Below are 72,089 nucleotides of genomic sequence, written 5' to 3'. Positions count from 1 at the left end.
TTCTGGCAGGAAAAGAGAACGAGCCAAAACACGAGGAGGACTTCTGAGTACTTACTCTCATTACGAAATGTCTGGCTTGGCGTCGTGCGCAGGGTAAATGTGCCCGAATGGTAAGAGCTTCATACTTCGTCTTTGGCGAGATGAGCTCACCAAACATTCACTGCTTTGTCAAAGAGCGGGTTTGAATTCATGTGTACCTGAGATCGAATGCATTCGGGAAAACGTTTGTCAGTTACCGCTTATGCACGACAGGAATCAGAACCGCTGAATTTATTTTCCACTGCAGACCAGTTGGTAAGAATATGTGTAATACTTCCGTACTGTTTCTTTTTGGCTTCCACACTTGCAAACGGAATAGAAAATCCGCAATTTCTGGCTAAAGCTTTTGCCCAAGTTGTCCCTTTATGAAAACAGGGCATTATTCTGGACTATCAGACAAGTGTTTTTGTGTGGTTTTCAAGTCGCAGTTTCGAATGCCATATAACACGCATGCGAGGCGACTAAAATACACTGCTGGATTAAAAAACAAAAAAAAACAAAGGTGCCCTGAGTTTCTTTCGTTCAGCGTATTTCGCAGGGAATCGGAGGCCATATTTTTAACCCCTTTAAAAATATGATCTGTCCATGTGGGAGAGATGCTACAATCTGGGCATCTTTACTTCAATAAAAAATTAGCTCACAATTTAGAGATACGAGTTATGATATTAAAAAAAAATAATAGATTAATCTCTTTTCAATATCACATTAATTTGCTTTTGTCTCAGTGAATGTGTTCAAGGGGGTGCGACACGGCGCATTAAATTAAAAATGAACCATTTGGTCCAAGGGAAGTTTAGTAAATTAAATTCCACTTTGTGCAACTAATGTGGTGTTTGTTCTTAAGCATAAATTGAAAATTATCCTGCAAAATATGTTGCTAGTGTCTTCACGCAGACTGCGTCTCCCAAAATTCAGTGTTATTTAATAATTTTTGTTTTTGTCCTCTGACGGCCATAATTAGGCTTATCATGACATCATGGATTCTTTGCAGGCTCAACACATCGTGAGGTCATCGTGCGAGAGCTGGCGGAGGAATTTGTTTGAATGCAGTGCAACAGTCTTCTTGCAAGAGGAGGGCAACGATTACTTCGGATATGACTGATCAGTTCGCTGGAGTACAGCTCCGTTAAGTACTGTATGGATGCTTTAGCCGTGCCACAGCGGTTTGCCGAGCTGCGTTGTCGAACCAGAATGATCAGCACGCACGAAACTTGAAATTAAGTGATTTTCCCATAGCCTGTGGCCCCACGCTCTTGGGCCCCCCTTTCTTTAGTCCCCAGGCTGGTGGCAGCGCAAGCCATCCTGCGTGCGCTAAAAGCGTGGTTCTTGAAACTCGATGCAATAAAAGGGTCTTTTTTTAGGAATTATTTGGCCCCCACATTATGAATATTTGCTATGCGGAATGGTAAATCCACAGTGCCGGTCATTGGCGAGTGGGTCATATTGCATGTGCCAATTTTGGAAAGCATGATACCAACGCTCGAAAACTGGATAACATTATTCGAAAGCTGGATAACATTATTCCAAAGTTCGATACCAATGTTTGAAAGCAGAACGAAAGCCGGGCCTGCGTTTGCCGCTCGGTCGGACGTACGTTGGCCTTAAACTGGCATGATAGTAGGGCCAATGTGTCAAAGTGGTAGCGCTCGGCCCAAATGCCAGTGTAGGACCGATGTTCTTGCCCATTTTCGCCAACAATTGCCCGACGTTCGACCAATGGTGTTGTGCTGCTTGGGAATGTCTCCCTCGTACTCACTAAGGGGATTGCGGTTACACGACGCCTTGGCTGCCTTCATAACGGTTTAAGAGAGGTCCTTGTAACCAACTTCTGCAATGTGCATCGACATCTGTTCCGGGCACAGCCATCGCTTATGCCGGCCATGTTCAGGAAGTGGCCAAATGCTTTGCTTGCGAAGAGGGCACAGCTGGAGCTGACGCAGTAGCGGTAAATAGACGTCGCCATAAATCCAGGCCTTCCACCCGCTCAAAAAAGGCAACACCAGGACCTCTTGCTGGAGTTTGGTGCGTGTGTCACGTCGTCGTCTAAAGTGCGACAAACACCGATAGTTAAACACCGTATTATCACGCATGAAGAAGATCGGCCCATCAATCAGCAGCTCTATCATATGTCACCTCGTGAGCGAGATGCTATCCAAACACAGGTCACAGAGGTGCACACAGACGGCGTCATCCAACCGTCAAGCAGTCCGCGGTCGTCTCCTGTCGTCATCGTGAAGAAGACGGAAGAGTGCGATTCTGCGTCGACTACGGGGAGCTTAGCGCGTTCACTGCGTCGTGGACCACCGGTGGGTCACGCAACGCAGTCCGGCCGTGCTGGCGGAAACAACGAGGCGTTTCTTGCAGTGCGGCGACGATATGCTTCCACAAGTGCATGAAAATGCGTTTCGACTATCATATCACAGATGGCGGTAGAGATATAAAGCGCGCCTGTATTCATTGTCATTGACGCTTGCAATGCTTCTGATGATAAAGCTGACGGCTATCAGGAAACGGCACAGAAAATGTTCCAGCTACCAGCTCTAGCCTTTTGTTCGGGCGCTTTCCACATGCGCAACGTACTTTTGAAAAGCGCTCACAATGTGTGCAAGAGGTCAGCTGAAGAATTAGCCTGTCCTATTCGCAATAACTTGGCTCATTCTCAGTGCCAAGCCTCGTGGTCCTCATCATTGTGCTTTCCATTTTTTACGAACATTCCAAAATTGTGATGGACTGTCAAAAATTCGACTAAGGTACAGAAAACCAAAAGAAAAGTCCCTGCGTTGGAAGCGGATCCGCCGGGACACACGGCAGCCCAAATACGAGCAGAACTCCTCAACATAGGCTACGCTTTAGACATCGTGAGCTGGTGGCACGTAAGACGTTCAGTTGCAGATCCTGTGATTTGAACTGTTTTTTTTTCGGAAAATTATTCTGGAAGTACTTCAATAAAATGTCGAGTTTGAGGTCTTGTTCTTGAGTCTTGGTGCTTAGTGAATGCTGAAACGCAGGGTTACGAGGAATTGCCCCACAAAGGGGAGCTGGCCGGTGGGTAGTAAACGTAGCAGTCAACGGCTTCAAAACGCAAACTCTTTATTGTGGAAACTTGTGCATGCCCAGGAAAAGAAAGAAGAACCGAAGGCGCGAGAGCCAGAGGCACATGAGTGCGTTTGTATCCGCTATGCACCCGGGCCAATCCCCCGCCGTGGGTATGTGCCATTCAGCCCGAGGACATCATCATCATCATCATCAGCCAGAGGCACTCGTTCGGACGCCAAGGACCGAAACTCTTGACCGCGCTCTAGTTACATAAAGCAGAAATTTTGTAGATAGAAAGGGCGCCATTTTCCAAGGACATCCTTGAGAACGTGTTTCAGTAGCGTTCACTGGGGATGAAGCGAGCAGAGTAGCGGTAATAAATAAGTCGATAAATTCTCCAGTTGCCGTACGCTACAAGGATTCATTATCCATTTTGTTTTTATGATCCATTTGGTCCACTACGTCAGGGCATTATTATTCGATTACTTAGCCATGCCGTTCCAGCGTCCGTGGGAAGTGACCTCACTATTGGCTCATTGGCAACCGGACCTCACTATTGGATGCACCTTGCAGCCAATATTGAACCGGAGCACGCAACGAATGGCGAAGGCTATCGTCAACGCGAGTATCCGCCTGCCTTTCATTTCTGTGATCGGTCGACTGCTGCTTTCTTCTGGTGATTCCTTCACCCTTATGTCACGCGAAACGGAGCGGAAAGTGTACAACGGATATTTTAAAATACGGCCCCAGGTAAAGCAACTTACTGGAAATGCACGGGCCAAGTGAACCACGCGATGACTTTCTGCGCTAGCATACATGTTTCAAGTAGCCCGAACAAGTTATGACCACCGAAAATGCCAGTAGAGCCATCTTTCAGCAGGTGGAAGAATAAGTTCAGTAGTGTGCCCCACCGGTGTGTCACGCCGCACCGGAGGGAAGCGTCAGGTGACCCACCGGTGGGCCACGACGCACAGAGATCAAAACTTTGATAAGGGGCTACGCAGCGAACGTGTTAATAGTGGCTGCATTTGTTTTTCAGTCCCGGATGGTCCGGGACTACTTGCGGACTCAAGTCCGGTATTTGTTTTTCTCTGGAAGCCCGAAAGCTCCGCCCACCTGCCTCCATCGCCATAGTAACGCGTTCGTTTTTCACCAATGGCAGTCCGTGGGCTACTTGGGGCTGCGGGAAAGGCAGCAGACGACAGCTGCGCGCTGCGCTGGCAGCCATATTGTGTTAGACTCCGTGTGCATTTTGCGTACTTCTCCTGTTCCTGGAGGACGATATCATGCGTTAAACCTTCACATGAGCTCCGTAGCTGCTCTTTGAAGCATCGTAAGACTTTTTGTTCTTGCATCTTCGTTTATGCTCTTGAAATCCACCGCACACGGACGCGCGTTCGGAGCTGAGAGCACGTACTGTTTGCTCGTGTCGTCAAGAGGTTCTCGTTCGCTTGTTTTGCGGCATGCTGTCTGTACGCTTACCTGAAAGCATCGCAGGTGACCCACTCGTATACTGGAGCAGCTATAGAGCTTGTCAACATTTTTGCGAAGGCTTTCGTCTATCTGCCTATCCGCAACGAGTTGGGCTACTTTGTGCGAACTTCGCCGCAAGAAGTAGCGGCGAGCATACCTCCGAAGCTGAGTTCTGTAATGCACCTACGCTAAGCTGACAGTACAGTCTTTAAATCGACTCAGTATCATGATTGAGAGCATGGCGCTGCTTCGGCGTCGTGGTGGCCGTGGCTTGCGTCGTCTGCTAGCAGATGACAGCGTCCTTGTACGGTAACCAAGGGGGAGCCCGGCTCTGGCGCCGAGTTCGAAAGCAGCCTACGGCAAGTAGGTCATGTGAACATGAGGCTGTTTCCTGTCAGAGCGGAAGCCGAGACCTGTCAGCAAGTAGTTCGGGACTGGAAAAACAAATGCAGCCAGTGTGACCAAGAATGACGTGTATCCGCTGCCGCGTATCGACGACTTCCTCGACCGACTTCGCCAAGCCAAGTACTTCTCTTTGGTCGGCCTCAGGAGTGGTTATTGGCAGGCAGAAGTTGGCGAGAGGGACCGTGAGAAAATCTCCTTCATAACACCGAACGGGCTCTACGAATTTCGCGTGCTCCCATTCGGGCTCTGCTGACCTCCTGCCAGGTTCAAAAGAATGATGGGCACCGTCCTCACAGGTCTGAAGTGGCAGACATGTTTTGCTTATCTTGATGATGTCATCATTTTTTCCGCAACGTTCGCGGAACATCTTCACCGCCTCAGAACTGTCCTCGAAACCGTTCGATCCGCCAATCTCTCCCTCAAACCACAAAAATGTGACTTTGGCTTCACCGAATTGAAGTTTCTCGGGCACGTCATTACTGCTGACGGAATCCGAGCTGACCCAGAGAAGCTTGCTGCCGTTGCTGCCTTTCCGGTACCCGCCCACAAAAAAGCAGTGAGACGTTTCCTGGACCTGTACTCCTACTATCGTCGCTTCTTTCAAAACTTCGCCCAGATCGCCAACCCTCTGACGCTCCTAACCCGGGCTGACGCATCATTTTCCTGGGACAACGAATTCGACGAGTTACGACGCCAACTCCATTCTCCGCAAATCCTGGCGCATTTCGACGAAGATGCCGACACGGAGATACATACGGATGCGAGTAACATCGGTCTTGCCGCCGTTCTAGTCCAGCGGCAAGACGGTGTCGACGAAGTAATTTCCCACGCCAGCCGCGCACTGTCACGCGCCGAGTTGAACTACTCTACCATTGAAAAAGAATGTTTGGCAGTAGTCTGGGCCGCCGGTAAGTTCCGCCCATACCTGTATGGCAGACCCTTTTGTGTCGTCACCGACCACCACTCGCTGTGCTGGCTGAAAAATTTGCAGGACCCTTGCCATCGCCTAGCACGTTGGACATTACGCGTGCAGGAATTCGATTGCACCGTCACCTATTAGTCAGGCCGGAAACACACCGACGCTGATAGCCTATCATGCGCTCCCGTCGAACCTCCTCCACAAGAATCCACCTACGACGATAGCTTCCTTGGAGCGGTCAGCACGTCTGAGCTCGTTTCCAGACAGCCTGCCGACGCCGAGCTGTGTCTGCTCATCGAACATCTCGAAGGTGGGCACCCTGAAATACCTCGGTAGCTAGCTCGTGGGCTATCATCGTTCTTCCGGAGAGGGTTGCTTTATAAAAAGAACTCTACTTTCAGACCGACAACTTACCTGCTCGTCATCACGTCTAATCTACGGGACGAAGACCTCTCGGCCTGCCATGATGAACCGACTTACGGCCACCTTGATGTTTCACGCACCTTATCCCGAATCCGGCAGAACTGCTACTAGCCTCAGCTCACTTCAAGTGTCAAGCGTTACATCCGGACACGCTGGCAATGCCAGCGGCGGAAAAGATCCGTGCTCAAGACTCCTGGACTGCTTCAGAGCATCGAGCCGCCACAAATATCATTCAACAAAGTCAGCATGGACCTTTGGGGCCATTTCCTCTCTCGTCGACCGGCCACAAGTGGATCGTAGTCGCCACAGACTACTTAACCCGCTACGCTGAAACGAAGGCCCTTGCGCGAGGTACTTCCGCCGAAGTTGCCCACTTCTTTATGCACGACATCGTGCATAGACACGCCGGCCCATCAACCGTCATTATTGACCGAAACAAGGTGTTTACAGCTCGGCTCTTACATGACATCTTAACACTATAGCCAAACCGCTCATCGACCAACAACAGCGTATCATCCTCAAACCAATGGTCCAACGGAACGGCTCAGCGAAACATTGGCGGACATGATGTCGATGTACTGCGTCGACGTTAAACATAAAACGTGGGATATGGTCTTGCCGTGCGCCACCTTCGCGTATAATATAGCGACGCAGAAAATCACCCAGCTTAGAAAGTTCCGTCTCGTCTATGGCAGGGAGGTCGCATGATGTTGGACGCGATGCTCCCGTACGGCGATGCAGAGGTCGCGCCTGAAGCAGGCCGCTTTGTGAAATAAGCACAGCAAGCCCGACAGCTGGCCCGCTTGCACACCGAAGTCCTGCGCCGCCTGAACAGCGTAAACTACGAAGTTGTTCCCGATGGCACTGCGATCATTGGCCCTCAGCGTCAACGGCCTGAAATCGTCCATGTTGTGCGCTTAAAGCCGTCCTTTTCGGGTGAATGAGCCCTGTGTCCACGGTGTTTCATACCTTTATCCCCTTACCCCAAGTGCGAACTTCACTCTCCCGCATTTCATTTAGTGCGGATTTTATAGTTCACCTCACCCCTATTTTTCTGTTTTGTTCCTTCTTCTCTTCATGTACATAACCCTCTCCAAATCGAGGTGATGTTTGCTTTCGCAAAGGGGGGGGGGGGGGGGGGGAATAATTCCACGTGCCTAACGGACGGCACGGCCTCCGCGCTGAGTGGAAAACAACGACGAACCGGCGTTTAGCTCTCGAAGCGCGCTGGCTCTGGGACGTGGGACCTGGCTCTGTAATTAAAAGGCTGTCAGTCTTGTGTTATCCCGACGCCTACCTGCGCGGCTCCTTATGTGTCGCATATAAGAGTGAGTAAACTATTCTAAAACTGCCTATTGTTCCTTCAGTGTTCGGTACGTATAGACAGCCTCTATTTATTTCTCGCCATATCTGTATACGGTGGGAGCAGGAGACAAGCAGTCGAAGAGGTGCGGAGGAACACATTTAACGCACTCTCCTGAAACGTTAAGGAGGAGCAAAATGGCACTCGCTCAATACCTTTAAGGGCTACAAGACTGACCCCATATATATATTTTTTGTCTAGCCACGATAATATAAGTCTTGGTTGAACGTGGACAGGCAGGTAAATGAAATTCGCATATACATTTGCATTCCAATTTTTTTAATGCGCTGCTTACAATACAGACTGGAAACGTTGCAGTGCATATAGAACATTTCATAATATGCCAGAAGTTTCAGCAAAGGTGACCCAGCATTTTTAAAAATAGGCTTTTTGAGGTATAAAGGCGGCTTCTGCGGAACAACAGCACCTGCATTGGCTGGCATAAAAAAAACAGATTAACTGATTAGGCGCATAACAAATTTCTGTGAACTTTTTAACTGCTGCAGTTAAACGCCTAGTTGCAAATACAGATGTACATCCGATCGTTATTAATCGCCATATCAGTGTTTAGAATCTCGAAAACGCGATTATCCTTAGCGCTGTAGCTTGAGAAATTTTGGCTCTTTCGAATAAATACCAGTACGGGAGGGGTTGCTCTGCGTGCATGGTTTTCAAAAGCGCGTGTATTTTGGCACTATGTAGGCAAATGTTGTTGGGCAAAAGGGCCGAGGGCCATCGTGCTTTCTGAATTATAAAAATCTATATGGGCATTACTAACGACCGGCTTCAAACCTCTAATTGCTACCACCTGTGGTAGTTAAAAGGCTATTTATCAGAAATTAGTTAACTAGCTGTCCCGTTAATATCATTCATCTCTTTTCTGGAGTCCCCCAACGCAGGTATTATTGTGCCGCAAAAACCGCGTTTACACCTCAAAACAACCTATACGAAAAAATTTTGGTTCACCTTTATTGAAATGTCCGGTATACTAAGTCGTACAGCTCGACCGTAATTCTTTTGCTGGCATGTCAGTTTTTGAGGTCAGACGTATTTGTAAATAAGAGTGAAGAGCAATGCCGAGATATGCGCGGTGAATAAAACAATCAGACTGTTTTATCGACAGCCGTGCATGATTATAGTGCTCTTGAAAAACAATTATTAATCAAGCTGTTTTACACAGAAAACCGAAATTAGTTTTAGACAGTGAGTGCAGTGAATTTTAATACAGGGTGTTACAGTCGCTTTGCTAGTGTGACGATATATCAGGAGCTTAAATGTCGTGTAGTTTCTTTACTACGCCAAGGAAAAAACAATTACTGAAGATTAGTTGCAGCCTTACTAAAACCCATTGTTCCGCCGCAGTGGCTTAGTAATTATGGCGATCGGCTGCTGGCCAGGAAGACGCGGGTTCGATCCTAGCCTAGGCGGTCCATTTCGATGGCGGCGAAATTCTAGAGGCCAGTGTACTGTGCGATACGAGTGCATATTCGGGAACCGCAGGTCCTCGAAATTGACCGCAGCCCTCCAATACGGCGTCCCTCATAGTCTGAGCGCCTTTGGAACGTTAAACCGACGAAATAAACTAAAGACCATTGTAATGTAGGATTGGCGGTAGTTATGGCTGGGGGCGAGCTCTGTTTTGAACGTTTATTTTAAAGATATTTCGAAGGATGTTGCATGTCCTTCGAATTATGTGTTCAATTAATGTAGCAGCTGCTTCTGGGACACTGACCAATGTTTCAACAATCCGAAAAACAGCGAAACGCAGAATTACAGGATATTGTAGCGATTCATGTAAAGTGTGTATAGTCCATATGCAGTTACTATGGGGGTCTGAAATGCCTAGGACGAGCGAGCGCTCGCAAAAAGTGCATCGGTGGCGGCGATATATTTTTTATCGCCACCTGCCTGCCTGCTAGAAGGGGTGGTCGTCCGAGAATGCATCAGGAGTGGTGTTCCATTTTCTTACGCGAAACAACGCCCGAGCAGACATGAACCGCGCAGTGCTGGCAATTTTTATTTGAAGAAATGAACGGCGGCGCAACAAGGACAGAAGGACACTCTCTTGTTAGTGTCCTTGTTGCGCCGCCGTTCATGTCATCATGCACCGACTCGCCCCTCAGGCCATTCTTCTGAAATTTTTATTTATTTATGTAGTTAATTTATTTGAAATTATGTTAGCCCTTTCTGGCCTTTACAGGGCGGGAGTTAGATAAATGAAACAGGCACACAAAGGAAAAAATTCAGGGGGCACTTTGACTGTCTAAAGTGGGTAGAGGCGGAAGCGTTTTCCGCACCACCTTCGCTGTTTCTGTGGCACTGGTGGCGTCACATGTAATTGAGTACTAATTTCTAAGTGATGACAAATCCCTAATTAATGGTTAATTACTGATTAATGCCTGAATACTAATTAACTGCTAATTAATGACGCTTAAGCTTCGCCTTTAGTAGTGGAACGCGACAGCGCGTTGTAGCGCTGCCAGGGAGACCACGGAACGCCACCACCCGTTCGGCGCGATGCCTTGCCCTTTGAACGCAACGCTTTTTGAGGAAAGGAAATGGCGCAGTAATTCTCTGTCATCTCGGTGGACACCTGAACCGCACCGTAGAGGAAGGAAGTGGGAGTGAAAGAAGATAGATAAAGAGGAGCCGTAATGAAGAAAATGAAAATTGTATTTGAGGAAAGGAAATTACGCAGTAACTGTGTCATAAAATTCAGGGGGGCACTTTTTTGCCCTAAAGTGTGGTCACTGATGTGTGGTTAAGATGTTAAGCTTCGACCGTAAGAGTGGAACGCGACAGCGTCTTGCAACGCTGCCAAGGAGTCCATAGAACGCCATCGCCCATTCGGTTCTACGCCTCGCTCGTCGGTAAATTGGTTTTTGAGGAAAGGAAATGTATCTGTCTCTCATTTGTCGGTGGACACCTAAACCTCGCCGGAAGGGAATTGAGGAGGATGAGAGTGAGTGAAGACACCGTATTCACTAGACGCGCCTTTGTTCATTCCAAACCATCGAGCTGGCATGGCGGAGTGGATAGCATGCTCGTCTATCACGCCGAAGACCGGGGTTCGATTCCTGAGGTCGACCAATTTCTTAATCGGTTTTATTTATTTATATGGCCTGACTAGTAAAGCTAATTAGGCTAATTGAGTAATTAAGCAATTAACTAAGCTCAGTCCCACTTACTTGGAGCATCACTATACGATCCCTTCAATTGGTTGCATGGTTACTAGCCAAAGTACAATTGGCCCCGTTTGAAATTCGCGCACTGTGACGTAACGACCGTTTCCACCAATTGTAAAGCGTGACATTTTCTGCCGACAACTGCTGCTTACAACGATGAGACATTAAAGGCTTCCGCCTTAAAATTTCCAAATTACACAGCATACAGAGTGGGATGGACTAGAATAAACAATCCGAGGACTAACAAAAGATACCGATAAGCTGCTTACAACATGCGCTCAGACAACAAGTTAGAAAACATACGCTGCCGACTTTTTCACAAAATTATCTCATGATATGGTGTGTGCAAGTAATTGCGAATACAGATTATTGCAGTCTGTTATTGTTTTTGGAAGGAAAGAATGTTTACAAAGATCAGTTCTTGCTGTTTAGGTCATAATAGCGTGAGGGTGATTAATGTGAGTTTATAGTCTTCCAGGAGGTCGCTGATACAGTCCAGAATCCAGGTTTCAGTTAGTAAAATAGATGAGCAAAAAAAGTTCAGTCGGGCTACTTTTCTTCTTGTGGCCAGTGCTGGAAGTTGAGCCAGGCCAAGCAGAGCGATCACGGATTGGCGGCGTTGGTAAGCGAAAGAAATATGACTGCAATCCTTTCAATTGGTTTTCGAGTTCATCTTTGAGGTACTGTTAATGAGGATCCTAGTCTATACTCGCGTATTCTGAAGATAGTCTGATAATAGTTTTATAAGCTTGCAATCTAGTATCTGGGTTATCGTTCTGTAGTTTCCTTTGTAGAAAGTCAAACTTCCCTTGCATCGAACCGCAAAGACGAGTGATGCATTCGTTCCAGTTGAGGTTGTTAGTAATGGTGACGCCAAGATGTTACAGTTTGATGACGGGTTTGATTTTAGGGTTCTTAAGTGCATATGGAAAAACAAGAGGCTCTTTCTTCTTGGAAATGGTCATGTAAAATGTATTCCCCGAGTTTATGCCCATATCCCACTCAATAGACAAAGTATGAATATTTTTAGAGGATTCGTTTAAGAGGAGCTGTCATAGAGATTTTTCACGTGACAAAATAACAGACAATCATTTGCGAATAATCGTACTCGAACGAGGCGAATCATACCATTTGCAATGTCGTTTTTGTACAGCAGGAATAAAATATGGAATAATAGATAAGTGACATGTAATGTTGAGCGTTCATTATAAACCTCAACGAATTGAGTCCTATTGTGCAGGTACAGTCGCGGGTAAAAAAGATTAGCACACAGGACAGAACAGCGGAGCGCCGGAATGGCAACGCGTGGCGCTGCGGGTGGCGAAGAGGCTGATAACGAGAGTGCCGGGCCTTTTCCATTCTACAGTATTGGGGGGTTCAGTGAACTGTCACGGACGAGCAAAATTACTGACTAAAAGCAGCGTTACCATCTATTGTTCCCTCGAGTTCCTTTTGACAAACCATCATACACATAAAAAAAGCAATAAAAGGAAGTCATCTTTGCTCACGATAATCGAGCCAAAATAAATGACGCATGCGCAGTCACGTAGGGTCGGCACTTTGGCGCTCGGATGGTGCACGCTTGATAAAGCTTACTTCCTGCCGCCCCCCCCCCCCCCCCCCCCCCTACGCTGCAAACATGGAAACGGCCCGATAGGCAGGTCGGCGATCCGCAGCGCCGCGTGGTGAGACATACAAATTCTGATCGCCAGTGATCTGCGCTAATATTGTTTGCACGCGACTGTACGTCTGTACCCACCCGACAATCTTGGTACCGATTCCGAAGGTGTACATTTTTTTCAACAAGTTTCACTTGAAACACTTCTCAAACGCCTTTGACTGGTCTAATGCGCAATCAAATTTATTTACTCTTTAGGGTTGATGGCTGCGGCAAAGCAGTGAATAGTTTCAAATATTTGCACGACTGTAGAGGGGCGACTGCGTACGTCATGCTGTTTGTTCTAGAGAAAATTGTCAGGCTAGCAAAATGTGGCTCCATACACCTCAAAGGCGGTCAACTTGGCGAATGTTCATGCGGGCCATTTGTCACCGAGCGAAAGGGAGACAGAGTGGGATCTTGCAGAGGAGCACCCCTTGGCACGCGAAATGGACTCGCCTTTCTGTACGCTCTTCTGTCCCTGATAGCGCATATGTGCACAGCGACAGCGAGCGTGTGGTGCCCACCTGTTCCCCTTCGCCGGTACGCGAGTGGGGTTACTTTGTAGTGTTATTATGTGCCGGGGAACGTGACCCTTTACGGACAGGCCGTTATGAAATGCGAACAGTGCCTGTGGACAAAAAAAATATTTCACCTGCGTACTTTCAGCTGTAGCATGCACCTAACCTGATTAATGCGTCTGGGTAAAGGTTGTACCGGAGTACATGTTCATAAAGTGATTGTAAAGGGATCTCTGCATATTATAAAAGTACGACCATACCCAACAATTTTGGACAAAAGCATTTTTGAAAGGGAAACCGTTTATGAACGCAGCTTTTTCACACAGCGTAAGATTTCACTAAAACATACAGTATAGCAGATGATTACCCGATGGTAGTCTTGCATTTTTTTTATTAACTTTTTGGTATCGTCAAAAGTGTTCCTTTTGGTTTTCTATGGCAGCCTTAACTGTTCGATGCGATCGATAGAAACACCTCAAAAGAAAGGTTTTGCTGCATATCAGAAGAATGCAACAAAACTTTCAATATTTAAATAACAGTATCTTGCATGTTTCCAATTTTAATAGTTTTGGCTTAGCAATGTTGAACGTGTATGCGAGTTCGCGTTTCATTCCGACCGGAATCCACTTATATATGCTCTCCCTTATCCTTTCTCGCTAGCGGTCCATTCCGCGTTCAGCCTCCTTATTTCCTCCCCTGTCTGTTTATATTCGCCGGCCACGGATGAGATGCTTAAGACAGTAGACAGCAGTTGCTGCAGCCGACATGACCCCATCTTCCCCTTTCGTTTTTGATTATTATTTTCAGAAATAAAGGCACAGCCACCAACAAGTAAAATCATCTAAGACTGAAGTCCTGCATTTTTTATACTCTCCAAATTTATTTTTCACATTAATCGCAAAATAAAACACGTACAGCAAAGCTAGTAATCTAAACTAACGATCTTCCTCTCCCTAGGACTGTCTTAGTTAAGCAAACTGGTGTTTAATTCATGTCTGCACTCATCATGAGAAAATGAATTACCCGAAGCCCTAATTGGCGGCGAACGTGTACATTTTTGGAAACCGTGTTCTTGATCATTGTCTTAAAGGGAAGCTGAAGAGATTTTCGAATTCATTAAGATGCTCACGTATGGATGTGGGAACCTTAAAAATCATGCGGGTGAAATTTTTTGCATATTAATCACTTAGGAGCGACGTAATCGCCGTTTAAAATTGCGCGGTAGCTCCGCCCTTCGCTGTCCGCCGAGCGCTGCTGATGACCCTGACGATGCGAGCCGAAACCGGAAACCGTGGGGTGGTGACGTAAACATTGGTGTTCCGTCGCCACGCAGCCTCCGCGACCGTGCTTGTTCCTGCGTGCGTGCCATCGTAAGCGGCTTCGATCTGCCGTGTGTTCCTGTATTTGTGCTTTTTTATGTTTGTGGTGACGTACAGAAACGTGGGCAGCATCGAGTGAAGCGGTGGGCCATCATGCCGGCGTTCTGCGCAGCCTTCGGCTGCACTAACACCAGCGGCCGCGATGATGTGGTCTTTCATAATTTCCCGCAAAATAATAAGCTTTCCGCGAGGTGGGTCGCTGCTGTGAAGCGAAGGGATTTCAAGCCCTCAAAGACTACAGTGCTATGCTCTGACCACTTTCGTGATGAAGACTATAACCATAGCCTGTCGATAATGCGTTCATTGGGCCTGTCAACAAAGTCAGCTCGACTGAAACCCGGCGCCATACAGTCTGTCTTCGCGCACAGGAGCTCGTCACCGCCACCGAGGCCAGCTTTCGCGAAAAGGAGGAAGCTCGAGGTAAGAATTTGTGTATTAACTCTATGAGAATTTTACTACGCGAACCGGTGTTCTGTGTAGTGTATGGCGCGTAATTTCGTGGATGCAAGACTTTCGGTAGTAGTGAGATGAACGGCGCTGGGATGAGAATGTCAGGACGGCAGCAAACTGCAGCTTACAAAATAAGTGCTTAGCTGTTATGCTTGCAGGCTTGCATCATGCATCTCGTACAGCATTACTCATATCAGAGCTCGGCCCTAAATTTTTTGGCTGAATAAAAATCGTTAAACTGCTACTAATACTGCAAGAGGTGGAGCGACGCGAAGTGCGCCTTACAACCGGAGACTGCGCGCCGCGCGTGAGCAGAGAACTTCGTTCGGTAAGCAAGCACGTGAAAAGACGTTATATGCACTCTTTACTCAATTATGTTGGAGCTCAGATATTCTAGGATTCATGCGTAGCCCTCAGTGGCGAGAACATACTGAGTAGTACGCGGCACATTTTTCTTCGTGGTCGGAGCGCCGAGAAAACTGTTTGCAGATGTTTCTGGTATACAGGGCGCGCGGCGTTTCGTTTTCAATTTGGTTTCGCCTGGGGTCTGGCTGATAGCCTCGTCAGCGCCCAATGTGCGCAGTCATGGCGCTTGCAGTCCGGCCCCAAAGCGTACACTTTCTTTTTGAGCGATCTACGTCGGACGCGGCCGCTGGTTCTGTGTTAGCGCTTGAAGTTGCCTGTAAGGGTTTTTAAAGAGATCTTTTTTGCTTGGCTATAGTATTTGCAGGAGGTGCTCCAAATGTGCAAATACAACATAATATGAAAATAAAAATTTAATTAAGATATGCAGTTTAGTGAGCTAATGGAAGCCTTCTGCCTATTACTGGTGTCTGCCGTATCCCCCAATATAGCCCAGGGGTAAAATTAATACAAGGTTAGTTACCCATTTTTAAAAATAAATTTTGGACCTTCTAAAGGAACACCTGGTATATAATAAATGATCTCACTTCGCACGGAGCTCGCCAATCAACAAAATGGTTTATGAAATAAACCAGCAGATTTTGCTCATACTGAAGCACACTTTTGTTCTGTTTGGAACAATAACATCATGTGGCTTATGCCTTTCAGTTTCTTGCCGAACTGCTGCAAGATCAAGACTGCGCACCAGACGATAGTGCAAATGAAGAGTGCATGGAAAATGACATCACACCTGGAGGCTGCACACCACCAGGCAGTCAAGAATCCACACCAAACGGCAATACAAATCAGGACTGTGCAGCAAGTCGAATGCCACTGGCAGATGCTGCTGAGGACCCTGCATCGAACTTTTCTAAAAGTGATGACAAGGCTGACAAGTCTGTTCAAGTTCTAATGCAGCCAATACCAGTAAAGTGTTCTGCCAGGAATACGTTTATAATAACACACGTAGTCGTAAAATATTGCCGAGTGCAGCATGGCTTCACACATTAATAATAATATTATATAATTGTGCGCCACGTGTGCTACAGCCAGCCTTGCGATTCGGCCTGCTCGGTTGCAGCACGAGGCCATCGAGTTAGTGAAAAAAATCACTGAGAACAGCACGATAAAGGCGGCCGCAAACGGATGGAGATATTCCTACAAGGGCTTGCAGTATGAAGCAACTCGCCTAAACAAGGATTTCAATTTACTGCCAGATCCCATGTTGGCACGCAGAACGGAAGGCGCACGTTTGTCACCTCGACGAGTTCTGCCGCAAAGCGCCGCGAACTTCTGTCTTTCGCGTGTGTTATGAACCGAGCTGGCACGCAGCGACCATGAAGCGATGCCAGCATAAAATCTGCGTGCAAAAAGAGCCTGATAACTTCTTGCGCATATCAATGGTCTGTGTGGATTTCAAGCAGATTTGCGGCAGCACCGACAAGCGGCAAGACAACAATGCCGACGATCGCATCCCGCTTACATTGCACTAGGAAAATTTCGTGGAGCAGTGCTATACTACATTTGCTCGCTTCAAAATTAATTTATTGTATCTCTGAATGAAGTTTGGCTAGAAAAGTATGCTTACCAATGGACATTTCCAACACGTGGAGATGCTGACACTTCGCTTTCGTTCAAGCCAAAAGCACCGCTTGCGCCAGCATCGTTGCTTCCTTGGAGCGGTTTGCTCTTTGCGATTGGTTCGTACATGTAGGGGATGACGCCAAGATCCTCCTGGGAATCTTCGATGTGTTCCATCGTGATATAAGCATCAAACCAACAACCGGAACACCGCGCGCCGCGCTTCATGTACTACATCGGCGGCGACCGAGCCGGGCTCACCGAGCCAACGCCAGTGTTCACGTCACGAGGCGCCCAGCCAATCACAGGCGGCAACGAGGCGCGCGAGCTGGCCCTAGGCTGCTGCGGCACTTTTCGCCAAAATAAAATAGGTTTGCGCTTTCCTTTGCCTGATTTCGATGAGAAATTCGAATTCCGAGGGTGTAAAACTGTAAAGTGCATCTCTTCACTCAATTTTTTTGGGAAACCTTTCAGCATCCCTTTAAGTGGTGTTGTCTTGTTTCCGAGTGTATGCACTTTTTAAAAATATAAGCGAGTGAACGTGCACATTTGCTCCTCTTTCAGTTGTTACCCTGTCTGGCACAAAATAACGTGGATCACTCCAACTGCTTGAAACTATCTGGTGATCTTATTTAGTTCTCCGATATCAAAGTGCGTAAGTTTACCGTAGTTGCTAGTTATTCACGCCGATTTAGCTACCCGGGTTTACTGCACGCGCCTAATTTAACTATTAATTTACAAAGAACGCAAATTAATTTGCCAGCCATTTTTGTTGCTACACATGGTACAAAGAAAAAAAAGTTAAGCGAGGTTTAACACATGGTTCCAATGGTAAAACGATAGCTCTGGCATAGGTCGACGGACGGTACCGACTTCTCTGCTTCCTTGACTAATGAGACATGCTCGGCTAGGCGGCATTTCTATACGCGCCATGCGACCATCAAGGAACATGCGTAAGATCCTCATCTTGTGTAAACGGCATGAGCTGTTTTCGAAGAAAAGCCATCTCCGTGGCAGCTAACAGGATAGAAGGATCTTACTGATGCTTTTTGATGGTTTCCGTTTCCTTTATAGGTCCCATTTTGCTTAAGAAAATTCATTTGATAGTTGCGCTTCCTCCAGTCTTGTCCTGTGTGGTTATTGTAATACTCAGGGCATTTCTACTACAGCTATGGGACACAAACTAGCCCAGGTGGTCGCATATTTAATTTTAGGGTGCCCAGTTGTGCCAGGGAAAATATTTTGTGGGGACAGTTCGCAAAACAGTTTTAGACCTAAGCGAAACGCTAAAATCAAGGTATCCAGGTATCCAGACTGGTATATTTTCGTCTGTATGGTCATCGCGTCGGCGCCTTTCGGAGCTCACAGAGCCGTTAACATCCAGCGCACTACCTGCCAGATATCCCGTGGCTGGCAGAAGCTCGTGAAATTTCCGCGTGAATACAAGGCCAGCCATCCAACCGATGGTTATGGTTGTTATCCTGGCGATCAGTGTCTAACTCTGCAGAGACGGCGGTCACAGGTGCGACGCGGCGTGGGCTGCTAAGAATTTCTTAATCCAGACAGGCCTCCAATAGAAAGTAAACCTAACAACGTAGAACGGAATAGCAGCATGAAGGAAGGAGGGGGGTTGGCTCGTCTATCGAACTGACCATGGCCTAGCAGTGCTGTTCTAGGGGCCGTAGGGTGGTAAGGGACGTTTCAAAGGGCTTTGCGATGTTTTAAGTGCAGATAAGGCATATGCATTGTTAAAAAACGTTCATGTACTCTAACCGTTAAACGATGTGAACGGTGAATGGTGCATCACCGCTAACTGGTGAACAGCGCTGCAGTGGGAAAAAAGTTACGGGTACACTTAAGCTCCGCCTTTAAGGATATGAAGCAACAGCGGTTCCTCTTACCCACGCAGACGCAGGCACCGTTTCGTCTTTCACAATCATATTAATTATCTAAAAGACTACACGGCATACATAAGCAGCCCTGCTTAACCAAGCCGTACGAACGTGTCTCCATTGACAGCGGTACACCGTGGTGCAACCCATTTAATCGATACAGCGATGGGTCTGCTGCGTAGTGGCTTGAAAGGCGACGCTAGTAGCATGAGTCGTCGTTTTCTACGTGTTTATGTGAGGGTCAGCAGGAACACGGCGGGCGGCGGCACCTACGCTTGGCGCGTTTCTCGCGGTTGCTCCGATCGTTTGAGAACCGATGCGTCGCTGGTGCGGTTGGCGCCATCTATGGGTGCCTGTTGTAACAGTCACTTTAAGTCACAAGAGGAACGCCGAAGACGAAGCTGACGGCTTTTCAAGCGGCAGCTTCACTACTAGAGGTCTCGAGCTGAGACCGCCGTGTGTTGTCGATGCCCTTTAAGGCTCAGCCAAGGTCAAACCTTCAGTTTAAAAGTTTGGAGAACCGATGGATGGTCAATGGTGAAACCAGTGCTGAAGCAATTGCACAGGTCAAGGTCAAAGTCATTTCAAGGTGACATCAAGGTGGACCAAAATTTGGTCACGTGATCGACATTTGGCTGACCGAAGAGCCTAAACGTGGCGTTTACGTGATAGGGCGTGACGTCACGCCATCTTTAACCGAGTACATGACGGAAGGGGCGCCGGCGAGCCTAGGAATAAGGCCACATTCTCACAGCCGGCTTTTCCCTTGCTCCGTCGCCTCCGTCGCGCCGGCAGCCGACGGAGGGACTGGTTTTTGGACCGTTTTCCCCCCCAAATCGGGCGGCCGGTGCCGCCGGGTCCTGCTCTACGTTTCCGTCGAGCGGCGGCGACGGAGCCCGCCCCACGGAGAGCGAGCCAGTCACAGCGCGAGCTCGCTTCACGTCACCCGCGGCTTGCTCGCTGCGACCAAGAGATGGCGCTGGCGAGCGTCGGCATCGGCAGCGATGCGCGGGTGCGCGGGCAGGGAGAAAAAACAAAAAGCCTGCTCATTTTTTTACTCTCCGTCGAGAGATGCACGCGCCTTGCGCCCCGAAAAGCGCCCGCTGTCGAGGAGCAGAGAGCGGATGACATTTTTATTTCATATGGCAATATACGAGGTGTTCGACCCAAAACGGGTCTCCGAATGAGCATTGTGTTTTCACTAGGCGTGGGATATACGATATTTTTTTTTTCTGGGACGCTCAAGTAGCACCACTGTTATGTTCTTGAATTTCATGCGCTATCTTTTAGAGCTTTAAGAAAAAACTACTCGGACGATACCTTATTGCGAACACTCTAGCCGGCCGTTTGTCAAAGTGACCTACAACTTTTAAATTGACTCTTTTTCAAGAAATCAGTCAGAAGAATGAAAAGACAGCACCAAAACCTTTTCCAAGAGAACTTCCTGACGTCCATGTTTTTTTTTGGAAAGCAATCATTTTATTTTTTACGCGAAATAGCCTTGCCGTGTTTGTTGCCTGAATGCCGCTAGCGGTATTCGTTCTGTCCGGTGGCGTCTCTGCGCACGCCCGTTTTTTTTTGAACCGCTGATGTTCCGACTTTAGAGCTTTGGCGCTATCAGCGAACACCAGCCAGCCGCACTGTGGCTAACAACTGAGGTTCACTCCACGCACAGAGAAATACAGAAAACGGCACGCCGGCTCAACACACTCGTTCACATTTAGCCTGGGAGGTTGAAACGGTGAGGAACATGTGGCTCAACAGTTCAGAGGCGAGCCATAAGGTAGAAAAAACCTTGAAAAAAAAAAAACACGGCCCGTGGGCCATGACGAACAGAGGGAGTTCGGGAGGGTAACGAAGTGGGGGACGAAAACTGTTGCCAGGTTTAAAGCGAAGTGAAGGGGATGGCTGATGCAAAGGGGAACCATCCAGGTGAAGAAAGGAGAAAATGGCGAGAGAGGTAACTGCGCAGATAACGAAACGAGCAGAAAAAAACAAAATTCTGTTCACCCGTTGCTAGCTCTTGAGGCCTCATTGTTTTTATTAGCCGTTTAAATTCTTTTGCTAGCTTAATCTCTCAAGCCATTGATAACAGAGTTCATTACCACCCTACATATGTTCAATTTCGTGCATATCGGCCTCAATATTGTGAGTGCAGCACTCATTTTTGCAGCGGCTTTAAAAGTAGCTTGCTATACTCATATATATTTGTTTTGGTGCTGCACGCGTGGTGTTTCGTTGCAAAAACGGGAGTTGCGTAGAGTTAATAAACTAACTTCAAACTTTTTCCACCGCTTGCGAGATCGCATCGTTTTTTTTTCTCCGATAAGAGCCCAGTGAACGAAAGCGCGAGCAGACGACTTTCACCGCTACTTCGGCATGTCCTACAGACACCACCGAGCAGCGTTTTTTTTTTCGCGCGGAAGAAAAAAAAAGACACTGACGTAGAGTCACGTGGGAACAGCGAGCGCCCGCCCAAACTGATTTGCCGGTGTCCGGCGCCTCTTTCGATTAGAACAAAATCCGTTCCGTTGCGGCCGCGGTTACCGGCTCCGTCGCCGCCACGCCGGAGAGGGGACCGGCTGTGAGAATCAGGCCTAAGTCGACATGCGGTGTTCACGTGCTAGGCCGTGCCGTCAAGGTCTGCTGCAGCGGCGCTCTTTCGGACGAATTCCGCATGTGGCATACACGGGCTGGGCGCCTGAGCGGCGGTGCGCCTACGCACGAAGTCCACCTGGGGTGTTCACGTGCTAGGTCGTGACGTCACTCATTCAGGCGAGCATAAATAGCAGCTGCGGAGTCGCCCAGCAGTCAGAGTCATAGAGTCCGATGCTGTAGGAGGGTGTCTCCGCACTAGTACAACCGGCGCGTGTTTTGTCCCGTGCAAAGTGCGAATAAAAGTATAAAAATAAAGATATATTTTTAATATAGCTTTGAACACCGACAACGTTATCAGTATTAACGACAGTGTGCCAGTTATCGTTATTACAGCATAAGAAGACGTACAAGTTGAAATCTGTCGAAGCCAATACGCAGCTGCATCCAGTCATTTTAACAATGCAAAAATTCAGGGAGGCACTTTGTTGACCTAAAGTGCGGTGTTGCAGCTTGTGTCACTGGTGTGTGGTTAAGATGTTAAATAAGTACACAGTTCATTGTGAATCTTAAATGCTGGACACACTAGAGGGCGTTTGGGAGGCATCCGTCTGATTCAACGCCTTTCTGCAAACACTCTCCAGCGTCCTAGACAAGGAGAACTACATATGCGTTAGCAGGAAGTAGCATAGCCATTAGCACGCTCGGGTGCTGGTTCGAATCCCATCGTGCATGAATATTTTTTTTCTGGTCTCACTAGAAAAGCGTGACACCTCTGCTGACAACCATCTGTCGACAGTGATGAGGCATTAAAGGCTTTCGCTTTAATGAAGTAAAAACACAGCACACGGTAGAAGTAGGCGCTGCTTCAATGATAAGAAAAGCAAGAAGCGGGCAATGAGCATGCAGTAGAGCACTATAAGGAAAGATCATAAAAAAAGAACTACAGGACCTACGGCTTTTTTTATTATTTTTCTTCACGCTAATCGAAACACCTATACGTGAGAAATATATTTTTATTAAAGCTGAAAAACTGGTCTTTTGCACAGGCCTGAAGCTCATGATCTATGTGCGAACTTGCGCGTGGATAAAACAACAAAACAAAGTCGCTACTCGGCTCTCTGTGTAAGGGTGCATGAGAATGGCCTTGTAAATCTCGCTTTCGCTAGATACAGCTCACACATCGGAGTAGCTAGCGCAAACTTGCATTTCTTACCAATATGTAAAAATAACGAGTTTACACTCCTCTTTAAATGTTTCCAATGAGCGCATGCTTCGGTTTTCGTTAGCCTTCAGAATTAACCGCCCACGCAACATTGCAGGCTGTTGCACAGCCAGCTGTTCCAAGAATATTTTTAGCAGATGGCGCGTCACTGCAAGCAGGTGGATTGCGGTGACGTTGGTGGCGAACATTTACATCCCAAGTGGCCGCTATAAAAGGGTATTCCACATCCACAAACGTACTTGCTCCATTACCTGTCCCTACCTTGTTTTTGATTTGCGAAGTAATTTTTTTTCTAAGTATCAAAGACCTTTCAAAATTCGTTGCAGCAAAATTGCACAGGAACCAGCCTTCATTTAAACTAAAAAATTCGCTCTGCGTGTAAACAAGCCCGTGCGCTGAAGATGCCCTCAACCTCGGAAGAACAGCTCTCCAGCTCAATGGTGTCTGTCGTCATTGAAAACTGCGTTGTCAAGTCTCGAGTCTCAGGAAGCATCGTACCGGACGTGAATTTCGCAACTTTCTTCACTGAGGCCTGGCAAAACTACTTCGACCGTACTGCGTTGGTGAGCACAGCACTCTCTTCGTTGGCTCTGTTCAACAGCACTGATGATCAGAATGGCGGTATAATACAATGAAGGACAAAATTAGCAATCTGTCTTATCTTTATAGGCAGGCAATATATAATATGTTTTCACTTTACTTGCGCATCGCAGACCACCACAAACTTTACAATTATCATGTCAATTTCTTTTCAAGCATAGCGCTTGCCCCTTGTAGCCGATATTTTTAGTCTTTGTTGGCCGTTTGGTCGAATAAATCGTTAATGGTTTTTAATGGTGAAAGTTAACGATGAAAGTTCCAAGTTAGCGCCTGTCCCGTCTTCATCTGTCTCGCCCGTGTCTTTTTTGCGCTGTTTTCAAAAAACTGTTACCAACTAGCCCAAACCAAGCTACTGTTGCATCACGTCATGAATGATTTAGATACGGGACCGTATTTTTTTAGAGCCCTTTCCCCTGTTGGTTGATTTGCGGCATATCAATTATTAGCCATACCCATTCTGTCACCGGGAACGACAGCGAGTGTGCGATGTTTCTCGAATAACAGATCTAATGACAAGAATGCTCGCATGCCATTAACCATTGATAAACAGGCGCAAAGCATCGTTACGAAATCAATCTGACGTTTCCCGACATTAGGGTGACAGAATTAAAGGAGCGAAATGTTCTGAACGATTGTCGGATAGCTTTGTTCCGGCATTTGATCAAAGATGTTTTACCGTTGATCTTCTTGGCGCCGTCTGAGTGTGATCGTTGAATTCTGTAAACGAAAATTTTTCACAAGGATCTGTTTTTCCCGTTTTTCACGAATCGCGCCAGTTCATAAAAATCAGTGGCGCGAATAATTTCGCCAAATTGGCGACATGTAGTGCGCAAAAAATGGCTAAGTGATCAGCGCGTGCATGATTTGTATGTGAAGCTAGAAGTGCAGTTGTAAGTTCCCTCTACCGTGTTGCTTTTGGGAATAATATTCCAGCCGAGAAAGCAGGCGTTCCAATTACTTCAAAATATGTCCTCTTGAAGGAAGAATAGCCATCAGGGCATTTTCCTTTTGTGCACTTCTGATTTCCTGCTTAGGAGGATCAAATGAAAGTGGGACATAACATAGCATGAGCCCTATAGCTTTCTCAGCCTGAGAAAGCTTACAGACCTTGGAGAAAGGAGACGCATTGAGGGTCCTGTCACGTCTGCTTTGAGGAATTTAGTACCCGTGAATTATTCTCTACGTACGACTGCATTCTAAGAAGGGAAAAATAAGTCGTTTACAGTATATGGCCTCATCTTCTAGGGACCATTGAGAGGTTGTTTGCAAGGATCCGCTCAGTACGAATGTATATATTCATGACTTTCTCCGTCATCCTAGCTATTAATTATCGTCCGTTTTTTTTCCCATCTTGCTCTTTTAAGCAGTGGGGGAGCCACAGGCACGGGCGAGCTAGTTTCGGACAATTTAATAAAAGTCAGAATTTTTTGGTGTTAGAGGCAGAAGTACGCTTGAAACTGATACACAATCACTTAAAGGCCCAGCAGACATCTAGACCAGCGCGTAAGACCTCTTACATAGGCTTGACATATTCCCCACTGCGTTGGCGCAAATTGAAAAGGCAATAAAAATGGATTGCCGTGATACCGACAAAGTATGTAATGTCTCGAAACGGACCCTTGAGGAACAATAAATAAATAAGTAAGTTAACAGGAAGGCTAATTGCGCCGTGCGTATCGCAACCTCCCCACGTCCGACTACAATTCTTATAAAAGACGTGGTGTAAACGGGTATTTTTTGAACAAAAAATGCCGACCGCAAACATGTAATGCGGAAATGTCTTGATCACTATGCATTGAAAACCAATCCCATTACAAATACACCTATCCAAGCTCATCTTTCGCCCTTTTTAAAGCATGCCTTGTTCATTCATTCTGCAGAGGTTATTTCAAGGCCATTTACTGTACGCGCATGTAGTCTCCGTAATGCTTCGTAAGGTGCCAAAAACAACACAAGCAGTGGTTGCATATACCGCTGGGATGAACGCCTGTTAAGTAAGCTCATCAGTCGTTGGCCTAAATGTGTTTTGCAAGGGCAGCTTGTACTTTAAGACACTAATCTTAGAGTGAACCAGGCACACACTCCAGGAATGAACGCCAAGGAATTTTGAAAAACATAGCCTGGCAGGAGCCTATATATTTGTCAGCTTTATTTCTGAAAGGTTCATTTAGCTTGTTAAGTTTTTTCTGGAAAACATGAAAGCATCGTTATCGCAGTGCACAGTATTCAATTTAGCAAGAAGAAAAATGTTAATTTGGATGCCGGAAGACTGAGGTTCAATTTTGTAATAATTGAACGGCGGGCTAGTATCAACTCAACTGCAGGGTAAAAAAATACTGCACCCTTAAAGGCCCACACTAATGTTAGTACCCTTTCCACACCCTTTTTTGTTTCTTTTAAGTGCGCGCTGAGCACGTTAGCGCCGTTAATGCCCCTATGCACCCTTCAAATGTGCACGGGTGCAAGGACTTTGCTGCTCCTTTGGGTGTAAAGGTGCGTAAGGGTGTACGGGTGTTCTTTGATTATTTGAGCAACTTTTCAGTGGTTCAATCGCATGTGCTTTTAAAACAATATGAGCCATTCGAACTTTCTATTAAATGACAGTTGCAGCTTTGATGCATGCAGCCATGACTGTGATTTGCGCTCCCATAGTGTGATAAATAACTGAATTATTTTAGCTGACGCGCTAAGCATCACTCTCTCCGCGGAGTTTGTTGTCAGGTGGCGAAACGTTAGAACCGCAGAGCCAGTTTCCCCTGCCCATGCTTATTTTAAAAATGATAGGTGCAAAGGAGGCCTTTTAGAGGATAAGAGGTGCCGGCGTATTGTATCCTCCACAAAAATTACCACGTTGTCCCTCCTAGTCATTGGCAATGCTGCAGCGGTAGACAGGCGAGTGTTTGCTTCTGATAGTCCTCTGTGTTGTGATGGTATCCCGGTATGCCTGGCCCGTTATTTGTGACCGCTCTCATTGCCTCGATAAACGATGCATTAGAGCTGTCGCCGTCACCTCTTACCGTGGCTTAGGTTGGAATTCTTGAAAGTTAATGCTTCACCCTGTGCCGTGCGAGTACTTCCCCCGAGTTCAGTTCGCACATGTGTTCGCACAGGTGGATGCCAAGTCTGGCTCCCGGTACACCTTCGGCGAGCTGTTGGATGTATGCCGCAGGGTTGCGGCGGGGCTTCGGAGACTCGGCCTGCGCCCGGGAGATGTTGTCGCGTACCGCGCCGCAAACAGCTGTGAGCTCCTAGTCGCCATATGCGGCACTTTCTTCGCTGGTGGCACCGCCGCTCTCATCAAGACCAATCTTACCGAAGGTTTGTGATGGCCTTCCTCATCACTTTATTGCATGAATAGCCGTAGTGCCTTCTTAGTTGGCGATTAATGAAATGACAACCTCTCTGCGATTACAAACATGATCGCCTGGCCGGCACCAGAAACGGAGGAATTATAAAGTCAAGCTACTAAGTCTTTACTGAAGCATTGAGAATACTGAATGGCGCTACCAGGAAAATAATTTAGCTGTGGTATTTTCACTGGAACTTAATAATGGGAGTGTTCTCCGTGCGGACACAGGAGAAAAAAATATATATCTATGGTCGCCGAGACTGCATCTGAAGCGTGCAATCGAAGCTTTGGACTGCCTCCCCTTACAAAGGCACAGGTGTTGCGATGTGGGCTTGTTGGTTACCGATCGTGTTTGAAACAACGCAAGGATGGGGCACAGTGAGGATACATCACGAGCGCTGATTATCAACTGGCTTTATTCCAAGCAGCTGAAAAACATATGTAGGTTTTACAAGCTGGGAAGAACAATTAATTACAAAATGTGCACAACGCGGCATGACATAGGGAACGCCACTACTTCACTAGGCACATAGCCGTCACTCTTTCAGGCCTAAAGCGCACGGCCACTAGTAACAAAGCTGTGGCGTTATTATAACAACACCGTATGCTTCGCGTTCCGGTCCAGCGGCACACTTTTACGAAATGAGCCTATCTGGTGTATGATATTTCATGCTAACATAATTGCACCCACAGCAGTGCTGAATCGCAAGCCCATTCTGCAGTGAATAATCAGCGTGGCAAAATATAATAGATTACCCTGAGCGCTTTAGCGCAGAGCAACGAATGGGAATGATTTGCCTCAAGTGCCACAGCCGAAGAATGCACTACACAGGCCTCGAACATAACTTTGGAGCGGCATAATCGCGCCCATTTCGGGAGAAAGGGGCACAACGCGATACAGATTTGCATAGTCATCAACTTCATTTTATTATTCACAGGTATCAAAGAACAAATACTGCGAAATTATTTAACACTATCCTGGAATCACGCGCACCCATTATGAAGAGGCCAGCTGAAGAGGAACACAGGAATATTTATTGACATTTTAAACCTCAGAATGTAGCATTTTGCCCCACCTAGCGGGGCAAAATGCGAGAGTGCAAGGGGAGAAAAGAGACCCTCTTTTATACTCAAGATAATACACATCCTTGAATTGAACACACATAAAGTTGGCTTCCTGGACATTTAGATAGCCTATGAGACCCTAATTGAATGACAGAAAGTGTGCCGAGACCGAACCTGAAACTGTTCTGTTCCATGGCCCAATATGCAGCCTGGGTACTTCTTGAGTCGTGCTTGGTGTGTAGCCTGACAACGCGATATTTTTCTGATTTCCGGCCTGATTTCGCAATTTCTTTCTCTAAAAATCTGGCAGTTGTTCTTTCGTTCAGCCCGCTTGAGCGGACGTGCGATTTGATTCGATTCGTAACTCATGGAGGCGAGGTTTCTATTGTGGTTGTAAGCCAAACAGAAAAGAGCTTGCTCCAGTTATGCAATCGTTGACGAGTAGTTTTTCTTACTCGCCGGACGGAGTGCGATGCTGTTGCTCGTAAGACTTTTTATGCTCTTGCTGCATTTCATATTCTTTCATTTTCTGCTTTGTTCTGTCGTAGGCGCCTTTGAGGTCACCAAAACAAGTGATGACGGGCACTCGATGCCTTACCCCACTCGGATGTTGTCCGAGTGGTTTAAGCCACGAGAAAGCGACAGCGTGACGTCAACAGTAAGAGCGCAGAGCAATAAAAATCAAAGTGGAAATAGAGAAATCACTCACTCCATTCGTACGGGAGACGAAGGAATGTCCTATAGGTGACTGTTACGGAAAGAACCTACAGGGGTGCATACCGTGGACAGAGGAGTCGGTAACGTGGGCGGAGGAATGCACAACCTTAGGGTGGTTGCCGTGGGAACAACTTGGTGGGTGTCTACCGTGCAAGGGGGAGGTCCATTAAGCCGATTCCAGTCACCTTCCGCTGCTTATTGCGCTCAGGAGGCAACCTTAGCTTTTTAAGTTTTTCAAGCAGTGCTAACGCATTGTCATCGCATAAAGATAAACATCCCGAATTCTCTTTGTTCTCGAGCTTGTACCCTTTATGAAAAGGCGTATTAATCAGATGACTAAAATATGGCTTTGCTGTGGTACCTGTTCTCTAATAGCTAACTATTTTTTGTTCTCGCAGGAGAAGTTCACCGCCAAATTGCCGACACGCAACCAAAGTTTGTCTTCTGTGATATAGACAACATCAGAAGTACTGAACAGGCTTGCAGAGGAGTTTTATCAGTTCAGGTCAATATTTTTTATTGTCACGATCTTGAAAACCTTCTTTTTATGGATGTCGTGCGAATGTTAACATTTTACTGGGCGCCCATAATTATTCAGTGCAGATGCTTTTTTTACAGCCCTGAAAGGTAATAAGACCAAGTCTATGCATGTCAATTGCACGGCAAAGTGGGCATTATGTACGTGATAACGTGGGATGAAAGTATGTTCAGTCAACAGAAATGGTACGAGTTTATATTTTTAGCTTTGGGCGCCAGATCAAGGTTTGGTTAATGGGGTTAAACGTCCCAAAGCAACTCAGGCTATAAGGGACGCCGTAGTGAAGGTCTCCAGAAATTTTGACCACCTGGGGTTCTTTAAATATTTGTTCCGCTTCACCGTGTCACCGTGGCTGCCTGTGTTTCTGTTAGCGCATTTCTTCTTTTATCTTTGCAGACTATCATTGCCATCACAGGAGCTTCTGAAGGAGTACCCAGCCTGTCGAAACTAAAGGAGTCTGCTCTTGACGACCCTGAACCTCATGTGAATGCAGGCCCAGACTCGGTGTTGGCGATAATATACTCAAGTGGCACCACGGGATTGCCTAAAGGCGTGCAAATCACGCATCGCAATCTTATCGCAAAAGCGGTAATGTATAGGTAAGAACAGCAAGGCTGAGCGCATGCGTTTATAAGGCTGCCGCCTTGTACAGCCGTGCGGAGTTGTTAATAGTAATGCGCGGCCATCGAGCCGGCAGCATGGCAGCACCTGATGACAGTAATAAGCAGGGAAAATTTGTGAGCGCTCACGAAACCGCACAAAGTGCTCTCCATTACGAGCGTCGAATGCTACTTTGTTCCCTTCATGAATACACACGCCCATAAACTCTATCTGTTTAAAAAGCAACCGGTATCAAGATTTGAAGAAAGACGCCTTTGAAAGGAGTGTTGCTTTTCTATACTTACTAACGGCAGAGTAGAAAGTTGATTCAGACCTGTGTGACTCTGTTCCCACTTCGCAGCGGGCTACGTAAAAGCAACGTTCACATTCCAGGCAATTGCTTCACGCGTGCTAATATATTTTCTTCCATGTCTTTGTTTTGTATTCAGTCCACATTTCACGCGTGAGCTCCAGTAGTACGATAGAAAAATGAGTTGTTTGAAAACACGTTTAATTCCTATCGTTACGCAAACAGAAGCTGCGGTATAGAAAAGAGGAACCCTTGTCTCAGTGACACGTCATAGTCACGCACATTCTCTATTTTACACTATTTTTTTTTTCAAACATAATGGAGCAGGACGCGTGCCGTCGTGAACGGATCAGTGTAAGAGGCGACGCCATTGCTAGGAAGTACTTCGTGCGCTTGCGCGAACTCTTGCCGATTTCATCGTCGTTGTAAGGCGTTGATATGACTCGCAGTAGGCAGTATCGAGTGATATTGGACAGCTCCAGCAGGCCCTTTACCGTGTTACCGTTACTGTTGCCGTAGTACTGGAAGCGCGCGTGCCGTCAGCACGCAAGTGCAGATTGCCATGAGGGCGCGAGATGGCGCCAGGCACCGGGCAGCTGCGCGCACGTCTGGCGCATCGGGACGAATCGGCGCGCGCGCACTGGGTTCCCGGTACTCCGGCAACGGTAACGGTAGCACGGCACGCGATATGCTAAATGTGTCTATTATTAAACATCTGCAAGGCTGTACTACATGACATTTCAACGCGGATGGTTAGGGCCTTTTACGAAGTTCACTGCATGTCCACGGCCGCCCGTTGCATGTGCACTAAGTGCGGCTTGCTGCGTCACCCGGTCGTAGCTTGGGGGTTTTAAACAAGGATTTAGTGTTTTCGCCGTGATTAACGTAGAAATGTAGCGTTGGTCTTCAGCCTACATGGCGCAACCTGACACTTTACGCGTTTGAGTATCGATTTCGAGCCCCACCGCGAATTCATTGTTCTGGGGTGCCTCGATGCCAGCATCGCTTTTAAATTTTAATCTGAAATAAGACGTCCGTGCGTGGCAGCAATATTCAGCAGTTTCATGCCCCAAAGCTTCAAACATGCTGCTCTAAAACCATTTTCTATCGATTTTAAATGGCTCTAGCTGGCAACACAGTTGCTTAAAGATCAGCCCAGTATATTTCAAACAAGGATGTTAAATCGATGCACTCGTTTAGGAAAGTGGTATGTCATTAATTCATAAATGTATTCTTGGCCTCCGCATCGTATGAAGTTGCAAAAAAAAACGGCCAGTTTTTGTCTTCCTCTCCGCAGTCGTTGTCATCGGGTGGGACGCGGATTCGAATCGTGAGACGCCGTCAAACGTGCCGAAACGCCTGGATTCTCTCTGAGCGTCTGTGTGTGGGATATAACTTAGGAAATACGCCATACCAGGATCTCCTATAGTGGGTGGTCACCTAGACCATATCTGCCATGAAAACAGTCAAGGGATGAAAGGGGCAGATATATATTTCGTTTTCGTTTATTTATTTAAAAAAAACTGGACAGTACAGTCTAAGCAAGCAGGGTAGGCATAAAAGATCGCAAAATCACGAAGAAGCTACCTGGAAGAAAATAAAGCACCAATACGCTCGTTGGTCAGACCTCACGGAACACGGTTTAGTCATCCTATTCCAACCTGAAATGTAAACTTTACTTATTTAAATACTTCTAAGTAATTAACGTTATTTAAAGAACTTATGTGCGCTGCCTGTAGTACAGTCGAATTGTGGATATTTTTCCCCCAAGCATTTCAACCTACAAGATCCGAGCACCAGGCCCGAGAAATCTTGCAGCGATTAAAGAAACCGGTGGGTACGGTGGCGCTGGGGATCGAACGAAGCACATACGGAATGGGAGGCGAATTTACCCAGAAAGGTCGCTTCGGTCCAGCGGTTTGGTCGAGGATCTTTTTAACAAGCATTTCCGAATTAAAAGCCGAGCATCAGGCCCGGGGAAAACTTTAAGTATTAGAAAAGCAGTCGGTAACCGGCAGCACTGGGGACCGAACCCAGCATTTCCTGAATGCGAAGGGACATTCTACCTGAAGGCCACCGCTCTGGATTTAAGAGCAACCTCGTGCATTCCTTGATCAGAATTACTGCTTTGAATCTTCGTCTTCCTACAATATTTTTATTGTATATTTTGTACACTCGCGAAGTTCACCAATGAAACAATTCAACAGTCATCGGAACCGAGGAGCATAAGGGCTGCTTTTTTTAATTTCTGGTATTCATCAATGGGAGAATAACAAAGGAAATATTTTAAAGATAGTTCATTAGAAAGCAGGACAAAAACAACCATATGCCAGCGGTGAGATCCGAACCCACGACCTTCGTATTTCGCGTCTCGTGCTCTACCAACTGAGCTACGACGACGGCTGTCCAGTCGCCTGCTTTCGGGGGTATTTATATGTAGTGCAACGGAACATTTAGAGTGTTCACCAGCGCCACCCTCGTCCACAGCGGCGGACGTATTACGTCCTGTATTACCGCGAGTGCCACGTAGGAGCATGATCGAACGGTGAGGGCGGAAGCTGTGCGCGAACCCTTTTATGCTGCGTAGGGCATCAAGAGGGCCAGAATCGAGGCCTTCGTTAGCTGTAGAGCATAAAAGCGATGGGAAAAGAGGGGTTGTTATGTCTCAAACATGACGGAATCCAACAATCACCAGAAAGAAGGAGGATAAGGGATGTTTTTTTTATTTGTGATCTTCATTAATGGAAGAATAATACAGTAATTGTTTCAAAGATAATTGATTAGAAATCCAAAGAAAAACAACCACGTGTAGCCGGTAGGATCCGATGATGAGGTTAGCGCTGGTGAACACTGTCAAGGTTCGGCTGCAATACACATAAATGCCCCCAAAAATCAGAAAATTGGACAGCCGTCACCGTTGCTACTTTGGTAAAGCATCGGACGCTAGATTCGGACGTCGTGGATTCGGATGCTACCTTAGGCATGTGGTTGTTTTTTCTTATGCTTTGTAATCAATGATCTTTAAAGCATTTACTTTATTAATCTCTCATTGATGAACAACATTAATTAAAAAAACTCCTCTGCTCCTTGGTTCCGGTAACTGTTGGATTCCGTCTCGTTTATTATAACGAGTCCCTCTTTTCTCTTTTGTATGTCAAGTTCACTAATGTACAGCTTCCGTTTGTTTCGTTAGTTGCAGTGTTTTCACTGCTGCGCATGCGGTGCATGGATCTAATCCCGGTTTTAGAGCCACTTGCTTTGTTCTTTTTGTTCTTGTTTTCATTGCTTGTCTTCGCCGCTTTCAGTGTATTTAGTTGCTTACGACAATCATGGGAGGGCCTGATACAGTGACTGACTAGGGGACCTCCATCTGGAAATTCTTTTTTGTAACCTCACTGCAAGAACTTAATAAAGCCTTAGTCTGATCCCAAAGAAATTCTAACCTAAACTTCTTTCCCCAAGTTCAAGCCGCTCAATTTTTAAACTTTTGCTTAAGACGGCGGACAGTCAGTGTTTGCATATTTTGGAAAGATAAACGTTACAGCTGTTTCCTGTATTTTTTCAAGAATTTTTGTATTAGATTTAGTATACTGGTCCCAAACTATGCATGCATATTCGTGTTTAGGTTTAGAGGAATACAAAATAGCTTAATGTTACGCGCGGCATTTTTCAGTCTTAAGCGGCACAATTTCCTGTACTGTTTTCGTTGTTTCTTCTCCATACAACAGGGTGTATAAATATAACTTGAAGAAAGTGTTAAAATTAATTTACGACGTTTGCTTTCAGGCTTCAAGACCAGTCATTGTTTTACAAAGACGACAAGGTCTTGAGCTTAGCACCACTGATGCACATCGGAGGCTTCACAATGACCTTTTGTAACCTCGCCCATGGCTGTACATCGGTATTGATTCAAAAGGCGGACATCGATGCGTTCTTGGGCGCCGTTGAAGCGTACAGGGTAAATATCGAGTGAACAGAGACCCGCAAGTTTACGTTCAAATAGAATACCTGCGTAGTAATTTCAGTCATTCTTGCGTGTATATTTTTTTTGGAGAGGAAAAAGGTTATACAATATTTTTTGCGAGCCGAACCACAAACGAAAGGCGTATGATAAAAACAGAATAGTTAAAAAATGAAATTATTGGGGAAAGAAACGCTTACACGGATGATATCTGACATGAAGGTTAAGAGGTTCTGCAGACATACGGATTTGGAGCTGGAATGTTCTGCAATGACACCAACGCAGTGTCGTACTGCGTCACATTTCCCCTCTGGTATGACGAAACTACGAACCGTACAGAACTGTGTCAGTTGTATCAGTGCGCATCGCAGTCCCGTACAATTAACATGCGCGCGTTTCTTACTCTCGCTTCAATGTTTTGTAAGCAACGATGTGAACCTGCAATGCGTTTCCTGCTCTGCACTTTTCGGGTTGCACCCACTTTCGCTGGTTGCTCATTGTACTTCATACTGCGGAACCCAAAGCGACTGATGTGATGCCTGCCGCCGCAACTGTAATCTGTAAAGGCGGAATGCAGCACTTTTGTACTGAGATTCTGGTGCAGGTTACAGAACCTCGGATGTTCCCATTTAATCTCGAGCTCTCCGCAGCGGCATGTCGCATAACTCATAGTGCTACTATGATACGTCAGAACAACAGTATGTTGGTTTGGTTTATGGGGTTTAACGTCCCAAAGCGACTCAGGCTATGAGGGACGCCGTAGAGAAGAGCTCCGGAAATTTCGACCACCTGGGGTTCTTTAACGTACGCTGACATCGCACAGCACACGGACTTCTAGAATTTTGCCTCCATCGAAGTTCACCCGCCGCGGCCGGGATCGAACCCGCCTATTTCGGGTCGGCAGCCGAGCGCCATAGCAACTGAGCCACCGCGGCGGCAGAACATCAGTAGAGTCATAGCATGCATTATATATGAATGTCAGGAACACCTATATTGCGGTTCCAAATTTGGTCAATAAAAAAGACGCAAGGGCGGAAAAGGGCTGCTTGGCGTGAGGAGCTTCAGAAATTTCTTCCAGTAGTGTGGCAACTCTGGCGCAGAGCAGTTAACCGCTGGAAACTCCTTTCGTCTTGGGGGGTTCAAAACGGAGTAATGAATATGGTATTCCTGGACTGCCTGTGGAAAGCTTTTTTAGATTTTAAGGCTCTGGCAAGGTTCAAAAACCAAGACGTCTGGTCAAGTACAGGCTTGCAACGGCAGAAGATTGTAGTTGCCATTTCGCAGCGTAAGATACTGGAATCCGCATAGAGAACGATGGAGCCACGGACATGTGGGAATCTTGCTGAGAAATGCGGTCGCCAAGAGACGACAATGCATGACTGGACATTGGGCAAGGAATATCGCTTGGTTTGTTGCCGCTTAGTTGTTTAAAACTCCAGTGAGGAGGAAGAACCGGGGGGGGGGGGGGGGGCGGCTGTGGCAGCGAGGAATGCGACGAAACGTAAGCCATTAGTGTTCGTGTTGAGTGCGGAAGTGGCCTTTAACCTACGAGCCTAACGCCGTTGTTCCACTAGTTCAGCCCATTCTATTGAGCTGGGCATGTACTTGCAAAGTGACTATATGGATGATACGTAGAAGTCAAGTGATGACTTTCATAGCCTCTCAAAGGCTTCGAGAGGATCCCATTGAGTCGTTGCTAAATGCTGAAGCTGCGCTCCGTGAAGGAGGCCAGTTTGCAGAATCACCCACGCCAGATGCCGTGCGACATGCAAGGAGGCTCCGCTAGTCTTGGGAGCAATACGCCGTATGATGGTTGGTTTATGGGGTTTAACGTCCCAAAGCGACTAAGGCTATGAGAGACGCCGTAGTGGAGGGCTCCGGAAATTTCGACCACCTGGGGTTCTTTAACGTGCACTGACATCGCACAGTACACGGGCCTCGAATTTCTCCTCCAAAGAAATTCAGCCGCCGCGGCCGGGATCGAACCCGCGTCTTTCGGGCCAGCAGCCGAGCACCATAGCCACTGAGCCACCGCGGCGGCAATACGCCGTATGAGACCTAGTATTTAAGTTGTTTGGTTTTAGCCTGAGACAGCCAAGTGCTCCCTGTTCCCACCTAAGTGATCATCAAACCCAGAATGATAACAGGGTCGAGCATTCTTGAAGTAAGGTCTCGGACAGTTGTAGCCGAATTGGCATTGGAGCCAGTGAGTACCCCCCACCCTCCTCTCTGCGCTGCAGTTGCATCATCCCAGCTTTGCACCCCATGCGGTTCGCACTCTCTTAGGTACGCCACTATTAATTCATTAGAGACATTACAAAAAGGAGCAACCTTTCATGTAGCTTCAAGTCGATGTCGCCCTATTAAACTGATACAGAATCTTGCAGGTGCTCAAGGTGCGTTGCTGATCATACAGCAAAGTTTCAAACAGTACATTACATTATGCTGCAGTTAAATTGAAGCAGCAATTTTATAATTGGGCGCTTCTGTCTCAGCAAAATATAATAAATATTTTGGAAGCCACAGCAGGCGTCCCCGAGACATTCGAATCGGGGCGAAAACACGCGGCATAACGAGAAGTTAGGGATGCAGGCAGCTGACTACGCAACCTTGCAATGAGGTGCCGCAAGGTTAAAACCGAGGTCACAAAACTGCGGCAACTAGCACGACAACATCGACTGTGGTTGCTCCATGTCAGGCTTGTGGCAGCAGCCAACGTGCGAGAGAGACAGCGGAGGCTTTTCGCAACAGGTGCACGTGAGGCAGGGATTTGTAGCTCTCAGTGCTTTATTCCTAATATCGAACAATTTGAGCTCGAATATCACACCAGATAACTGTTTCAGTCATCGCTTGTTTTGCTGAGATTTGCTCCTTTATGTAAGCAAATAACTTGGAAAAAATTCTGTTAAAACTGGTCACGGATCTAGAATGCTTTCGTAGTCCAGATTCTAGCCATCACATTTTTAATCAAGAAGTTAAACAATACAGTATTTTGCTGAAGGCTAACATGATACAAGTATTCCAGTGTTATCTTCTCAAGATGTTCTTCTTCCTGAAAAAAAAAAATGTTATGCTGTATGCTGCTTCAGCGCTGGCTAGAAACCTTCGTCAATGAGCGCAATACATGCGCCATGAGCGTTTTTTAGTGGACATTTATAGCATATCGAATAGGTATTAGCGGAGAAGTATAACGCTTTACCGGATGCCACCTGCGCCTGCGCACGCGCCTGGTCCCACCTGTGTCACTGCGCGTGCGCAGGAGGGGTCCGATTACCTGATATTAGTCTCCGCTGATACGCGTCCGGTATGCTAAAACCGTCTAGTGTTACGTTTCTTTCTTACGTACTTAATGTTGCAAGCTCTACAGCACCTTCTGTGACCTTGTTTCGCAAGCTTGTCCAAGCGAATCTATTAGCTCCGGGCATGTATCGCCCATGAGTGCGACCACCGCACGCGAGGAATGAGGTTTGAAATTTTGTCGTTTATGCGGCTCAGCCGCATAAGCGCTACTCTTCACGTGGGAAGGGGGACGAAGGGAGAGATAGAAAGGGGGGAGAGAAAGGTAGGCTACTTTTTTGCGTGTCCGTGGTCCATAACTAACGGAGTACACTGGGCACACTCTGAAAGTTTAGAGCCTTGAACTCAATGCTGACTATTTCAAGTATTTTAAAAGCGACTTGTGTAGACTTCAGAGCTGTTCTTTGCGATGAGGGTTCAGCCCAGGACACAGAATCTCGGCCTCTGTAAGGGAACGAGAACCTAAGCGGCGGAGCGTTGCAGCCAGGAGGAGACACTCACGGTCAAACAGAGGGCAATTATGAATTGATTAATTGTCTCTTCGCACCCGCAGTTCTCACATGCCAAATTGAATTCGGAACAACGTGTGGTGGCTAATTTGAGCAATCAGGTTTCGAAAAAGAAATTTTGCTCTTTTCTTTGTTTACAGCCGACTATGCTAATGGTGTACCCAACGTTTGTCGGGAAACTTGCGGATCATCCGCATCTACGGAATGTGGACACGACCAGCGTGACAAAACTGGTGGTAGGCGGGAACACCGTGAGCTCGTCTGCACTGCGGATGATCACGGTAAAGCTTGGTTTAAAGGGTGTCATCCAAAGTGAGTATACGAGTTTCACTATTTGCTATGCACTGAGTAGGAAAGTAGAAATTTCTCTGTTGATAATTATATATGGGACATCAAACGCCGCGGTAAAAATTCTAATTAAATGAGAAATAGTATGTGCATTCTACACGAGCCAGATACTCTAAGCAGATCATGGCAGTGAGAAGGCGGTAGTTTCAGCGCACGTCTCGATAAGTGCGACTACCATGCCGGAAAGGGATTGTTCTTGAAAGCATCCTCAGTTCCACCCTCTGCTCGAGGACGTGCTTCCGAATATGCGCCAAAGGTATTTCTGCTGCAGATAAGCTAGAGCGTATCGTTAGATGACAGCTGTGATGATAGAAAATTGGAGTGTCCCAACCAGTCGAAAGCAGATGTATGCATAAAATGCTCTGTAGTGCTGACGTAACACTGTCTAGACTGTTTTAGAGATGGTGCTAGCCACATTTTTGAAACGGGTCTCGCCCAAACCATGTCAGGCCACACCATAGCACAGTTCCTACGACGCCGACATCGCAAAAGTACCGAACGAGCCAGAGGCGCATATCTTCCCGATCATGTGCTCACAATTCAACGACACAGGCCTGTAATCTTACTGCGCAACGGGTCAAATTGAACCTTGTTTTAAGATCTCGTCTCTGCAAAGGCAACCATGACATTCACGGTGCCGCTAGCGTGGACTCGACGGCACGCGCCCCGGACCACGTCCAATTTCTTCCGCCCCCAATCCACTTTCTTATAGTTGTCCCACGTTTGTTCATTGTGTAGCCCCAAGCAAAAAGGTGCGCACGAACGCATCCGGCAGGCGTCGAGGCTTGCATGCAATTATGATATGAAATCGCTCGTACACACAATATGCTAGGCACTGCCGCCGGTAACCCGATCTACGCTTTGCTTGCGCAACCTTCAAATTTTTTTAAAGCGCCCTTCTATTAAAAAAATTCGGAACGCTATACCAACAAACTCAATACACATCTTTTTAAAGCAGATCCTTCGGAGGCCCGCACAGCGCGCTTTTGTTCCCGGTGCTCCTGCTGATGCAGCGCGTTCCCAGCTGTATGCCATTCGCACGGAAAGCTTTGGAAAGCTTGGCTTCAGGGTCGGAGCGGCTTCCGTACGATGTCCGCCTGGGTCTGCTCAAAACGAGAGCGTAAAGGATTTTAAACTTAAACAAACAGCCCTTACATCTTGCGTGCTGTGCTTGATTTTTGCGGAAGTGTACGAAGTACTGAAAGGTGCGCATTGTCTGCGGGGAGTTTGTGCACAGTGCAGGTGGCATGGAATTCGGCATACAGGGTGTCCAGGCTAATTTAAGCAAGGGTTAAAAATGAGATATTTGAGGTAGGCCAGGGAAACCGCTTACATACAGCTACCAGCCGGCTTGCGCATCTAGGCAATTTTTTGTATTGCTATTAATTACGGAGTAATTAATATAATTTTTATCAATGCGTAAATATTGACTTTAGACGGCAGATGTGAATAGCAAAGTTGGAGAGCACTTTCAGAAACCACCATTCTATTTATTTGCGATAAAGAAAGCCTACGTGTGTCTTTTTACCGAGCTCCAAAGAAAGTCCGCAAAACACAAAAATTCACGTGACTAGCGCATTCGCGCGCCAGGATTGTGCTCTTTTCAATCCAGGCTTGAGTGAACGAAATCAGCTGCTGGCAAGGCGCAACAACCCCACTACTCCGGCAGACCGATATGTCGACGGTGGTTGCGACGCCGCGTGAGCCAGTCTGCAAGCTTGACGGCGCAAGTTTCGCCGCAACCACAGTCGACATATCGGCCTGCCGGAGCAATGAGGTCGTCGCGCCTTGCCAGCAGCTGATTTCGTTCACTCAAGCCAGGATTGAGAGCAGCACAGTCGTGGCGCGCGCATGCGCTAGTCACGTGATTTTTTTTTATTTCGCGAACCTTCTTTGGAGCTCGGAAAAACGATACACGTGAGGCTTTCTTCATCGCAAAATAAATAGAAAGGGGGTTTCTGAAGTTGCTCTCCAACTTTGCAATTCAGATTTTCTGCCTAAAGTCAATATTTCATTTCATTTTATTACCTTAAAGACCCACGAGGGGTATTACATAAGGGGTGGGTACATATATTTTGGTGAGCAAGTGTTAACACAAAGAAACATGACTGGTAACATTATTAGCAAAGTTGGATGAGCACATGATGGCTGCGATTTCGTTGGGTAGGTCGTTCCAGTCTGCTGCAGTACGGGAAAAAAATGATGCGGCAAAGGTGGTAGTACGGGCACGAGGTCTGGAAACTTGAAAAGGATGACGAGTGCGATGAGATATGCGAGCTGGAGGGACGATGTAGGGTGCGTGGCCTAGTGAATTATGGAAAAATTTATGGAACAAGCAAAGGCTGGCAATGCGGCGACGAAGCGATAAGGGCAATAAGTCGGATTCAGCTTTCAACGCTGATACACTGATGCTGTAAGAATACGATGAATGGATGAATCTGGCTGCTCTGTTTTGGACTGATTCGAGTGTATTTATAAGGTAAGCTTGGTGCGGGTCCCGAATGGGTGAAGCATATTCTAATTTTGGTCTAACAAGAGATTTGTATGCTAATAACTTTACATGTTTAGGGGCTAGGCGGAGATGACGTCTTAAAAATCCAAGTGTTTTATTAGCAGATGAAATTATGTTCGTAACGTGTGTGCTCCAGGACAAGTCGCTACACAAGGTAATGCCTAAATACTTGTACGATAAAACCGGGTGTACAGGGACGTTAGCTATTACGTATGGGAAATGAAGCGGGTTGCGGCGACGCGTGAAGGACAAGATTTTACATTTATGAGGGTTAAGTTCCATTAACCAATTAGCACACCATTCTTGAATGCGGTTAAGGTCGTCCTGAAGAGATTTTTGGTCAGAGGCGTTATTAACTTGGCGATAAATTACACAATCATCGGCGAACATCCGAATATTACTGCATACATTCGTTGGTAAATCGTTAATATAAATTAAAAACAGAAGCGGACCGAGGACAGACCCTTGCGGGACACCTGACGTTACTGGAATAGGACGAGAGTTGTGGCTGTTAACGATGACGCACTGTGAGCGGTTAGTCAGGAATTCTTCTATCCATTTAAAGATATTAGAGGGGAGGTTCAAATATGAAAGTTTCAGTAGTAAGCGTTTGTGGGGAACCTTATCAAACGCTTTCGCATAGTCTAGAAAAACAGCATCGGTCTGTAGGTTAGAGTCAAGATTAGCATGCAAATCATGGATAAAAATGGCCAGCTGTGTTTCGCATGACAAACCTTTCCGAAAACCATGTTGCGCAGGATGAAAAAAGTTGTGACAGTCGAGGAAGCTCATGACACTGGAGTAGATGACGTGTTCCATGAGTTTGCAGGGTACACTGGTAAGGGAAATGGGACGGTAGTTAAGCGGCGAATTTTTTTTACCCGATTTGAAGACTGGAACGACCTTACTGCTCTTCCAATCGTGTGGTAGTTGACTTGTTAACAGTGACTGTGAAAAAAGTAGGCATAAAAATTGCGAACAAATATCCTTGGTATTTTTCAAAAGCTTTGAGTTAATGTTGTCAATACCGGATGAAGATGAAAGTTTCATGTTTTCAATTAAGGACGAAATGCCAGATGACGTGAAGACAACTGGTGGCATAGCATCACTTATTATCGACGATGGTGCTGAAAAAGATGATGATATTTCAGTTTCTTTTGTAAATACGGATGAGAAGGCAGAGTTAAACATAGCGGCGCACTCAGCATCAGTCAAAACTGCACCTGACTCATCTGTCAGGGTTATTTCTGGTGCATGATGCGGATTGATGACTTGCCAGAACTTTGTGGGGTTATTTGTGAGCATATTCGGCAAGTCCGAGTGGAAAAAGGTATGCTTGGCATTAGAAATAGCAATGGTATATGATTTTTCAGCTTCGTGATATTTTACCCATGCGCTATACGTCCCCTGAGACCTGGCTGAACGGTAAAGACGCTTTTTTTTGTTCTCCAAACGTTTGAGTGTTTTAGTAAACCATGGCTTTTGTGAATTAGAGCGAAAACTAATTTGGGGGATGAATCTATTGGTTAGACTTTCTAGTTTGTCTCTGAACAGTAACCAATTTTCTTGAATACTGCGGGAATGAAAACGTGACGAGGAGACTTGAAGGAACGCATTAAGTTCATTATTTATGGCGTTATAATTCCCTTTGTCATAAAGACGAATGGTTTTATGGCATTTGCGGTGCCGGTTTGGCGTAAGGACAAGGTTAGCGTGGATAACTTTGTGATCGCTTATTTCAGGTAGGTATGTAACGGGCTGTACGCTGTCCGGGTGATTGGTTAATAAGAGATCTAAAATATTGGCACAGTTCTGTGTTACGCGGGTAGGTTCAAGTATTACCTGAGTAAGATTGAGGTTGTTGCAAAATTCAAAGAATTCCCTTGTTTCTCCGTTGTTAGCTATAGGTGTGGGCTGGTTATGCCAGTCAATATTCGGAAAATTAAAATGGCCGAAGAGAAAGATTTGTGAATTAGGATGCTTTGTGGACAGATCACTTAGTACGTTATTAAGCTGACGGGAAAAATCGTGACTACTGTTTGGCGGCCTGTAACAAACGCCGAGTAAAACTATGTTAGGTGCTGCGTTTAAGATTAGCCACAACATTTCGAGGTCGGATGAATCTTGTATTAGGGAACATGATAAATCTTGGCTGACAGCAATGAGTACACCCCCTTCTCGTGAATCGTTACGGTCTTTCCGAAAAACCTGAAAGTTTGGTAGATCAGTAAGTACTTCGTTATCTGTTATGTCACCGCTCAGCCAAGTCTCAGTTAGTATAAGAAGATTGCTATTTGATGACGAAACAAGGCTGGAAATAAGTTCACGCTTAGGAATAAAACTACGGATGTTAGTGTATATACCGGAGAGGAAGAGGCTAGATAAAGGAACTTTCGTGGTACGGTTTCTACACGGTTCATGATGAGGTGATTGCTAATCTGATTGTGAGGGACAAGTTACTATTTCCTTGACTGTTTTCGTAGTTTCGTCGAACACGTAGCGCCTGGGACCAATATGCAATGTCTTGAAATTCGAAGCAAATTTCGTTGTCTTTTCTTTTGCGAACGCGACTAGGTGCTTTCGTGCATTTCGGACTCTGAGGGAAAAGTCCTCGCCGACGCTGAAGTCAGTATCCTGAAACTTATGACCATTCGATAATATGGCATCTTTAATTTTAGATGGAAGTAAACTTGACGATGATTGGACGAGTGTGGTTATATTTGTAATGGCCAAGGCGATGGGCGCGTTCGATGTTCTCAGGGTCAATTGTTACGCTCAAGTTCTGAAGGCAATGGTTGATGATTATTTCCTCAGAGCCTGCAAAATTTTTGGATGCGTTAGTATCGGGTATGCCATAGAATATCGGATATGCCATAGAATATGAGGTTATTGCGACGCGAGCGGTTTTCTGCATCTTCTATTCGAGCCTCTAGAATGTCGATCTGTCGGGCCATCCCAGCACTCTCAGATTTCATTGCTTCAAAATCAGTTTGAAGATCCGAAAGAGCTTGGAAATGGGCCTCCAGATCGGTCATTCGCTTAGTCAAGCTGGTTATGGCAACTCCAGTGCTATTTATCTGTGTCTTGAGGCCCTGTATTTCGGAAATGAGTGTTGTTTGACCGGGAGATAGATTTTTTAGTTCAGCGAGCACATCCTCGATAGTGTTAGGGCCTGGGTTGGATTCTACATCTCCTGCCAAGAGCAGCAAGGCACGCAAAACATCACTGCAGTCAGCAACAATGAAAACAAAGCACTGCGGGCTCGGCAGCTGCACTAAGAAATAATTGCTATTTTTTTTTTGCAAACAGAGAATACTTGTCACCAACCTGCATGATGAACAGCAGAGCATTAGTGACTCGTGCGGGAGCACAGCCACCGAGCCCACAGAGCGGGGACGGAGGTTGCAGCACTTTTGTATCGGCGGGTGATGACACTGGCGATGAGGCTTTCAATTGATCATGAAGGAACAAAAAGCCAGGATGTGGCGCTGTCGGACAGGATGAAGCGGTGATGTCAGGCGGAAGCAGCAATATGATGCCGTTATCACAGCAGCTTGGTGCTGTAGTCGACACAGTAGGGGGGGGGGGGGGGGAAAGGGCCAGCAGAGCAGCGAAGAGCGCGTTGGCAGCGATGGCGAACGCCTGCATGATGAACAGGAGAGGATTAGTGACTCGTGCGGGAGCACAGCCACCGAGCCCACCCGTTGACGCGTTTTTACGCGTTTTTACGCGTTTAGAAAAATTATCTTTATTGCTAAGTTATTAATTTCAAAACAAAAATTGCCTATGATGCGCAAGCCGGTTGCTAGGTATATATAGGTGGTTTCCCTGGTCTACCTCAAATATTTTATCTTTTAACCGTTGGCTAAAGTTAGCCTGGACACCCTGTATATAGCTCCAGCGAGGACATGGCTGGATAGGTAACCGCTATGGCGAGGTCGTGGATTTCTTAGCTAGATCACCAGGAAAGAGGCTTAAAGTGACGGTTGGAGTAACATCAAAGAGCCTTGTACAAAAAACCAGCATCGCTCTTTTTATCCCAAGATTGACGGCCCCAGTCAGGCATCCAGGAGATATTCAAAATTGCAAGAGCACAAATGCTAGCAAAATTTTTTTAAATGTATGACGTTGCAATACTGTGAACAAGAACAAAACGAAGGTTGAACCTTTAGAAAGAATACGGTCTGTGTCGCATTCTTGTTCTAGGAGATAATCAACCAAAACATTGTCGTATTATTTTTCATGCGTTCATGAAAAGATGTCCGCCCATTAATCTCGTTGTCTTCAGTGAAGTACACGCCGCTGCGACTTTTGTTGGCGCATTTAATTCTAATCCTTTATTGCCATATAGTACCTCCTTACCTCACAGCAGGCGAACATCCTTCTGGAGTATGCGACAACAGTCGCGAAGGTTCTTCATCCAAGCTGTAAGCGTTAGCAGCACATACATCGTTTAAATAAACTTCCTCGCCGAGAGGTCCACAAACGCACTGCATTTAAGGCATAATGTCACCTATATAGCTACTTTGGCAGTTGATAATATGGAATATAATAATGTGTGCTGGTCAATATCAGCAGAAAGAAATGATAAAATGTCGTGTGTGTTTTTTGTTTCACCCGTTCTCATCGTAATCGTTTTCATCATCATTGCAAAATTTACTTCTCCCACAGGAAAACGAGTTGCCCGCATCCCTGCCATTAACAGTGTCCTGCACCAGTTGCAGCCACCCTATCCCGCAAAGCGCCTTATCTCAACGGCTGTCCTGCCTCTCTGCAGCCTACTGGTGCCGTTTACCGTCCCTTGGAATCTACTATGTTACTTTCCAGCTCCATCAGTACATGCCATTATATTATATACCCTGCACATGTCCACCCATATAGCACAAAGTGGGCTGTGAAGTGAGGCTTCTTGAGCGTCCAAATTGGGAAGCCCTTGTGAGCCCCGGTGAAACCAATGTGGGGTTTGCACAACGCGAGCCGAAGTCGGCCTCCAGTGGGCTACCCACATACGCCCCACTAGGTTCCACTTGGTACTGATGCAGGTAACCCTTGTGGGGCTGCCCATATTCGGCCTGAATTTATTGATGTCAGTAGCCCGCCCAGCTCCGCCATCGGTCCGATTTTACCTGATGTGATTTTATCTGATATCTCCGAAGTCGGTATGGGACCGATGTGGGTTCTAAAGGGGCAAGGCCAATTGGGCCAGCCACATGGTTCCCACAAGGGGCCAATGTAGGTCTTTTAGGGGCAGACCCACACCAAACGCTCCCGTTGTACCCTGAAAGCTTAATATCATGCACTAATTTTTTTTTTCAGTGGCAGCCACAAATAAGCAACCCACCGAAATTTTCTTTCTGAAGTGATCCCATGTTGCACTTTGTGCAGGCAACGCACCATATTTTCGCGTTGCGCGGAGAGCCCATGTTTCTGTTTCGGCCTATAATTACATTCGGAGTCTCAGGTAGTCTAGTGCGTCCTGGACAGTGGGTGCACAGTCTTTCCTTTGCATGGTCTTATTATTCTGCACAGTTTAGTTGAGTGCGAGAGCTCAAACCAGGTAACTTGAAGTAAGCGAGTAAAGAGGCTTAGAATTACACCAAAAATTATCCATAAAAGTAAGTTATGAGTCCGCATAATAGAAATTTGTGAATTAAAAAAAAAATGCATGCAAAGCGCGATGGAGCCACGTCGGTGGGTTAAGCCTGGCTGTAGCCGATGTGAGACCGCCTGCGGCAACGACTCTGCTGCCCCATTTAGGCTTGCTGCGTCTTTTCTCGCATAGCGATCGCATTTTTGTTGCATTTACACCAAAGACCCCAACATGGTACCGATGTGGGCAGCTTGTGGGCGCGCCCGCTTTCCAGCCGTGGCACATCTGATGCGAGATGCTATCGGTTTCGTGTGTGCAGCCCCTTTCGCGGTTTTTTCCCTCATAGAGCCACATTGATGTCCCGCCTGCCCTCAACTACCTTAGAAGGGACCAATTTGGGGCGCATGTGGGCGCCCCCTTTTTTGAGTCCTGCCACGGGCGATGTGGAACCTAGAGCGGGTTCGCGTGGGCAACTGAATTTGGGCTACCAGAGGTTTTTTCAGTGTAGAGCCCATATTGGCGCTGTATCTGTCTTCATGAACGCTACAAGAGACCGTTCTGGGCAGCATTTGGGAGCGCCCATTTCCCAACACCGTCATGGTCTATGCAGGAGTTACAGAAGCTTTGTGTGGGCAGACCCGTTTAGATGTGCTGAAGTTCAGTGCTGAAGTTTTTTCAGCACTGAACCCACATTGATGTTGCATCTGCCTTCATATAAGCTAGGTGGGACTGACGTGGGCAGCATTTGGGGTCGTCCGTTTTCAAGCCCCGCCATGGCCTACGTGGGACCTACAGCGGCTTCGTGTTGGCAGCCCCATTTGGGCTAGCACAGGTTGTTTCAGCATTGAGCCCAAATTAACCTCAATTTGTCCTCAAGTAGCCGACAAGGGACGGATCTGACCTTGGTGTAGGAATGGGGCATGAGGTAGGCCTAGCAACGCCGCTATGGGACCCGTGTCAAAGGGGCAAAGCCCAGCCTGGCCCACTTATTCCACACAAGAGGCCGATGTAGGTGCATTAGCGGTTGCTCTAGCCCCACTTGCCCATGTGGGACTCACTAAAGCCCCCATTGCGTGCTACTCGGGCACTTCATGTGCTTCACTTTAGCAAGGCTATCTGCAATTCACTCTTGTCCCCTGCTTCCCTCATGATTTTTTTATCATCTTAACATGAACACTATCATTATCCTCTCCGTTGCTGGCTGTGTTGTTCTCTATTTAATTTCGAGCCTTTCGTCAGCCTGCAAGTTCGTGCCGCTTTTAGTGCTGGCTCTATTAGGCTAATATGCAATATCTTCTTGGGCGACATTGGTAAGCTGCTGTTCGTCACTTCACGTGCCAAATGGACAAGGCCTGATGCTTATTCTCATATAAATTTCTCTCTAATGGTGCGGATCTGCAATCACCGGTTTCGCTAGATAGGTATGTTCTTATGCAACTTCTAATACATCGTTGCCTATCGTGAGCTATTGTTACCATCCCCGGAATCTCTAGAGATCAGTTTTCTATATATAGATTTTACCCTCACCGTTCTGCTTTTATTGCATCGGTCCAAACACGATCTCCGGTTCCTCCCCTGAGTTACTTAGAAGGGCAATGTAATCGGCAAATGAGGTTTCTGAGGTGTTTGCGGTTAACTCTTATTCCCAGCTCTTCAAAGTTTTACCCTCGATGCCTCGTGTCAACACGTGGTGTAAGCGAAAGATTTCGTCTTCTCACTTGACATCTTTCTTTACAGGTATTTTAACACTTTTTTCTTGGCGAGTTGTGGTCGCTGCGCAATTCTTGTAGCTGTTGTAAAGAAATTTACATGGGCCTCTTTCGTTGCCTGGTTGAGCATAGCCAACAATTCTAGGCAAAAGCTGTTCTGAGCGGGAAACCATCGACGAATGTAACCTTTTCACATAATGCAAGATTTCGCTATAACAATCAATATACCTGCAGAAGATCGGCGGCAGTCTTGAATTCTTTTTATTAACGTTTTTCTTATCGTCAAAAGCATTCCCTTTTGCTTTTCTATGGCAGTCTTAACTGTTCGATGCGATCGATGGAATCATTTTAAAAGAGAGATTTTGCTACATATCAGAAGAATATAATACTACTTTCAATATTTCCATAAAAGTATCTTACAATTTTTCAATTGTCAAAATTTTGTCCGATAATGTTGGAAACGCAATGCTTGTGTGTCTGATGGTGTTTTGGCTGAAATAACTGCTTTTTCGTAATCTAAGCTGACACAAATAAGCAAATAAGTGCTACTTAATTTCTGCGCATTTTTATATTACCTGAATGAAGTTGTGATTGTGGTCTATTGTGGAGTACCCTCTCCGAAAACCAGCCTGTTCCTTTAGTTGACTGAGGCCAAAGGGTACTATGATTCTATTAGCGCCTTATCAATGTACTATGCATTGTAAGCGGCAGTAACCTAATCAGTCTGGAATTTTTCACCTATAACATCCTCATACTTGTGGATTGTTATAGTGCTGGTATTTCCCCCAAGGTTCCGGTTTGCTTGAGGTCAAGAGACATGAGGGGATGGTGTCGAGACAGACATGATGTCAAGAAACATTGTTTCTAGGCCAACACCTTGGCTGTCGTTCGACATAATGTATATCTATCTACGGTTGTTTGATTCTCATCTAAAAGTTTCCCCTTTGTACTACTTGTAAGACATTTCATGCTTTTGTATTAATTACCTTGGCGATATCCATTTCTAAAAGTTTGACTGGCACGCTAATCTAAGCGATTACAAAAAACACAAGGCAATATGCATGCAAGGTGTTCTTCCAGCCGTGTTGGGCTCTATTGTGCCTCCAGCGCGCACGACGGAATTTTCCCCGTACACAGCAATTCTTTGCGCGAAATGCATAGTTTTGTCGGATGCAAAAACAAATTCTACATAACTTGAATCTGGACATTCCAGTTTGCACAATATGCTTGCTCAAGCTTCGCTCTATTAGAACCTTGCACCACTTTCACAGACAAGTGAGCACTTATATGCTCTTGGGAGTTGCGAGCACGCACAGTACTCTCGAGCTACTACATTCTCTGAGCTTTTCCAGTGGGCACAGAGGAACGCAGTGAGATACATGGTTACCGGCCAAGAGCCTTTTGGTAGCCTCTAAACTGTAACATGCAAGTACATACAACTCTTACCTCAACTGGGTCTGCATTACATATTCAGATAGTACATAATGTGCTTTAACTTACAGAGTGCTGTCTCTCTTTTAGTATACGGATAACACTTCATACAGGACCATGCTAGAAAAGCTCGCGCTCCTCTTCAGTATACTTTTTAGGCGCCTTTATGCCTTGGCCATGTAGACAGGTTAAATGAGCATAAAGGCTTGAAAGGACACATAAGATCCGCCTTAAGGGTATGATGCGATAGCGTTAATAGGTCTCTGAGGGGCCCGGGGTCCTCTTTGCGGATCACTTTGCAGATACGGACACAGTCTTTCCTTTCACCATTTTTCACCACCAGTCTTTTCTTTCACCTACGCTAAAATTACAAAACTACAATATGTTACGATTACAGATCCCTCCCGCAGATTTACAGTCCTTGTCAAAAGTATAAAGCTCAAGGTGACTGCTTCCGAGCCCTCTTGCATACTGAGGAACACTAATCTCACGAAGGCGGGAGGAACGTAAGTCCTCAACCCTCCCAAGTTAGGGAACGCCAGATGTGCTAAAGAGTGCTGCTACATGGCTTGGAAGCAAACCCCTCGGGCTGTATATTTTTGACAAAGGCTGTGCTATTTGTCTGTCGCCTAGGTTCTGCCTTCACGCCCATATGTGCAAAACTGGTTATTGCTTTACGTTCATGGATCGTGTGGAGAACCTCGTACCGCTCGTGGCGCACTAGTGCAGCTCGTAAGCGATGCACCACTGCTCCGGTAGGTAGCCCTTTCAAACATAGCCACAGGTGGGGCTTGTGAGACCAATGTTGCTCTTCCCCAGCAACGTCTCGTGACCACTCATTAAAACAAATGCCACCTGCCACGGCGGGCAGTTTGCTCACAATCCGGTGGCCAGGTTGTGATAACGTAACAAGGTGACGTGACCTCGGTGGCGGGTGTAACAGCTTCTTTTTTCGACACCCCAACGCCGCCGACGCCGGGTTTTCCGCTGAACGATACATTTAACTTTGTGACATTAAAAATCCAAGTCCTGCCACTATGTTCCTTAAAAATTGCGTCGTTGTCTCAATCCTTTAAGCCATGCCGTAACCAGCTTTCCTGGATCTTGACAACTGGCGCCCTTCGTCGGCCGCCAATAGCGAAGACCGCATGATCGAATGGAAATATCTTCCTTTGATACAGATAGCTAGAGTCCCGCGATGTGGTAAGCGAGTAAATTTACACCAATGGCTGCCTCGCACTAAAAAAAGAAAAATAGATGCGAAAGCAGGTGTTCATTCAATTGAACGAGACTCTTTAGCTGCGCCTTAAGGGTATGACGCGATATAATTAGTGGGTTAATGCCCATATACGCAGAATTGGCCATTCCCTGCTTAACATCCGCAGATTATCTGCTTAACATTCATAGAGTCCTCATGCAACTGCCAGCGCAGTGGCACAGCGGTTAAGCGATGCGGCACTTTACTGGCAGGTGGCTGTTTATATCGCAGCCACCGGTAGGGATTGTGCAACTCATGTTGCTCTTCCCGAGCAACATCTCGCGCATCTAGCGCGGCTCTCCTCCGAATTTACCCGAGTTTGCTTGAGTAAGTACTCGAGACTACACAAGCAACTCGGGTAAGTTTGGGTTGCTAGGCAGCAGCAAAAGATCGCAATAACGTACGAAAGTAGAATGACAGCATTCTTAGACGGCGTTGGTGAGCGTATAAGTGCTTTCGCATTAATACATGGTGTGCTCTGAACATCCAACCTTCTCGCAGTAATTTTTGATGCTTAGCACCATGCAGCACATGGTGGCAGCCGTACAAAAATGGAAGCACTTGTTCAGATTTTGTGAACTTCTCAGGGCATTAAAGTAGTGTTAAATGCATAAGCCTAGTGGAGAGAATGATCGGGCAAGCCAATTAGATTTTTGTTGTTTCCAAGTGACGTTACTTTAAAAAAACAAGTCTTCAGGCCATTATTATCACAAGAGTATTTGTGGAAACTGCCCCTCCTTCTGCAGCGTACGCCATGACAGAGCTTACGGGTTGCATCACCTGTTCGATTCCACAACTGGATGACTACGAGAGTGTCGGAAAGCCAGCACCTTGCGTTGAGATGAAGGTAAGTGTTTTTCTGAATATGTAAACGCATAGACAGAGCGAGTGGATTTTCTTCTTTTTCTCGGGTGCCGTGTATGACATTCTGAATATTAACAAAATATCTAGAGGAGTGCAGCTAAGAACAGAATGCTTGCGTTTATCTAAAGTGCCGTTTATGCTTTTTGAAGAAGTTAACGTAGAGCTTCAGCCTTAAGACGCAATTATGGATTCACGACGGTTCGCTAATCTGGGTTTTGCGCCGGCGCGCAGAGAATACAGAATTGCCCGTTTTCTTGAACAAGTGGGATACGGCTTCCGACGCCGTTTCCTAAGGCCATGGAAATGTTTTCCTCTTTCTCGTCGCTTTCATAAAATCATAGCTCTGCCGCTCTGCCGCACCTTATCTGAAACTTCCCGCGGGTCTCCTTTTTCGAAATCATGCAAGCTTTTTGGTTTAAAATTTTTAGTGTGACAGGAAAACGCATCAGCGTTTCAACCATCATCAGCAGCTCAAGGCTGTAGAAAAGCCATAAAACCTTCTCAATAGTTAAGGCTGGTGTTCTTTGGCAGCGCCTCAGTTTACTAACTGCTGAATTATGGGCGCATGAGATGGCCGGGTTTAGAAATCGAGTTTTATAACTTGCCTCTATATAAAGCTATTTTTTAAACTCTATGTTAACTTGGTAGCTTGGCTTGCAGAAGTCGAAACGGAACTGTGCTGCAGCACTGGGTGACGAAGAATTCTACTGATTGTTGCGGAAATTTGCTTTCTAATCAATGCTTATACAAGGTGCCCTAGCTAATGAGATAGAATGGATTAAAAACAGTTCAAGGGGCGTGAAGTCAACTAAGACTGATGATCGCTGTCCCCTAGAAAGGTCTTGTGCTAGTAGCTGACGAGAAAGAAGAGGTCCATCTTCCTTCTTCTCACAGGTTCGGTGCCCCTATTCCAGGGCTCCGCAGAGTTTCGCAGCTCGTTGGGCTTGCTGGATCTGACCTTGTTGGAACCCAGATCGCCGCTGGAGAGCCGGCTCTTCCAGTGTTCCGCACTCGCTTCTTTACGAAAGCTATCGTTCTTAGTGCATTCCCACGTGATGTGGTACACGATGGTTTGCTACCACACCACGGGCAAGTGTCCCGATATTGCGTCGGGTAAATCTTGCTAAGGATATGCAGGTTTGAAAATGTTCCTGTCTGCAGTCTTCGCCAGTACACTGCCTGTTGTTGATTTAGATCACGATGTGGCGGCGGATAGCGGATCTTTACCCCCTTATAGTAGTTGAGAATGTCTGAGCACGTAGGACGGACTCGGTCGGGTAGATCGTCCGATTGGGAGGAAGCTCGGCTCGTATACCCTCGAGCTATCTCGTCGGCACGTTCGTTCCCCGCTATGTCGGTGTGTCCTGGCACCCAGTAAATGCTATGTGTGACTTTTGCTGGGTCGCGCTCTGGAGGAGCCGGAGCGCGGCGCGACCTTTTGCGGCCCCCTAAACCAGCAGCCGTATGTTTTGCTACATATTCCAAAAAGTAATAAGAAATGAAAGCGATTAGAAAAACTGTCTATTTCGTGCCTGAGAAAAGGTATAAAGCACGAAATGCATAACAGGAAAGATGCAGTGCATTTTATGACGTCTCATGGGTGGTTGTAGGAGCAGTCGAGTACCGCAAAGATCCTATATCTGCTAGACCTAGCTCACCACTAATTTTGCTTTACGCGTCGCCACGTTCAGCCGCCTATCTTTTCGTACAGCTCGGTGCTTTTAGCGTCCCCGATGCTTTCGTTCAATGATGTGCCGTAGAGCTCATCTGGTTTTCTTGGGCGTTATAGTGCCGATTTAGGGCACGCTTCAGCCGCGTTTTTACCTTCCTTAGCGGCTACAGAAAGCTGCCGTTGGCGACAGAGGCGTTACTTTCTATTTCGTGACTCATCCACCTTCACTGCACGGTAGTGCGGCAGCACTACTGCTGGTTGTCATTCGGAAGCGCACAACATAGCGATGAAATATGGCGAAGACGACAGCTCAGAATACTTAGCGCGAGAGGCTACCAATTAGGAGGCATTGGGAAACGAAGATGTTCTCTGTGTGTTGGCACTAGTTCGAAACCTGTTCGCGGCTTTAAGAGTTGGCAGCTATCTTTCACTGCGTTAGCAGTAAAGGTTCATTTCCAAAAACGGCAGCTACGTCGTCGGCGTTTGTTTGAAGTCCAGTCGCAGCCTCACCGAAGGAGCGAGAGTAGAAAACGAGTTGGGAGAAAGCGGACAGAGTTACCATATTGACAGCTCCGAGCAAGATTTGGATCAGAAGTGGCTCAGAGAGGTCAACTTGGCTTTGTGCTGCTTTCCAAGTTTTGCAGGAAAACTGCACGGCAGACTGCTTTCCAAGGTTTGCACGAAAACTGCACGGCAGACTAATTGCGAACCTCTCGTCTCAAAGAACGAACTTCAACAGCTTTTTTTCCATTCAAACTGTAAAGTAGTTCGGTGTCTTGATGTGTGGTAACTAGGAGAGCTGAAAGCCAGAGTTCGAACTCAGAAATGAGTACATCCATGGCTTCCCTATGAATCAGAGCCAATTGAATAAGGAAGCAAATTGTCGAGGCTTCAAGACCAAGTAAGAGCACCAATTTTCTCTGAACGTATTTCGAAATTTTTGAAAAAAAGATCAGTAGAAGCAAACAAAGACTAAGCGTGATAAATATAGAAATACTTTCAGAAAGCAAGTGTGGATTGGTGGTTTCTTGAGGAGTACTTAAAAAGCTATGCCAATAGGCAGGACAGGTAACGAAGAAAGAAATGAAAACCCATGGTCCATTAAGGTGTCAGAGTGCATACCATGACAGCAAACCCCTTTCGACGGGCTCAGGAAGCTTACTAGACTGTCGTTGTCGTGGCTGACTCAAGACACCAAAATCAAGGATGTCATGGATAGAGGCCATAGTCCTGCCGTGTGTTCAGCGCGGATTATTATAATCATTATGAAAGTGGAGGATTTAAGAGAAAAGTTATAATTAGAAAGGCAAAAGCAATCACCAGTTATGGCGCTTTCTTAAAGTCGAAATTTCATAAGGTAGTGCTGTATTCCGAAAATCATGTGTTCTCATGTGTGCGATATCTTCGTAATTTTTCGGCTATACGGTTTTAAAAAGAAATTTGATAAGTAAAGAAACAAGTTCAAGGATTGCACAGAAATATTCATCTGGCGTGTTTGGTCTCAGTAGCCGGACACCGTTGCCACTGGCCACCGCGGCAGGTCGCCGAAGAAGAGAGCAGCTTCTAGGGATAGGACGCGTAAAAGCAGCAAAATGAAAAACTTGATACCAACAAGACGAGAGTCTTGGTGGTATCAAGTTTTTCATTTTGATGACTTCTTGTGGTCCTTTTCTTTCCGCAGAGGAGAAGGTTTGACTGATGGGGTTTAACGTCCCAAGGCCACTCAGACTATGAGAGACTTCGGGTTCCAGATAATATCGACCACCTTGGATTCTTTAATGTACAATGACATTGCACACAACACAAGCCTTTAGCATTTCAACTCCATAGAAATGCGATCGCCATGGCCGGGATCAACCTGCGCCTTTCTGTTCAGCAGCCGAGCACCATAACCACTGCGCCAACGCGGCGGCTGTACAGGTTGTATAGGAGATGGCGCTGTTCAGGCGAGCTCAAATGCACAGGCAACACTGAGGTGGCTAACTGAACTAATGCGCGGCACCCGTTGTGCAATCACAAAATTCGTTGTCTATCCGGCTATCATGAGTGGGTGCAAACATCACATCTATTACAAGAAACCCGAAGGGCATTCTCGGACGGCCCATTGATGGTTGCAGCCGCGCACCGATATTGGCCAGGGCCTTTGGCTGCTTAACGTGCCACCATCTTCGCAAGCTTCTGTTCTTTGAGTGAGGCAGCGGACATGGTCTTGCTAGCTGCTTTTGGGGCTCTAGGAGCCCACTTTTTCCGGCCGGAGAGCGCGCTGGGCTTCCTCAGCCGCTTTTGACGCTATACATGTCGCCGCGTTCAGTCGTTTTCACGCCGGGTGCGCGCCCACCGTTCCTCGCCGCTTTCACTACTTCAGAAGCACCATCCCTCCCCTGCTTTTCACAAGCCTTAGCGCCATCTTTTCCTTAGCCGCTTTTTCACCTTGTGTGCGGGTACATAAAGCTACCACTGAAAACATAGTCCAGCGTTTCTATCTCTTAATCCAAACGGATAAATTACGCCGCCTCGGCGGCAGTGTTGGTGGCTGCCGAGCGTATGGAAGCGCAGTAGAAACCGATGAAAAATGGCGATGGCGACGCTTTACATCACGCGGTGGAAGAAGGCACTACTTTGAACACCCATCGCAGAATACTGCGGCTAAGGTGTTAGGGTTTTTTTTTTTGCCGTTTGCAGTTTTTTATCATGGACTTATAGGCTTGTATCAGGTCTTTGGTATTGGAGGCCGAAGTATTTCAACTGACATCCATATTAAGCATTCGGTGTTGGAGACAGTAACACATCAGACTCATTCAGAGTGATTTTGCTCATAACGCTATGTTACGAACAGTCCTAACAAGGCTTATTGTTAGCCAGGAGCTAACCAAACCTGTTTCAATATCAATATAAATATCAGTATCAATATTTCAATTCAGTATCATCTTTTGGCCATTATTGTTCATTACGCCATTTGTTTTTCGCCTATATTTTGAACCCCTTTGCATGTTGTGTTGTGTTTAGTGGAGCATAAGCATCCAAGGCTATCATGCGCGAAGCTCAGTATTGTCCTTTGCCTCAGTATTATGATTAGCGCAGCTATCCGTGGTTCCTCCCCCACTCAGTGTGTAAAGATTTCAGCCCACGCTGACCTCCTCGCTTTCCCTGTCATGATTCTCTGTCCCGTAGTATCGACAGTCCTGCCTGTGGTTTCCTAGAGTAGTCCTTTGTTGGGCTATTTGGTGATCCATTGAAGCAGGTACTGGTAGCGCGCACAGACAAGGACAGACGGGAAGTGACGAACACAGCGCTCACTTACAAGTAAGCCTTATTGAAAAACAAGAGGATCAAGAGGCATTTCGTGCTAATGCCTACTTCCTTGAAGCATTTTTCTTATCTAATCAGAATGTTAATGAGCGTTTAATGCTGTCTTCCGCGGTAACCTAAGCACAAAAAAAAACAAAGTTAAACATGCAGAGGAAGTTAAACCATCCACATTACGCTGCCCTAGTGCACGGTGAATTGACAACCGAGAGAGGAAATATTGCTCGCAGCATCTGCCATGAGGACGGTATAGAGAAAACACTGATATCTATTTTCATTACCCCTAATATGAACAGCGGAACAAAGGCATGCTGCAAACTGCACTTATTTCATTATATGTTCTTGCCAATTTTAGCAGATGGTGGAAAGAACGCCACTTTCACAGAACAGACTCCATTTGTAATGAAATCGAGGGTCCTCTCAATTATCGCGTACAGAGGAATATTGTCCTTTGAATTCATACGTGAGAAATAGTGATCGGTTGGACGTGTGCGCTTATGTATCTTTGGAGGAAAATCAAAGCTCATGACATTTAAAACGCACTTCTCCTTTGGTAAGGTCGTGGAGCAGGGCAGTCGCCAACCTTTGGGACCACACGAGCTTGGAGAAATTTGTGTGAAAAGCCCAGGCGCCTTTAAAGGCTACATCAACAATCCGAAAGCTACGGCTGACGCATTCGAGAACGGCTTCGTTCGTACTGGTGAGACGTCACTATTTGTCTTATTTTATTTTTATTTCACTCAGTATGTGGCACGCCCTTTTGTATAAAAGTTGTAAATCTGTTTACCGGATTGAAGGTCTTCATAGGCACAAATTTACCTGTTTGTTCAGCTTCTACTCTCCTAAAAAGGCAGTGAAGTAACTAACTTTGTGAGCGGTAACTGCTAGTCACATACAGTAGGCTAGTACGTAGGTAGTAGCTGCGGGTGGTAACTGCAAGGAAGCTACCTCTACCTCATTCGCTACCTCTAGAAGGTAGTAGCACCAACAAATATTATGAAAATTTACTGCCTATTGAGAGTAGTGACCGCAAATTTTGTTTATTTATTTATTCAATACCACCATCTCCCTTATGATGGCCAAGACAGGATTGGTACGGGGATACATCTTTGTACATTGCAATGTAAGAAAGCAAAGAAAGAAGCGAGCACGGAATGAGCATAAACACAGTGCGTTTTCTAAAGAAAAAGAGGCGGAAAATTATGAACACACTACGCTTGTAAAAAAAAATACACGGCAGCAGGTACGAAAGACTTAAAATTTCTCAAACAGACTACGTCACGCGGAAGCAAGTTCCATTCGGATATCGTCTTTGGAAAAAAAGAGAAAACTGGCAAGCTTCGTTCGACACTGTGGCACAACGATTGACGAGTTGTGTTTGCCGCGTATCGGACGTGATGCGCTACATTGCCTGTAGTCATCAAAGGTCATTGTTGCTTGTGTATTAAAGAAGCTATGCAGCATTTTTAAGCTATGCGACTTGCCGCGGAATTCAATTGTCTGGAGTTAGATCGTCTCAGTAGATTAGTGATGGAAACATGTGTTCCATATGCGTTGTAGATAAATCTAAGTGCTTTATATTGAACTTATTCAATGCGATTTATGTCTACTTTTGAGTGCGGGTCAAAAACGACGTGAGAGTATTCCAGCAGTGGGTGTACTAATGCAGTGTAAGCTGCTAATTTCATTTTAGTTCTGAAGTGCTTCAGATGATTTCTTAACAGCCAAAGCCTGGTGGACGCCTCTGAAACTATACTTTATTCTTTATTCAGACATTGCCCACAGCGCCCGAGGGCGTTAGAGCAGGGGGGGGGGGGGGGGGGCGGGGGGCGGGGAGGTTACAGTATAGAAAAAAACATCTTCATTCACGCAGCACACTTATGATTCAGCTAGTCGACTCTACTCTCCGATCGACTTAAAAAAGGAATTTGCGTAAGTGCCTGTCCTGGCATGATACTCACGAACTTTAGAGCTGTGGTCTATGGGTCTGGAGGCGTAGTGTGGCTCTTTAACGTTGTCTTCTTTATTAATACCGGTTTTAATGTGATAGATTGTAAACAACAGTTTAAGCCTTAGTTTTCTTCGGGTGGAAGGCAAGCAGCTCCCAATTATGCTGATCTTTCATGGCCCTTAAGTGGTCGTTTCTTCTGAATCGTCCCCAGACAAACCTGGCCGCGCGGTTTTGAATATCTTCTGTATGCTCAACAAGCGTCTTGCTCGAAGGGTCCCAAACCACACAGCCATATTCTCGAAGAGGTCTTACGCAGCTCAGTTAGGCAGTATTTTTGAAACGGACAAGAGAACATCTCGTGTTTCTTTAAATACAATTTAGTGCCCTACCTGCTCTACGCACCAGGTCGTCAACGTGTGCATTCCATGAACAATGAAGTGAGAGTGTTACGCCTAAATACTTATATATAGCCTCTTTACATATCAGGTCTCTATTAATCATATACCGGGAATCAATAGTTTTTTTCTTTTTGTTAAAACAGGCATACACGCAGTTTTTAAAATTTCAATTCATCTTCCAAGTTGAACACCAGGTCTGAGTAGGTTTTAAATCTGTTTGTAGATATGGAACATTATGATCAGTGACAATTTGTCATTCACAACACAATCGTCAGCAAATAAACGCACAAGGAATACAATGCTCTCAGCGATATCATTTACATATACCAAGACCAAGACTGCGCCCGATGCGTGAGTTGCAACTTAAGTTACTGTTCAATGCAATTCCCAAGCATTCGGACTCATTTACAGGACCAATAGCTGTACCATTAATTTTTTATGTGCAATTAAGAAAACACTTCTTCCATGTTATTGTCATTTCTGGACACTTAGAGGTATTTAAAGACATTTGCCAAGTCTGACACCACATGGAAAGATCTGACAGGTAATTTTGCAGCATGCAGTGATCCTCTGCTTTTTGAATTGGTATGTATACAACGCATTGCCTGGGAAAAAGCGGCACCGCATTGGGGAGATAAAAGCCAGGTCATTTAAATACTTAAAAAGCAATAGCGGGCCAAGTACGGAGCCCTAGGGGACTCCTGACAGAGCTGGAGCTGATAGTGAATTGCAACCAGGTATCTGGACATACTGGTGTCGTTCAGAAAGGTATACGGATCTGGCCATTGGACAAGACGCTGATTTTGAAGTAGATGTCGGAGCTTTACCATCAGCACGCAGTGCGAAACACAATCAAAGGCACTTGTGAAGTCGAGATAAATAGCATCGATTTGCTCACACTTATCTAGACATGCTAAATATTCATTAGTTGTATGGAGTTCGACAAATCACGCCAAAATTCGTGTTGTCTACTACAAAAGAAGTTAATTCTTTTTGTAAAGGAACTCAAGTGCTTGAAGATCAAATGTTTCATAACCTGGCCTGAAGTACACAATAGTGAAACCGGCCTATAATTAGTCACACAGAGCTTATCACTGGATTTGTGAATGGGGATGACCTTTGCAACCTTCCAGTCAGTTGGAACATGAATTTAGATGGCTTTCGTTTAGAGCCAGGTATTTAGCAAACCATTTTGCATAGCGCTAAAGAAACTAATTTAGATGCCGACTGGACGTGGAGACTTCTTTTTGTACAAATTAAGTAGGGCAGCAACAACTCCACAGGCAATAATAAGTCTGGCAAGATAATGCCTCGGAACCAAAATTCAGGGTCATGCGTATTGTCTGCTGTAAAAACTGAAGAAAAGTATTTGTTGAAAGCTGATGCAATGCAATAAGGATAGTTTATTTCCCTTCGGTCCGAACGGATTTTGCTTAGCGGGTCTTCTATGTTAAGTGTACACATAATTTTCGAGTATATGAAGAGAGAAAATAACGCATTTTGACATTAAAAATTATGCTTGGAGTGATTTATTTTCGTGCTCCGTGTGAACGCACTGCACTATAGTGGGACCTGCTTTAATACGTCTCGATCCTAGGTGGTTGATGCGACGCTTTAACTTTAGGATTTCACGCCTAAACCATGGGCTAAAATGACAAACCCGCAGCAGTATACAGACCATTTCGATGAGTGTGTTATATGGAATTAGTGTGGAATCTAGTTCCTTTTTATAACTATGGCTACGACCCCTACCCTCATGCTGCGATCATGTCGAACTATCTCGTTGGTGTTAGGTATTACTTCTATGTCCGGAATTGCTTAATTCAGCTAGTTTCGGTTATGGTTACGACGTCTAGGTTTTGTGAGATAAGAAGACTTTCTAGTTCATTGCATTTCTTCCATATGCTTCTGGCACTGAGGTTCAGCAAAGTAAACAGGCTTACAGTGGCGCGGTCGCCTAACCGCTGACTAAGCAGTTCCGTATTCTGCGCACGACTGGCAGACCTGCCAGCGCCCCGGCAGACTAATCACTAAGCACGTACAGTTACACTTTCCTCACGGATAGATACCTCTAGTAACATTTACTACAAACTATAATTAGCCATTTGGGACCAATGTCTTTCCCCGGAAGCGTTCGTCCTCTTTCGGGACTAAAGGCAAAATGGCTTGCCGCCAAACTGAAGCAACAAAAGCATGCGAAGTCTGTTTATGCTAATAAAGCAAATGTCGATGGAGCATTGACGGGGTTCAGGCTGCTCTGCAGTGCCCAGCACTGGGTAGAGGCCACGTCATGACGTCATACTGAGGGTGCTCGAAAGAATAAATCAAATTTCATTGAAGGTTGAGTCCACGGAGCGTCGTTTGGCGGCATCCGACGACGAACGGGAGTGGGTGGGAGAAGGCACCGCAAGTCTGAAATCTCCCTCAGTATGACGTCAATACCCAGGTTCTTCGCTCAACGATAGGCTGTGAGAAGAAGCCTGCACTTCATGACCGCTTCAACTGGCGGTTACGTCACCGTTTTAAGTAATAGCGCAAAAAAAAAGCTTGGCCTGCTTTACCTTCAAGCTTCATAGATTAGAATTCTTCAAGCTCGCCTAATTCTAAAAAAAATGCTTCACTTCTCATTCATGCTGGGAGAGCTGTATCAAGGAGAAACCGTGAGGTGCGTAAAGAAAATGTTAACAGATTATGCTAACAATGTGAAAAGGGCGCGGGAAGGAAACTGCTATGATGAATACCTTGCTAGCCACCACCTCATCTCTCCTAATACGCGTAACTGCACTCAGGCCTTTGGTTCTACTGTTGTCATTAGAAAATGAAAACAGTGTGTCACGCGGTAAAATGTCGAGTCCGAACGGATAGCTAGACTTGAGGGCAATTGTGAGAGGAAGGCTCCCACTGGATTCTCTCGTAGAGAGAGAGAATAGAGAGAGAAAAACTGTAATCAGTAAAGGGGAGGCATGCCTGGTTAAGAGCTTAGCATGCAGAGAGATGGCTTTATCCTGCATACGTAGACGCGTCCTTTTGTCGGACAGCATATATATGATGAACCACTCTTGTGAACCTCTCGCAACAAAGCTGCTAGAATTTCAGCAACCGTCGTTGCCTTTGCTCCGTCCTTTGCCTGTTTTTTGATCTTCGGTTGTTATTTGTCCTGGTGAGACGGATAGGTGAGAACGCCAATGCCGTCAATTACTTGTCGAGTACAAAATGACGACCACGAAACTCTTTGCCTAGCCGATATTTTTTCCCTTTGCAGGCGACGTAGGCTATTACTCTCCCGACGGCCGCTTTTACGTGTGCGGCCGGCTGAAAGAGCTGATCAAGTGCATGGACCAGCAGGTGGCCCCGGCCGAGCTGGAGGAGCTGCTTACCGCAGACCCTGGTGTGGATCACGCGGTCGTCGTTGGGGTTCCGCACCAACAGTACGGAGAGGCGGCGCGGGCATTCGTGGTGCCCCGGCGTCGCCTCCAACCAGGAAGCCTCGAAGAGCATAGGGAGGCAGAAAGGCTGCAGCAACTCGTGGCCGGTATGAATGGCTGTGCTGAGCTTCGATGGCATCGTTATTGCTAACCTGGGATCGACGAGCTAAGCGGTCTCGTCAACAACAGTGTACGCGCAAAAGCACGCCTATGAAGTCTGTCTCGAGGGTGTTTCGTATCTCAAGACATGCTTCAATATTGTCTGATGTGTGTAATCTTAGGGTGTTTTTAACTTTAGCCAGCGCAACCCTTTTACCACGGTGTTAGACAGCCACTCTTAGAAATACCTTTATAGAACACGGTTTATACTTATTAAAAACTCTCATTTAATTTGCTGCAAGCGCAAAAACCCCATTATTAGGGCCAGTTTGGAACAGCATAAATGTATTTGTGGGAGAACTCCAGTGGCTATGGAAGAATAGTACTGATTATTCGCTTGGTGCTTTGTACGTATTTTTCGTGCTCTTAAGATTCTAGCACAGTGGTACATGGGCGTCTATTGGAGATTCACAATCACAACAGAGTTTCTTCTCGAAATCTGACGCGATACATCGAAATAACAACACTATGCTTGTTTTTTATTTAATTACTTGCACGCAACAATTTTGTACTCGTCTTGAATGAAGGTCGCGCACGCTGTCACCCATTCATAAGTGTCGCAATACATATTCACCATGCACGTTAGTACAGTCGGCACTTGACACTCACACGTACTTACATAACCCTGGTACGTGAAAATGTGCCCGCACTCCCTTTGGTTTCCGTGTTCCGTGGACAGTGGCATATACGCAGAGGAATCCCACTTCACTCTTGCTGGCGGTCATCTGTGTCCTGTAGCAGCCCGAACAATATCATGAGCAAGGATGAAGATATCATGAGCAAGGATGAAAGAATGCATTTGTTAGTGTGACTTTAATTTGTTTTCATTTTCGTTTTTTGTTTTTACAATCTCAAAGACCCCTGGACGGGGCTTCACATGAGGGACACATTGCCGCTAGTATGTCCTGAGTTGGTGAACCTGCCCTGGGTAAAAGCAGTACCCACTACCATGCTCACTGTTCCAAATCTTTGCGAGCAAGCTGTAATACTTTGCTGTTTCGTATACAGGAAGTATGGGGGTTCCTATTCCCCAGAGCCGCCAGGTACAGACCGGTTTCCAGTGGGTAAATATGCTATCTCCTGGCCGCGTGCTTTCTTCTCTGGGATGAGATTCTGCGACAATGTAAAGAAAATATAAATAAAAATACCTTGTGCAGCGCGCTCTTTGGCCAAAGTTGCATTGCGCCATTAATATCAGTTCACCATCATACTAAGAGCCGGCGTCACCTATAGTACAGTTGGTAACACCACCATTACTTAGGCAAGTTTCATTAATAACGCAATCTGGCGGGCTAGTTGGTGGGAATCCATACGATTTCAGCAGCGCGAACACGGTTAGGAAAAGACAGAAGGCGGACAGGACAGCGCTGAACTATCAACTTTATTTCAAGAATGCCCAAGGCCCCGCTCTTAAATACACACGCCACAGAAGCGCCCACCTGGGGGATTTATCTAAGCACAACGCAATCAGAGCGCGAACGAGTATATTATCAATTTTTCCCGGGTTATCAAGGATACAACGAGCATGAGCGCTAACAAAGAAAAGACTAAAAACCAGTGAAAAACATGTAAAAAGCATGGAACAACAGGGCTAAGGGTGCATGAAGGTCTGAAGAAAACACAAGCAAAAAAAGCTAAACAGACAGGAATGACATTGCTACAACAAGATGGGATAACAAAGCCGAGGAAACGGAGGTTGTTAGGTGAAATGGCGAAAACAACTGCTTAAAAGGTTAACTAAGAATGAACGCCAGCAACTAACACAGCTAAAACGTAAGAAATCATGTAAAAGATGCCACTAAAACCGGGTGAAATCAAATAAAACCAGAGAGAAAGGCGACTTTTTTTTCGGACAGGGAAATTGAAGGAGTGCTAACACGACCTTCCCTAGACTTCCTGATGTAGTCAGCTTCAACAATTTCGCGCGTCAACTGGTTTTTATGCATTTTTAGCACAGATGTTCTTTTGAAACGGGGAACACATTTCTTTTTGCTATCACATCCCTGACAGTGGGCGGGTAGATTTCGTTGTGAGGAACCGTGTGTATTTAAGAGCGGGGCCTTGGGCATTCTTGAAATAAAGATGATAGTTCAGCGCTCTGTCCTGTCCGCCTTCTGTCTTTTCCTAACCGTGTTCGCGCTGCTGAAATCGTATAAAGTTTCATTAAGCACGCTAACAACTATCGGATAACCTCCTCGTAACGCTCAGATACATTAGGTCACGGCAAGCAGCTCTCACTTGGTTGTGAACAGCTCACCTTAAGAAGAGACTTGCTATACGGACAGCAGTCGTGTGTCAACGATGCGCTTCAGAAGGAATTTTTGGGATCCACAGTGGTGGAGAATGTTGAAGAAACTTTTAGGCTTTAACGCGCATGCGGTAGCAATGTTGCCTGGAGCAGTACTCATGCTTCGTTTTGCGTTTAGAGTAAAATATTTCTCTGGAACTTTTGAAGAATTAGAAGTGGTGTTTGTGTTTCCAATGGCAACAATTCCTCTCGCATGGCGGTTGCTCGGGCGGCAGCAAAAGAAAATCACAGTAGCTAGCGGGAATTTGCAAGGATGGCCTCATAAAAGGCGCCTCTAGATGTCCGCGTATTTTATTTTTGAGAATGTGCACTACTCTTCAAAGACAATGACAGTAAAGACTATCTTTTCAAAATATACAAATCAATATTACAAATTGCGGAAGTAAAACTGTAGACAGCTGATGCGAAGTCACCAAGACATCCGGGAACCGCTTCATAAGACTGTCTCTCACGCAGAAACACGTTCTGTGGTACGTTGCTTTCTTACGGCACTAAATTGTCATAGTTTAGTCGCTACTGAACTGTGCGTGCAGTGCGCGTAGCTTTGTCCATCTATCAAATAGCGATTGCAGCTCAAGATTCGGTCCAAAAGTTTTGGTGGTGATTTTAGAGTTTCCACACTGAAAGAAACTTAAACGCGAATTGCCTAATGCCTGCTCCATGCTAACCAAGAAAATTGCAGAATCGCGTCCCCAAAACCCGCATAGTGCTGCGCAATCCCGGTCCCCAGGTCATAGTAAAGAAGGAAAGAAATCAGTCCGACGCACCAAGTGTTTATCCCTCAATGCACCACAGCTCCATCTCCACTTCATTTACTGTGTCCTCGCCACTGTGGTGCTGATGTCCATTCGCCCCGACCTTCGCAACTAGCAGACAAACACACCACTTCCTACCTGGCGCGATACCCAGCGTGGACAGATTTAACGTTGTGGAGACGAATCGCAGACAAAAGTCGTCGTCGGGTCTCCACAAATATATTGGCTGGGCGCGCTCAGCCAGGCGGGAACGGGACAGCGTGCCACCGGCATGCATTTAAGCAACTAGGAAATCCAGTCTGCGCGTGCTTAGCAGGCGTGCTGGGGCTGTCCTCGTCTTCTGCGGCAGGACCATGACGGCACGCTATAACATCATGTTGACGTGTTAGCGACTACGGAAGATAATCTCCTCAATGCGGCAGAAAGTGTCTGAGGTCTGCATTTTTTGCTCCTTCCGTTCAGATGTCCGGCGGATCGGGCTAGGTAGTGAAAATATGACATTTTCCAAAGCGCTAAAAACACACGGGCGAAGAAAGAACAGACGCGGACAAGCGTTACTTCCAACTGATTTATTTTGTGAGAACGCAAGTGGTTTATACATGTCCTCAGCAATCCCGTGTCAATGAGAGAGCGCGTGCGCGATAACAGTGCGTAGTTGCCCAGAACAGAATCAGTAACCATGTGCAGGATTACGTTGATATACGCAGAAATGCCAGTTCTTTTTTTTTAGTTATGAAAGAGAAGGTGAGCTAACACAAGTACTTCACAGAGATGCTGTTCTCTGTACGTCTGTGATCTTCCGGGTCAGCTGATCTCGACTTCATCCGATGGTATGGCACGCAATTAGCAGTTGACCGCAATTACGGCAATTACAGCAGTTAATGGTTGTAGGCAGCTTCCGGAAGAATTTCCAACAATATTGTTGTGCTGGCGTAGCCAGTCGTTGAAACAGCAGCCTGTTTGGCCAACATACATCTTGCCACAAGGCAACGGGAGGGAGTAAACAACACAATCCACAAAGTCAACGTTCGCTGTTTGGTGTTTGATGCCGCATATTTGTTTGAACGACGGGTAGAGCATGAAGGTTGCAAAGCTTGTTTTGTTTACGAGGGGCCTTAAACACGGATTCTCACGTCCGCATCCTGCGCTATCGTTTTTAAACTTTGAGAAACACTTTGAGAAATGTAGGATGAAACTTTGCGCTATCGCATTCTGCGCTATCGTTTTTAAACTTTGAGAAACACATTGAGAAATGTAGGATGAAACAATTCTGCCGAAAAATACCACTTCTGTGCGAAATTTCAGCTCGAACAATGCGCCCGTTTAGCTGGGAGAAGCATTCTACCGCGTGCGTTTATTTGCGCAACACGCGATTGTTCCTGATACGTCGTTTGTTGTCATTTCGACTCTTTAAGCAGGCTGGCTTAAGACCACTAGACAATGAAATCCAAACATCAGGGATTATTATTACCTCGCGTGACCAAACGAGGACTTTCATATCACAGCCACCGACATAGCTTCAACAAGAAGTTCATTTAATTATCATTTGTTGGTAGCAGGGGAATACTTTGGAGTGCTCCATGTATACAAACGCCAACCGCACCATTTCAAAAACTGAAACACGCGACGCGGAAGATTTGATGGCTGCACTCCCTTCAGACTGATACGAAAAATGCGTACCAGTATTCCAAAATTCAGCCCTTCGCTTTGTGCTTTTTTCGCATTTATATTTCTAATTTATTTATTTTCTGCCTATATATCGCCCAAAGAGACTAATTGCCTATATGTTGCCCAAAGAGACTGATAGCCTATATGGTGCCTAAAGAGACTGATAATTGCGTACATTTGTGGCTGAGACATCACAAAAATATAAAAAGTGTACTTGTTCGAGAAAGCAAAACTAAAGGGAATTATACTGCGGGCTAAACGCAATCGTCTCAACCCGTGACTGAAAAGCTACCTGTTGAGACATCTCCGACAAATACATTAATCATTATGCTGTAAAAGAGGGAAACCAAAGCTTGCCGAGCTGTGCTGAAGTGGGTCGTTGTGGCTTCTTGAAATCATGAATTAAGGTGTTATGTACTTCACATCGGTTATCACCGGCTGGTGCTCATTCTTCTTATGTTTTTCTCGTTTCAGGCAATCTTGCTGCCCACAAGCACTTGCACGCCGGTGTACATTTCATTGAAAGCATTCCCAGCACGTCGAGTGGCAAATACCTTCGCTGCTCACTAAAAGAGCTCTGTACTCAACAGCACTGCAGAGACTTCAAGGCACACGACGTGCTGTGAGAACAGGTTGTCTACGCGCGCAGGTTTTAGCAAAGCACCGTCCAGCCAATTCTACTTACCGGTGCGGTACATCTCTGGCACATGGCTTCGCACGCATACAAATGTAGTCTCTTACTGCATAGATTAAGTGCCTTGTTGTGCAGAAAATATTGTCAAGCGCAGTGTTAAACTAATTTGTTTCCGCATGGTAATGGATCCTAGAAAATATTAACTTTCACCTCAACGTTTTCGGCTGTATTAAAAACGCCACAAATAATAGATGCATAAACATAGCGCCCTAGAGCGACCGTAAGGATTTTAGGCGACGCGAATAAGAGTAGCTGGAAATATTCATGGTGATGTTTCTGTCCTTAACTACTGAGCGCCTTGAGAGCCGTCAACAGGTAGTTTCCATATACTTGAGCTAAATTTATTTTTGCACCCGCCTGCACAATTGAGCGCCAGGGTATTTCGGCGTCCATAAGCGTAACATATTAAAAGACGAATTGTCTTTCGGCAAAAAATATTGAGGTTTACTTTCTGATGCTGATACATACTGATGGTTCACCATAACATACCGTCTTTACACACTTGGCGCAATATGCACAGGCTGAAGTTTCACTTTTTACTCAAGAGTAACGACCTGTCTGTCTTTCCCCATTTGTGTCCTGCACCGCTAACGGCGAGGTCAACAAGAAATGATTGGTTCTAACATAGCAAACGCAAAGTCTGAAGTAACAGACTGTGATTTCAACCACTTACCTATATACCTTGGCCATTTAAAACAATGCAAAGAGTCGATACCTCCTGTTTTAAAGAATATCTCCACTGGAAATCTAAACAACTGTCAACAATGTCTTGCAGACAGAAACGATCAGAAATGATGAGGCAAACCTAGGTCTTGAAATCTTCGTCAAAAAATTTCTAACAATTTACGAGGCCAATTTTCTATACAGAGCTTTCTTCTCGCCCAGGAAAAGTAGAAAGCCGTGGATCACTCGTGGCGTGCTTTTGAAAATTATAGCTAACTAGGCTATGTACAAGAAATATCTTGCCTACAGAGGCTGGGACTCTTAAGCAATATAAAAAAATACCGTAATAGTTTCAACAAAGAATTAAAACGCGAAAAGAACTACTATTACAATAACATTTTTACAGATCCGTGGGACATAGAAAACAATCAACTCGGTGTTTCTAACGCGATCTTTTAACACTGACTCAAGTTGTTATCAATAGAATAGTAATCAGAAATAATGAATTTAATTGCAAGAGCTATCAACGAATACTTAATAAAATTGTTCTTTTTTCCAGTAGCAGCGAAACACTCTCGCTACCTGAGGGATAGTAGTGCACATTCTATATGTTTCAACCCTTTACTGAGGCTGAAATTTCGTCCATAATTAGACAGATAAAGAATACTAGCAGCTGTGATAACTCTGACATTCAGGTACATCCAATAAACTTTGTCGCAGACGCAATTGCGATTCCCCTGACATATGTCTTTAATACATATGTCTCTACTGGTAGTTTCCATGACAAACTACAAAGAGAAAAAATGTCCATGCTCTACAAGAAGAGTGATAAAATAGTCTAACCAATTACCTTCCCATCCCTATCTTACCGGTTTCTTCTTGAGTCCTTGAATGTGTCCTTCATATTCACTTTCCAAATTATTCTGATAAGTTAAGATTCATAACAGAATCGTAATATAGATTCCGTAAAAGGTGCTCTACAGAATTGGCTCTTCTCGGCCAAAAAAAACATATAGTAAAGATATCGAGGACAGGATCTTGGTTATGGGGATTTTTGTCGATTTAACAAAGGCATTCGACTCGCAGAACCATGACTTGCTTTCAGCAAAATTACATTTCTAGGGCATCCGTGGCACAGCCCTTAATATTCTGCAAGGATACCTTGGTCACCGTTGTCACTAAGTAGCAATAAATAATTTCACATCCTGTATTAAACTCGCTTCATTAGGTGTTCCCCAGAGGAGGATATTAGGCCGATATTTGTTTAACATATATAATCATGATATACACCTCCTCCATGTTTGCAAACAAGCGAGGTGGCGCTGCAGTCGCTAGTGGGCTCGCGGTAGGCAAGCAGCCAGGGAGTGGCGCCGAGTTGAGGTGGTGCAGCGCCGGTTTTCAAGGCTCGTAGGCGTGTTTTGAGTTTCTGAAAATCATAACAATGGTTGATGCAACTTAGTATTCCTCGAAGTACACAGGCTCGCGTTGGCCATGTGCGACGTATTTCGTCACAGTGTATTGTATTATGGCTAGAAAGCGTTTCTGCCGTTGGTTTCTACCTAGGCATTGAATAAAATGACAAGTTTTTTGGCAATTGGCACTAGAGGGAATGATTTTACCGCGGGACAGTAGTGAGAGAAGCACTGGCGTTTTTTCGGGAGAGCCGACGTGCGCTCACCGTCTGCTGACACGTGTCGCGCAGTGCGAAAAATGGGGACAGCTTCGTGTCCCGATCTCGTGTCCCGATCTCGCATGTCTCGCGTAACCACTGCTTTTAGCCGTCCGATAAGGCACCGGCCAGGCCGACTTCTCCCCTTCTTAAACTGGTCGATTTGGTGAAAAGTTTGAATTCCTGAAATTATATTCTTTCCTAGACCTGGGTCTTCGGTTTGGTGACGAAGAAATATAGCAAAATATTCAGTAGAAATTCATAAAATTACGGTTTTTAGATCTGTGGTCGTAAAAAATTGTGAGGTAATGGGGTTTCTGATGGTTTTGGCACGCCGCGAATTCTGCGGGCTTCCGACGACGGAGCAACACAGAGGGATCAGAGGTTTCGTTGATTTCAGTGCCGCATTTCTTTAACTAAAACGAAAGCGAAGAGGCCATAAACAAGGGAGTAAACTTAAAGGTTTGTTTTGCGATCTACCACATTTTCAGGGATTGGCATCACACACCCCTTCGTAAATTTGTAAATAATGGAAATAGAATGATTCTATTTGTCGCGAGCAATTCCAGAGACGTTGAGGAGTGCAGTAAATCTCCCGATTTTTTTTTTCCTACAGGATCAGGAGTATGTTAGTTATTTTTATAACAAAAGTTTTCATGTGACTAAGCAAGCATAAGTACTGAGAATCTAAAAAAAAGTAATACCGCCATCATAGAGAACAGGGCTTTGGGGACATGCTGGCATAAAAAATTTCCGCACTTTAAACTTAATTATTCAAGACCCGGGGTGACTTTACGAGTGTGTTAATTATAATTACCCAAGAACTGTACCAGGTATAGCTGAAAATAGAACGCATCACTGAAATTACCAGAGCAATTTCACATTTGCACCAAATTTGGTTACATATATCATGCATCAATAAAGAAAACTTTTCATTGCCTCATATCCTGTCAATCTCGCTGCGTGCCTCTGTTGGTAGCCAGCCTGCGGTTGCTTCTTTCCAAACAGGCTTCGCGGCCATGTACTACTTCATGAAGCAGCTTATGACACATGCATCATGCAATCAAAAGCATGCGGTTTTTAGCACACTTAAAGTACCCTGTTCGAAGCATGCCAACGTGAGCGCGCAAAATTGTCACAACTTATTAGACTGCTTTCTACTGGAATCAAATAATTTTGTCGGTCATGTTAAGAAATAGTTTCAAGTATACATTAAGTGCCCTAAAACGCGACATTATACGTTCGTATAACTTCTACACACGTTAAAACATGCTGTGCTATCAACAGAATAACGCGCTCCTTGGTGGTGAGTGACCCTGCCGGCGTCCGTGCACACCAGCTCAGGGTGAGAAATATGCGCGCAGCTACATGGTTTTTTTGTTCCTGGTGCAATTTTAAGCGTACCAAGCTGTTGTTCAGGTGAATGAGCCAAGCAATTTCCCTGCTATGAAGTACGTTGACTGGCAGCGCCGGTCGACACCGAGACTTCGCGCTTTTACTACCGCGGCCCATTTCCTAACGCGGCATTTATTTGCGAGAAACCTATTAAGGCTAATTTAATTTTCCGTTTTGTGATACTACGCGGATGCAACAGTTACGCAGCTGGTCAGTACATGCTGCCTCTGCAGTGCGCAGGCATAATGCAGCCGCCGGTAGCTGCGGCAGCTGCGGTAGGCATGGGCAGGCGGAACCTGTTTTGCCTACCGCGCGAAAGTCGCTACTGACATCAGCGCCACCGCATCTTCGTGACGTCGCGGGGTGAAGGCGGTCTATAGCTCATATTGAGCCATATGTTGAATTCATTACGTCTGGGGACCACAGAAGCTTATTTTTATGTGACGATTATATTTACAAGTTAACTGTGCCACGAGATTTTGAAAAATGTTCATGACTGGTGGTCCTGTGACAGGCTACTTATCCATTCCAAGAATAACAAAGTAGTTACTTTCCGCGCAATAGGCCGGCAGCTCACACAGAATTCCTTGCTGTATTTAAATAGCAACCGCGTTGAAGTAATTAATAAATTGAAAACTTTAGGCGTAATATTCAATGAGAGTATGGTTCGGAATGCACACAAAGATAAGGCAATATATCCGAATCAGTACGTACGATTGGTGAGTTTTATCGGCACAGGGAAGTTCTTCCTGTCCACTTCTTATTTACCATTCATACTTCTTATCACATATCTCATACTGTTTAATAAAATGGGCTACCAGCA

At 45.9% G+C, this 72,089-nt stretch overlaps 1 protein-coding gene across 1 annotated transcript; it reads left to right on the top strand.

Annotated features, from left to right (window-relative positions):
- The first annotated feature begins 22,982 nt into the window (after nucleotides 1-22,982).
- LOC149357984 (uncharacterized) lies at nucleotides 22,983-68,922 on the top strand. The gene is made up of 10 exons (XM_089576699.1): nucleotides 22,983-23,108; nucleotides 26,256-26,463; nucleotides 28,675-28,781; nucleotides 29,211-29,320; nucleotides 33,511-33,682; nucleotides 37,632-37,803; nucleotides 51,086-51,186; nucleotides 56,740-56,881; nucleotides 61,793-62,062; nucleotides 67,320-68,922. The coding sequence occupies exons 1-10, from the start codon at nucleotides 22,983-22,985 to the stop codon at nucleotides 67,469-67,471; spliced, it is 1,560 nt and encodes a 519-aa protein (XP_089432825.1). The 3' UTR covers nucleotides 67,472-68,922.
- The last annotated feature ends 3,167 nt before the right edge of the window (nucleotides 68,923-72,089 follow it).

This window comes from Amblyomma mixtum, chromosome 3, assembly GCF_055824585.1.
Source record: "Amblyomma mixtum isolate Tamu chromosome 3, ASM5582458v1, whole genome shotgun sequence".
Lineage (NCBI taxonomy): Eukaryota > Metazoa > Arthropoda > Arachnida > Ixodida > Ixodidae > Amblyomma > Amblyomma mixtum.
Note: the sequence above shows the minus strand (reverse complement) of the source record. Positions and strands in the feature narration are given on the sequence as shown.

What these genes read in the sequence shown, in the direction of transcription:
- LOC149357984 (XM_089576699.1), top strand. Translation starts at nt 22,983, where the DNA reads ATGGTGTCTGTCGTCATTGAAAACTGCGTTGTCAAGTCTCGAGTCTCA. An exon ending in GAGGAGTTTTATCAGTTCAG is followed by an intron (nt 28,782 to 29,210) that starts GTCAATATTTTT and finishes TTATCTTTGCAG; the next exon opens with ACTATCATTGCCATCACAGG. An exon ending in TTTAAAGGGTGTCATCCAAA is followed by an intron (nt 37,804 to 51,085) that starts GTGAGTATACGA and finishes CTCCTTCTGCAG; the next exon opens with CGTACGCCATGACAGAGCTT.